The sequence below is a fragment of the Aspergillus thermomutatus genome, assembly GCF_002237265.1.
Source record: "Aspergillus thermomutatus strain HMR AF 39 chromosome Unknown NODE_158, whole genome shotgun sequence".
Taxonomy (NCBI): Eukaryota; Fungi; Ascomycota; class Eurotiomycetes; order Eurotiales; family Aspergillaceae; genus Aspergillus; species Aspergillus thermomutatus.
This window is the reverse complement of record NW_020798207.1, coordinates 1-69097: the sequence shown is the minus strand read 5'-3', so window position 1 is coordinate 69097 and position 69097 is coordinate 1. Positions and strand designations below refer to the sequence as shown.

General features: G+C 49.6%; 15 protein-coding genes across 15 annotated transcripts in view; 11 read left to right on the top strand and 4 right to left on the bottom strand.

Moving 5' to 3' along the window:
• The window catches only part of CDV56_106828 (putative metalloreductase transmembrane component), a gene marked incomplete at both ends in the record, with an annotated part of 2208 nt that extends 123 nt beyond the window's left edge, over positions 1–2085 (bottom strand). The window contains one exon of the mRNA XM_026760447.1: positions 1–2085. This exon is cut by the window's left edge and continues 123 nt beyond it. Coding sequence (XP_026612742.1) covers positions 1–2085 — 2085 coding nt within the window.
• Positions 2086–5775: 3690 nt separating this feature from the next.
• CDV56_106557 (3' exoribonuclease family protein) lies at positions 5776–7020 on the top strand (the record flags this gene model as incomplete). The annotated part of the gene is made up of 1 exon (XM_026760176.1): positions 5776–7020. The coding sequence occupies one exon, from the start codon at positions 5776–5778 to the stop codon at positions 7018–7020; it is 1245 nt and encodes a 414-aa protein (XP_026612741.1).
• Positions 7021–7247: 227 nt separating this feature from the next.
• Positions 7248–9128, bottom strand: CDV56_106413 (aspartic endopeptidase; the record flags this gene model as incomplete). The annotated part of the gene is made up of 1 exon (XM_026760032.1): positions 7248–9128. The coding sequence occupies one exon, from the start codon at positions 9126–9128 to the stop codon at positions 7248–7250; it is 1881 nt and encodes a 626-aa protein (XP_026612740.1).
• Positions 9129–9431: 303 nt separating this feature from the next.
• Positions 9432–10030, top strand: cyp1 (putative peptidyl prolyl cis-trans isomerase (CypC); the record flags this gene model as incomplete). The annotated part of the gene is made up of 3 exons (XM_026759982.1): positions 9432–9464; positions 9516–9557; positions 9620–10030. The coding sequence occupies 3 exons, from the start codon at positions 9432–9434 to the stop codon at positions 10028–10030; spliced, it is 486 nt and encodes a 161-aa protein (XP_026612739.1).
• A 1053-nt stretch (positions 10031–11083) lies between these two features.
• On the top strand, positions 11084–12989 carry CDV56_106172 (putative Rab geranylgeranyl transferase escort protein; the record flags this gene model as incomplete). The annotated part of the gene is made up of 4 exons (XM_026759791.1): positions 11084–11157; positions 11217–11335; positions 11403–12434; positions 12640–12989. 4 exons carry the CDS (start codon positions 11084–11086, stop codon positions 12987–12989), a joined length of 1575 nt encoding a protein of 524 aa, XP_026612738.1.
• A 5030-nt stretch (positions 12990–18019) lies between these two features.
• gfsA (glycosyltransferase family 31 protein) lies at positions 18020–19594 on the top strand (the record flags this gene model as incomplete). Its single annotated transcript, XM_026759336.1, has 1 exon — positions 18020–19594. The coding sequence occupies one exon, from the start codon at positions 18020–18022 to the stop codon at positions 19592–19594; it is 1575 nt and encodes a 524-aa protein (XP_026612737.1).
• Positions 19595–22027: 2433 nt separating this feature from the next.
• Positions 22028–22929, top strand: CDV56_105467 (MADS-box domain-containing protein; the record flags this gene model as incomplete). The annotated part of the gene is made up of 3 exons (XM_026759086.1): positions 22028–22273; positions 22458–22592; positions 22651–22929. The coding sequence occupies 3 exons, from the start codon at positions 22028–22030 to the stop codon at positions 22927–22929; spliced, it is 660 nt and encodes a 219-aa protein (XP_026612736.1).
• A 1301-nt stretch (positions 22930–24230) lies between these two features.
• On the bottom strand, positions 24231–26111 carry CDV56_105209 (DUF803 domain protein; the record flags this gene model as incomplete). The annotated part of the gene is made up of 5 exons (XM_026758828.1): positions 24231–24511; positions 24570–25650; positions 25708–25800; positions 25861–25998; positions 26070–26111. 5 exons carry the CDS (start codon positions 26109–26111, stop codon positions 24231–24233), a joined length of 1635 nt encoding a protein of 544 aa, XP_026612735.1.
• Positions 26112–26723: 612 nt separating this feature from the next.
• VMA4 (H(+)-transporting V1 sector ATPase subunit E) lies at positions 26724–27539 on the top strand (the record flags this gene model as incomplete). The annotated part of the gene is made up of 3 exons (XM_026758714.1): positions 26724–26756; positions 26816–27327; positions 27389–27539. The coding sequence occupies 3 exons, from the start codon at positions 26724–26726 to the stop codon at positions 27537–27539; spliced, it is 696 nt and encodes a 231-aa protein (XP_026612734.1).
• A 566-nt stretch (positions 27540–28105) lies between these two features.
• On the bottom strand, positions 28106–30513 carry CDV56_104861 (uncharacterized protein; the record flags this gene model as incomplete). The annotated part of the gene is made up of 7 exons (XM_026758480.1): positions 28106–28759; positions 28812–28965; positions 29015–29093; positions 29148–29277; positions 29340–29392; positions 29445–29546; positions 29604–30513. The coding sequence occupies 7 exons, from the start codon at positions 30511–30513 to the stop codon at positions 28106–28108; spliced, it is 2082 nt and encodes a 693-aa protein (XP_026612733.1).
• Positions 30514–34088: 3575 nt separating this feature from the next.
• On the top strand, positions 34089–38808 carry CDV56_104101 (uncharacterized protein; the record flags this gene model as incomplete). The annotated part of the gene is made up of 4 exons (XM_026757720.1): positions 34089–34550; positions 34630–37581; positions 37636–37865; positions 37917–38808. The coding sequence occupies 4 exons, from the start codon at positions 34089–34091 to the stop codon at positions 38806–38808; spliced, it is 4536 nt and encodes a 1511-aa protein (XP_026612732.1).
• An 11202-nt stretch (positions 38809–50010) lies between these two features.
• CDV56_102554 (uncharacterized protein) lies at positions 50011–52813 on the top strand (the record flags this gene model as incomplete). Its single annotated transcript, XM_026756173.1, has 2 exons — positions 50011–50814; positions 50885–52813. 2 exons carry the CDS (start codon positions 50011–50013, stop codon positions 52811–52813), a joined length of 2733 nt encoding a protein of 910 aa, XP_026612731.1.
• A 677-nt stretch (positions 52814–53490) lies between these two features.
• CDV56_101201 (uncharacterized protein) lies at positions 53491–62529 on the top strand (the record flags this gene model as incomplete). The annotated part of the gene is made up of 11 exons (XM_026754820.1): positions 53491–53508; positions 53580–54185; positions 54427–54706; positions 54786–54819; positions 54870–54999; positions 55052–55372; positions 55439–55516; positions 55570–56077; positions 56127–56179; positions 60504–60789; positions 60854–62529. The coding sequence occupies 11 exons, from the start codon at positions 53491–53493 to the stop codon at positions 62527–62529; spliced, it is 3990 nt and encodes a 1329-aa protein (XP_026612730.1).
• A 2783-nt stretch (positions 62530–65312) lies between these two features.
• Positions 65313–66221, top strand: CDV56_100621 (uncharacterized protein; the record flags this gene model as incomplete). The annotated part of the gene is made up of 1 exon (XM_026754240.1): positions 65313–66221. One exon carries the CDS (start codon positions 65313–65315, stop codon positions 66219–66221), a length of 909 nt encoding a protein of 302 aa, XP_026612729.1.
• A 1190-nt stretch (positions 66222–67411) lies between these two features.
• On the top strand, positions 67412–68237 carry CDV56_100289 (uncharacterized protein; the record flags this gene model as incomplete). Its single annotated transcript, XM_026753908.1, has 2 exons — positions 67412–67547; positions 67603–68237. Coding segments are annotated over 2 exons (771 nt in total), but the record flags the coding sequence as incomplete, so codon positions are not given.
• Positions 68238–69097: the final 860 nt, after the last annotated feature.

Sequence of the window (69097 nt, the reverse complement as noted above, 5' to 3'; positions counted from 1 at the left end):
AAAGACGCACGTACGGCGGCCAAATGTCTGCGAGTATTCCGTGAGTATGCGCGGGATATCTGGTCGGACATGGTCAATTCGCCAGCCATCCCTCCTTTGCAACGGAAGCGATGCAAATCGAGGCGTCGGTTTCTGCAGTATGGAGGGGGTGTTCGGAAATCCGAAGTCAAAGGGAACATTGGCAGGGCTGGTTTGCAAGCCGGGCAATGCCGTGCAATGCCGACTGCTGCTGACGGGAGAGGTGTAGATTCGGGGCAAGGAAGTGATGGCGTCTTCGTTTTCGCGACGCAGCTCTTTCTCGCGCTCGAGATCGCCGGCTGCTTCTTCGCGAATGTATGCCGAGTTTCGCTTGTCCAGGCCTGAAAGCATGTTGTATATCTTTTCCTGGACGATATCATGGCCAGGCTGCTGTCCGGAGTCGTCCTGCGTCGGTCCCGTCAAGAAGAAGTGGCAGTGTACCGTGTTGGGAGGCGCGTGTTCTCTGCAAATCCTCAATTCTTCTCGGAACCACTCGATGGCTTCTGGGCTTCTCAGAGCCCAGATTACACGAACCCTCTTCGTGACGGCTTTCCCGTCACGCATCTTCTTGATCAAATCCAACAGTTGGCTCGCAACCGCCGTGATACCACTTCCGCCAGCGAAGAAGATCACGTCGTCGAAGGCGGCCATCTCACGCCGCATCCCTCCGTAGGGACCTTCTAGGAACGCTGTCCACGTCTTGTACGGCCCATGTTCAAAGGCCTTCAAGAAAACTTTCCGTGTGAAGCCGCCAGAAGGACGGAAGACGAGGGCCAGGTCGCGATAGTTTTCCCCGTACTCTGACGGAAAATCATCACTACACAAGGACGCAATCGTGAAAGGATGTCGACCGAGAGGAGAAATGCCGGGCATGCGAAGATAAACGTATTGGCCTGGTTTCCATCGTATCCTGGTGGCAACGGTGACCTTGATGGCATTATGAGGGAGGATGGTCACTGCTGACTCTTCTCCTATCATGAAAGACATGCGAAAAGGGCTCGTCCAATTGAGATAGAAGAGTCGCACAGCATACGACATGACCCAGATGGAGATGGTGGCCCACAAATAGTTCCACGACGCCAAAAAGTTCTTACAGTGCCAGAAAAGCATGGCAACAAAGACGACCGAGACGGGCAGGTGGAGGAGCAAGAAGAGCTCGTACATCCAGCTTCGAAGCGCGGGAAGTGAATGGATACATAGGAATACCAGTGGCACCAGCGCAGCCAGACCTGTCCCGTAGACCCAAACGTGGCGCGGAAGGTATTGTTGGTACCATATGAGAGCCCCATCCTCCCAGATTGGCGTAACGAAGAATGGAATTGTGTGTACCAAGCTCAAGAACAGACACAGGTAGCCTGCCCAGCGATGAAGCACGTTAAGGCGTTCATGACCGAAACCAGTAAGCATGCTGATGAAATTGGCCCTGGTACTGAGCGCGACGATCCAGGGCACCATGGCTACGGCGATCATGCCGGCGCGAATGGCCAACGGTGGAGATCCAATGGCAATAGATGAGTAGTACAGCGGCTGCGGTACGAAAGAATATAGGGTAACGAAGACCAACGCTGCGAGCACGACAGCAGAAGCTCCTAGCGACGGGAAAACGATGCGCAGCTTCCCAATCCGCAGCACGGGGAGAGGCCGGTAGAATATCCATCGCAAGAAGGCAACTGTATTATTCAACGGGGCAATGGTTGAGATCGACGACTGCTGTTTCTTGACACCGGGTAGAGGGCCACGAGATGGAAAGAATTGTGTAGTGGAGCTGTCGGTGGCGGCACTTGGAAGCTCATACTCGTCCTGGGGAGAATTGCCCTCTGATGCGTCCGCCAGGTCTTCCTTGTACAATGCGATTCTCATTTTATCGCTCCAAACATGGTAGAACCGAATGATGGTTGCAAGAGCGAGCAGGACAACGGAGAAGTAGATCCAACCCAGGCCATATTTGCCCGATTGAGACCATGGGTCTCGTTGACGCTCTGCGACCTCAGCTGGGGTGGTAGAGGCTGTGGTAGGTATAATGATACGCTTCACCAGTGAAGCCACTATATCCCATTTTATCGGCATGGTGCGTTTCTTGTACGCAACGAATAACTTGGACCTGCCGAGAAGAGACGATCTGCTGTATGAATGACAGCCTCGCTAACCTAGATATCTTCCTTCCCTGGCACGTGGTGCTGTGACTCGATGAAAGGGGGGCATCGATGAGCAATTAGTGCATTCTGAATATCTTGATCGATGCGTGTAATTAGAAGATGACTACCAGTCAGGATCTGAAGTATAAATCGTACAGAGAGGAAAGAGGAAGATCTGCGACCAGCCCGGGAAATTGAAGGTGCAGATGTACATTGTATGAGAGAACTTTCACTTCAAGCGTGGGAAGAGGGGAAAGATGAGAGCTTACCGCTGCACAGATTATGGCCTTCTTGGCTCCATGTGTGATCCAACATACTTTCCAATGTTGGCGTGCATGATGTGATGAGAAAAGTTGCTTATCATTATGGTTAGTTTGGTATGTGATGAGGGGGAAACAAGCTCTTCTGTCAGAATCAGTTAGCGAGGAGAGACCATGGGAGTACTCTGAGTCGACAACATAACATACAGCCTAAGCTAAAGTGTGCATCTGCACAGCGGTCATCGCGTGGGGCAGAGAGTCCAGAACGTGTGCATTTTGATTGTCCTATCACATTTTGGAGAAAGTGTTGCAATACCACAGCCTTGATTTTCTTCCTCTGTTCTTCAAGCTAACCGGCAAAGAAACAACAAGTGAGATTGTCGGATTTAGCGCCAGCCATTGTGACTTTCCCCCAATCACACATCCAAAAGGCTAAGAAGACGGTGACGACGCCATCAAGGCCTGCATTAGCGGAGATTTATGCTGCATATGAATGATTCAGTCAACAAGCATAATCACTCATGAGTGGGCTAAATTCAATGTTGTCGGGCTTTGGTGATAGAGTGAGAATTGTGAGATGAGGCAGATAATGTTCCGAGGCATAGGTGCAGTGAGAGGAGACGAATATCGAATACTACTCTGTCCAGCAGTGATAACGAGAACCTTCGAAGCCTCAGTATTTTATTCTATATTTTCTGGTAAAGACAGTCAATCTCAAGATGGCCTGGCTGCCACCGAATCCCACAGTCCCAACACCAGTTCTGCCGACATAAGCAACCTGTCCACAGCGACAACCATTAGCCAACGTATGTACCACAAGGGGAAACGCCGGTGCTTACATCGCATGAATTTGCATCCCCCAGCTCGCTCTGTCGGCGCCTGGCAGTTCGGGCATGGTTTGGGAAGCTCATGGATCGTTCGACCGCTTGAAAGCTCCTCATTCGTCGAATCTAGCCGACCATGTGGCCTTCCAGAACTGTATCCGAGCCTGGCATCGCTCTCAGCTTCTCTTCGGGGTGTCCTTAGTCTGTTAAATCCTGGAAATAAACACCGAGCTTCTCTTCGGTCGTTTATCCGTATCTCCGACGTGTCGGGTCTCGGATTGACAAGCCGATCGTACTCCTCGCAGGTCAACCCTTCATGCCAAACTGTATCACGATGAATGAAGCAGGTTCGAGTGCCACAGGAACCGCAGACAACAATTGGATCCTCGAGTCCACCAGCATGTAGCTGTCCGTATCCGCAATCTGTCCTGACACATGGGACGAATTCAGCATCTTCTTCCAGGATTTGCCAAGTTCGCTTGGTATCATAGGCCTGGAAGGTTCGTCTGCTGGACCACCGTTGTACCTCCTCATCAGATAGCTGTTCAAGGCAGATTGGACATGACAGAAAAGTGGCGCCTGACGAGAGCTGTTTGTCTAGACTTCGACGAAGGCAGGTGAAGCAGATATGCATCCCGGGCAAGAATCCGTGATCGCAGCCAGCTGCAATGGGAGGCTGTGGGTAAAATCCATTTTCGAGGTCACCGAAGCAGACAACACATGTCAATAGTTGCTCATCTGAGGCATTTCTATCAAATCGAGGCTGCGGGCAAGGTGGTGGGCTGGGTGGTTCTTTGTGAAGCAGAGAAAGCACTGCGCCGGCTGTGGCCGCATCGCTCCAGCAGTTGATTTCATCATCAGCGTTCCATCTGATGGTGGATTGAAAAGAAGACGGGGTATCTCCACCATTGAGAAAAAGGCCGTCGTCCCTTCTTCTTTGCGCCAGAAAGTGATGTCGAGCATGGTCGTTCGGTGACAAGGGCGATATGACAGGCGAAACATCATTGCGGGTCAGATCGAAGGGGTTCTTCATGTATGTTGGCGAACAAGGGCTGACTAGGGCGTCTCTCGTACGCCGCTCCTCAGGCGAACCGCGAGAAGAATTTCCATACTTCGGACTTGCAGTAAAGCCGAGTTCATCTGGAGTTCGGTGCATTTCCCTGCTACACCACAATCTCATTATTGGTAGAACATACAGCAGTCATCCGTCATACTTTCTATACCCCGAAAGAGGTCCCATATGAATGTTAATAAGACTGGTTTAAAGCAGATCTTAAATGAAGGTCGATGAACTGTGCGCCCAACCCAGACCATGCGATGGGCCAAAAAATTGGCTCTTCCCGAAGAATACGAGACTGCGATACATCGTCAGGGCGCCACATGTACAAGATGTGCTCCTGATCTTGAAATTTGAACCAGTTCAACATCTGCATTTCGGGCGGGGAAGTAAAAATGGAAATCATGACCAGATCTTCGAGGGGTTTCGCCTAAGAAAAAAGGGTTGAACACGAGTCATATATCGATCAACACGAGAAGGTCGAAGAGCCATGAGCTCGCAACCTTAATAGTTGTTGATCCACTCAAATCAAACGACCCGAAAGCGTCGAAAAAAGGGCTTCTTCCGTGATGACCAGTGATTGCGCACTTCCCACGCTCATATCAATCATCTGCGTCGCTTCCTCTCTTCGACACCGAAAGCAGTAATAAGCTCAACCGACACACATAGAGATGTGCAGTTGGATACTCATGGTCTCCCAAGGTCAACCGCAAACTGCACTGGAGATCAATCTCAACCGAGTCGTTCGGGAACCAATGGGATCGACGGCTTCTCGTATTTATAATTAGAAGATAAAAGGACGATCTTTGACTTCAGACTCAGAGAGTGATGTTGGCTGAACCAATCTATCACAGTGCGCTAGAAAAGCGATATCGATTGCATCCTGAACTCTGGCCCCTTGAGCCAGTGTTCATTTGCATGGCTTCACGCGTTTAATTTCCCGTTTCATCCTTTCGGCCTTTGGCTTCGGATTTGACCTTGGCGTTTTGTCTGATGCAATTGCCAATTCAATGACATACACTGAGCAACCTCTAAATAACCATTATAATCCGCACCTCGTGCAAGCCAGATGTTGCAACAGAAGACTTGTCAGGGTGTTCGATCATTCGAATAATCTCGAAGGGTCATGAACTCCGGTTTCATTGTTGCTGATAACTCTTTAGACCCGAGCATCAGATGGATGAATAGAATAGATAGATTCGTATTCAAAGCACTGGAGTGTCAAACTTGTAGCATCTTAACGAGGTTGAAAGTATTTGTTGAACTCATTGCTCCTATAATCACCTGTCGTGGGCAACAGGCTCTCACCGCTTCCGCACCTGCAGCGGATTCTGCCGCATAAAAATAGGTAATTCAATGCTGCATTATTTTCTTCCCGCAGAACAAGCGACAAGTCAAAGAAGTCGACAGTCGGCTGCTCGTTGACTTACCTGCCAAATTCGGTTGTTATCCTTTACTAGACCTGAATCTCCCCAGTCCAGATGGCTCCCGCTGCAGCATCGACAGCTGCACCGTCAGCCCCGCCATCCCTCTCACTACCACCATCTCAATTCGCCCGGCTCCAACCCCACGCCTACCTCCTTGCCCATCTTTCACCTCCTCCATCAAGCAGTCAGCCTTCGATTCGAGCCAATGGCCGTTCTACCTCCCAGTTCCGCGTTACTTCGGCGAACACCGGCTCTTTGACGCATACGAACGGTAGTGCCGTGGTCAGAATTGGTGACACTGCAGCGGTCTGTGGGGTTCGCGCTGAGATTCTTCATACCGATGACATTGCCTCGTGGAGTGTCTCACGAGCATCGGTACCTACTTCTACGAACAAGCGGCGGAAATTAACCAATACCACTGAGAAGCCGACTGAGACAGCCAGCGATGACAACGATGACGAAGACGAAGACGACGAATCGCACATCCAAAACCTTAATTTGCTTGTGCCTAACCTTTCGCTCAGCACTGGCTGCGCACCTGGATTTATCCCGGGTGCTCCACCCTCGGCGCTGGCGCAGTCGCTCTCACATCAAATCCTAACACTCCTACACAGTACCCGCTTAGTCCGCGCAGAGGACCTGCGAATCTGGTATCAGTCGCCGAACTTGGGAGCAGAGGAATTGGAACGGCATAATGAGAGCGAGCAGATGGATGTGGATGCTCAAGATGGTGATGCGGGGGGTGTCAAGAGCAGAGAAATCAAAGCGTTCTGGGTGCTTTACATTGATGTGATGATCATCTCCCTAGCCGGCAATCCTTTTGATGCTGCCTGGGCCGCTGTATTGGCTGCACTTCGGGATACGAAATTGCCCAAGGCATGGTGGGACGTCGATAATGAGATGGTGGTGTGCTCGGAGGCGGTTTCTGAGGCGCACAAACTGTCTCTGCGAGGTATGCCTGTCGCCAGCTCGTTCTGTGTCTTCGAGGCAGATGCAGCTTCTGGATGGAGAAAAGTCGTTATTCCCGATGCTGAAGAAGAGAGGAAGATTGAAGAAAGTAACAGGAAAGGCATTCAGCGAAGGTGGATCCTCGCTGACCCCGATGGATATGAGGAGAGTTTGAGCCAGGAGAGGATTTGCATCGTGGTTGACAAAGAGAACGCGGGACAGGGGAAAACAGTGATTGTAAAAATGGAGAAGAACGGTGGATGGGCAGCGGACACTAGAGAGCTGAAGCAGCTGGTTGACATCTCCGCGCAACGATGGGATGATATGAAACGGATCCTTGATAGTTGCTGATTCGGGCGGGTTGACCTGAATATATCTTAACTTTAAGGGCGATGATGATACCATTTGAAATCTTTGAAGGACTTTTTGAAACAGATCATTCTACCTTACTTTCTACCTTCCCGTAGGATATGCATGCCGAGTTCGTCCGTCCCAACTCCACCTATCCCAACCGAATTGCAAAACGCAAATATCTCATGGAATCCGTTCGTAGCAATCAATCCCAAAAAAAAAAAAACCTAAGAGGCACTGACTTTGGCGACTCTAGGACTTCTTCGCTGTCTCTTTGCCGGTGGCTCATCATCGCGATTTGCTGCACTCGGGACGGACAAGCTCTCCTCGCTTGTGGGAGTCTCACCCCTGTTGGTTTGGGTTTTGTGTGATTCGGTCTTGCCCTTCCTGGGTAGCGAGATGGATATTGAAACTAAATCCAACTCCTTCCCCTCGTCTGCACCTTGCGATTTCTCATTTGGTCCTCTCTCCGCTTCCGCCGAGCTCTTGGTCTCCCCACTCTCCGACTTCTTCTCCTCTGTTTTTTCCGTGGCATTGTCAGGCGCTCCAGAGTATAATGCTTTGATATCGCCTGATAGGATTCGTAGAAAGAGACTCTTTGTGTTCTTAACTGGAGCTTCATCTTCCTTCTTTTTCTCCTTCTCATTTGTAGCCTCCTGTTCGCTTTCTTCGGCATCGGAGAATTCCCACATCTCGCGAAGTTCTCCTCTGAGGAGCGCAGTTCCCCACAGGAAAGAAAGCACTCCTGGAACTAAGTAAAGGAGAGCTGGTTGAGCATGGTTGGAGTATTGCATGGCCGCAAGGGTCGATATCATTCCGACAACGTATGCAATCAGGCTGGCCTTGAAATAAGGCTTGGGAAAGGACTTTGCGTCCCGATACGGGGGCTCTAGCTCATGTCCACGCGGTGCCACAGGCCAAGCCCAGAACCGTTCACCCCAGCCGCCAGTTGCAGACTGGTATTGGGGCTTGATGATCTCCGGCCCTTTGGGCTCGAGCCGCGCTTTTTCAATGCCCTTCTTCTTGTAGTAGAGAAACAGGTCAAATCGGAGCGCCAGTCCCACCATCATACCGGGAATGACAATGTCTCCCAGTCCCAGCATCGCCAAGGAAATGGCGTCCGGAGCTTCACCGGGAGCAGGTGGGCGGGGAAACAAGAGCTTAATTGGTACATCTAGCTTTGTAGCGACTGTCACCATCAACGGAGTGTAGAAAACAAAGTAGATATCATAGAAGAACAAAGAGCACAGAATAAGTGACCCAGTTTTGAATGTTGACGGCGACATGAACTGCAGCGCACCGTAACAGAAGCTGAACCCCAGAAAGTTCGTCAGCCACCATGGCTTCATCACAAATGCGAAGTACCCGACAGCAGACAGAGCCAGCAGCGCACTGATAACGTCCAGCAGGCCTACCAGACATTCGCCGTTGAAGAGGCCGCGCACGTGAGCCCGAAGCTTCACCCTCTGATACGCCACGTTGCGACACACCCAAAGACCCGCCACCAAGGCAGTAGGTAATGGAATCGAGCCGAAAATGCCTGGAAGGGGAGTATGGCGGAATTGTATCGACCCCTGGGTATCATCCTGCTGAGCGGCTATGAAAACTCGTTCTGACTGTTTCGCCTTCCAAGTCTTGCCAGCGTAGCGATATCGCCGCGGGAAAACAAAGGATCGCAAGACCAAAAGACTGTCTTTCAGGAATGCGACTGCAAAAAATAGGCCCATCTGAGAAAAGTAAAAGCTAAGAACCTTGTTCAATATGGCTGGGTCATCCAACCATTTGATGATCAAATACAGACCACCGAGAGTGAGACCGGCAGTCAAAGGGAACATCAGCGCATCAGTGGGCTCAAGGCCCTCCATCTTCTGTACGGTCCCCAGTCCTTCCTCGTCTTCTTCCTCATTGTCTGTTTCATTGTTATTCGTATCTTTCTTAAGAGGTTTGGCAGCGGATGAGGGTCTCGAAAGGGATGCATGAGCGCCAATGTAAATAGGAAAGAGAGCCGAAACGAGAAGATGTCCGTATGTCGGGAGGAAAGGTTTGATCTTCGTGTACTGATAGATGGCCTGCCCCAAGAGCTCCGCAAGTGGACTGACCTCATCCATGGCAACTGCGAGACTCAGGGTCACAGGTAGGAAAGTAGAGAAAGAGAAATAATCTTCAGCTTAAGTTGAGAATATTCATCTGGTTGCGCTGTGGTTGGAAATCAGTTCATAGCTGTAGGAGGCTGTGTTTATCAAAGAGTGACAAAAGTGTCGAAGCTCTGTGTTTCCCGATGATGATTGCCAAGACAAGCATCTCCATCCCCACCGCAGGATCAGTAGAAAGGTCACATACAACCTTCTGCTCTGTTGGAACCTCAATCTTGAAGATATTCGATTTCTTCCTTTGACCACTTTCAGGTAATAATGGCGACTGACGTGGTATTTGACACGAGTATGGTAGGACTACCCTGTGGCCACACAGCAATTGGCTCCTCTAACGTATTCTAGGGCTCGTTCACGGTAGAGCTTTACAACGAGCATGCGCCAAAGGTAAGCAAGGAACTTATCCTCCGACCTGGGCGCTCTTCACATGCTGATATATACATGACTAGACTTGCAGGAATTTCGCGACTCTTGCCCAACGAGGTTATTACAACAACGTAATTTTCCACCGCATTATCCCCAATTTCATGGTACAAACCGGAGATCCTACTGGTACCGGCAGAGGAGGCAGCTCAATCTACGGCGAGAAGTTTGAGGATGAAATCCATCCGGGTCTCAAGCACACAGGAGCTGGTGTCTTGAGCATGGCAAACAGTGGGCCCAACACCAACGGCAGCCAGTTCTTCATCACCCTTGCGCCTACACCGTGGTTAGATGGAAAGCACACAATTTTCGGTCGAGTAAAAAGCGGAATGCGAGTAATACAGCGAATGGGACTGGTCAAGACGAATACCGAGGATAGACCCGTCGATGAGGTCAAGATTATTCGCGCCAATGTCGTGGAAGAAGGCGAGGAGTGAGGTGAGCTGCAATGCGGTCTATCGCAGACGTATTTCAGGATTCGAGGCTATATGCACATGTCATCGCTATCTTCATCACACGCCTCTATCAGACGGAGCCTGGAGAAGGATACTCGAAGATAACAGCCTAAACCTCCAGTATGCGGGCTTGATGTACCGCTTGGCGTCGTGGTGACAAGAAACGCAGCAGTCGAAACGATGCGCCATGCCCGCTCAGGCAGGAGAATTTTGTACTGAAATTGCTACATGTATATGCCATCTGGCTACCTATTGGACAGCACAGAAATCTACAATATGACGATATGTATCACTACAAACGAACCGCTTCCATCAGATGTCTCCATCCGGAGCAGCAGATACAGAGTGATATAATCCGATCTACCACTCCCTGTAAGGACAAGACCAATGAAGGCTTGTCAGCATGAGACGAATCTGCTATGGTTGAGTGCAGAATGCCTGTGCAGAGCACCGGGGAGTGGTGTGGTAGAAGAAAAGAAGATTCTCTGCGTGCAATCTTTTAAAGGTGCTAAGGTAGCGAAGCTGTCTAACTTGATTTAGAATAGTCGGATCCTGACGTAGCTAGGCTCGGAGCTCAGAAGGCCAACGAAGTGAACGAACAAGATTTAGCAGATTATCTCGGATGAGAGAAATGACAGTACATAATGTTAGGCTGGAAAGGGATAGGTTCTATCAATGAGGAGGAAAGCAACCGAGCGGACATGAAGAATGAACATACGGGCAGAATGAGTCTTGAGTGTCTTTGAGTACGAAGAATATGGCCCGAGCTTCATCACGTGTCGCACTATCAGTGCGGGTCAGGACGGGAGTATTTCTGCGTGTCTCCTTCGCTTTCTATTTTTCTTGCTTAGAAGAACTTCCTTTCAAGGACGGATGAAAACTCCTACCGCATTCATGGGCAAGAGATTCCTGCTCGCGAGGAAGTGCTCCATTGCCTGCCACCCGACTTAAATGATAGTTGGGTTTGCTCATCGTACAGCATCACACTGAACCCTTTTTTCCAGCTCTGTACGCCTTGCAACTTCCATTCTCAGGATGGAGTCTTTGGCAGAAACGCCATGGGACGTAACAATCTCTGGTACAGGGCTGGCGCAGTCGCTTCTAGCATTGTGAGTCGGATAACGGCAACTGCTCCACTCGTTCTGTTGTTAACCTTATCATTCTGCAGGGCCCTCTCCCGGTCAGGCAAGAAGGTTCTTCACATTGACCGTAACCCGTATTATGGAGGCTCTGAGGCTGCATTCAGCCTTCAGGAAGCCGAGGACTGGGTTTCCCAAGTGAATCAAGGTAATTTGCGGCATTTCTGCCCTTGATATGTGCTACCTATTATTTGCTGACTGGTGTTATAAGCTAGAACCGAAGTCTTACCCCTTTGAAGACGCGTCCATCTTGAAGCCTCAGCAAACACGGGAGTGCAATGCTCAGCTAGCTTCGTCTCGAGCATATACACTTACGTTGTCACCACAACTGATTTATTGTCGATCTGCGTTGTTGCCCACGCTGGTGTCGTCGAAGGTCTACCGCCAGCTTGAATTTCAGGCCGTTGGAAGCTGGTGGATTTATAGACCTTCGAGCAACTTGACTTCTGAGAGTATTACGACTGTGAATGCATGCTCAGATTTGTATCGTGTGCCGAGTAGCCGCGAAGATGTTTTCGCCGACGATGTGATCAGCGTTAAATCGAAGCGAACACTGATGAGATTTCTCCGGCACATCGCCAAGCCTCAACAGGATGACGAAACCTCGTCGGAACAGGAGGATCTGACCGGCTCGTTCCCGGACTATCTCGCATCCAACTTTCAAGTCCCTGCCGAGCTTCACGATCCGCTTCTATCGCTTTCATTGGCCCAGAGTTCTCCCCACCAGACGTCAGCCGAATATGCGGTAACGCGCATCAAGAGGCACTTGACCTCTATCGGTGTCTTCGGTCCTGGATTTGGAAGCTTGGTCGCCAAATGGGGTGGAGGATCTGAGGTCTCTCAAGTAGGCTGCCGAGCTCTCGCAGTTGGGGGCGGGGTGTACGTCTTGGATTCTGGGATCGAGTCGGTCAGAAATGATCCCATTGAGCCTGACGATAGCGATGCCAGTCGTATAGAGGTTCAACTTGCCAATAATGAATCGATCAGAACTCGTTTTCTGGTTGGTTCGAACTGGGATCTTCCTGCAAATGTTTTGGACCCTCCTCGTTATGATAGGGTTTCCCGGTCAATCACGATTGTCTCTTCCTCTCTGGAAAATCTCTTTCCAGTTACTGCAGAAGGTGGCCCAATTCCTGTGTGTGCAGTTGTGGTTTTCCCAGGAACTCTTTTAGGTCAAAGAGAGGACTCGCCGCCAGTATATATTCTGGTTCACTCCAGCGAGACTGGCGAGTGTCCATCGGGACAAAGTAAGTTGCATTCCTCTTTCGTTCTTCTTACGCAACACTTCTCCTTGTATGCTCACATGATGACTTTCTTGAATACTTATCTACATTGCCTGTAATTGCATTGATGAGAACATAACCTCTGACAGCCTGAAAATGAGCATTTTGTCATTATGCTTTATATTCCACTCGTTGGCAATGACTGTGGCACGCCGCTGACGAATATCAGGTGTCTTGTACTCCAGTGTCTCCATATCTGGACCTCATGGCCAACCCCTTCTTGAAAGTGCTATACACAAACTCCTTCAATCCAGTGCAGATCCCGACGCAAAGACCTTGTGGTCCTTGCGTTTTACACAGTTGGGGCGCGCTAGCCAGGACGTTCGTGGTACCCATACAATCCAGAAAAGCTCGCTGTCGGCGAATATACTCTGCTTCCCGCCTCCTAGCCTTGATCTTGCCTTTGACGATGCGCTCATTGACACGGTGAAGGATGCGTGGAAGATGATCATGGGCGATCAAGCTTCAAATGACTTCATGAAATTTGAGGACCGGGAAGGTGCCTACGATGCTGATTGAGAAGCCTTACCTCAGATATTATGATAGAAATTTAGATTTAATTTTCTTGAGCATAAGAACAATCGTTGAATACACTTTACCCAAACTTTAATCGGCATCGCTTTTTGTGCCTTTGATTTGCATGAATTCCAGTCCACCGACGCCTCGTCTCCTGGGGGTTAAGGCCAGGAGAAGAGTCAACTGCCAGATGAAACGAACATTCCTCTTACTGACCCAAACGTTCTACCTTCCACAATCAGCAGACTGGGAACTCCTACTGCTATATATGGCAAGACTGAAGAACTGTGCTTCATCGGCCATGATCTGTACACCAGAAGACAGGGTCGTGATCTAAGGTTGAACATTGTCATTAGTTATCAAGATGTGCTGACCTATAAGTGCCTATACATGGCGGTGGCAGGGCTAACCATCTTGTTCTGTATCAGACAATCTGGCCAGGCTTCAGCTCCGCTCATCACGGCGCAGTGTTTGGGCCTGTGTCCTTCACCATCTTACTAAGTATCTCACCTTAGGGAGGAGGTCTCAAAAAGTAGTAATCTGTTATGGAGTTCCATCGGGTATTTTCTAAGTAGCTAATATTGTGGAAAGATTGAGATAGTTGCATTCCATACAATCAAAAGCAGGTGTTTGAAGGGTGAAGGGCACACAATAGGCTGCATTTGATTACATTCAACCTTCTTGAAGGTGGTAACTGCTGTCGATGGTGGCATATCTCGAGCGGTGCTACATTCTAAAATGAGAGGCAATTTCGTCAGATGCGCAGACTGTACATCTTAGGTGGCACATTGGAGGGAATGGAGATAGTCATTCGACTCATTCCTCTTGATGTACGCATGTAACCCGTGCATGTATAAAACTGAAGGGTTACGCCTATCTATATATGATTGATTTGAGATAGAGTGGACAAACTAATAATTTAGCAGAATTCTAGGTTAAGGTAAAAGGATACGGGCTCTAAGACTAACAGTTAGAGTCCTCAATGTGAGTTCTGAAGTTGCGCTGGCCTCGTCCTTTCTGGTGCTGACACAGTAGTCCATTGTGATGGGGATATATATACTCGTCTCTTGCCAATGAAGTGGCGCGACGGAACAAATGGCGGCCGACTACCTCTACGACAGCTTTAGATACAAGTGGTCAAAGTACTGTAGAATACAGGCAGAAATCAATGAGATCCAATCCCTCCATCATCTTCAAGTTAGTAGTTGCGAAACGATACTCATTGTTCGTCCCAATCTTTGGGCTCCTCCACTTCCGTGGTGGGCCGTGCCAAAGCCTATACTTCTGAAACTGCTGCGAAGATTAAGAGCCATGTTGTCGGTTAGCGTGTGGTATCTAGAGCACTAACGATGTGCGTACGGAATATATCCCCTGGCCTTACCAGCAAGCCCAAAAAAATTGATACAGAGATGGGTGTTGACATGCTACCGAGCAAAGTAGCAGATACAGATGGACAGTGGTTACTATGCCTTACGTACTCGCTGTGCAAGGTACAAGTACCTCCATAGTAGGCTGGTCGGTGGTTGATGGTTACCCAAAGTGATCAGACTTCAGACCCATGCTGCTTCTGATACTATGGCAGATGGACCCTGAGGCTTGAGCAAGATCGTGTACGAACCACGAACCAGGAATCCCGAGCCCTGAAGCGAGCAAGCAAGATTGGTCGCTGCGAACACCTTTAACCTGACCGGCTTCCTTGGCAAAAAGTCATCCAATGGAACTTGGCTTGGATCGGCACAGACCTCAAATCATGAATAGGGGTTTGAGGTAACGGCAGAAATTAGAGCGTTTCCGTGGATGAGGCAATGAAGATCAGGAGCATGCAAAATCTGCATGATTGGGATGTATCAGTAATCGGTAACTATCTAAGCAAGGACTCAGCATTGTGGAATAAATTGATCAAACAATCTTCCTCTGATGTAACTGGCATAATTTGGTAGTTTTGTGCAACAAGGTTGAAAATGTTTTTGTAGATTTCTTTTCATAGGACGCAAAAGGGGTGACAGCTTGCCAAGGCATACGTTCGAGCTTAAATAACCGGTCGTATCGATAAGTGATAACCATGTATTAGCGAGATGAGGACTGGAGATCATGCTGATCATCAGACAGCCTGTGCAGAATCTTCTTCGTATTATTATTGCTGACTCAATTCCGACAACGCGTATTCAAATCATGAAACGAGGGGAGATATCCACCAGGCGATCCATGGCAGATGATACTCGCATCTTGAGTCCATAAGCAGGCGTTGTCTTAGTCAAAATCCTTGTTGTTATCCTTCCGTGGATTCTGTTGCTGGAGTACATGTACCCCATATCCTGTACACGCGTCCCCAAGCTGTCAGCCGAGTGCGCATTGTTTGATGTATATTATTGGATTGCAACGAACACTCTCATGGGGTCAACCAGGCCGATCCCGATCCACACTGCCACAGATACCGCGACAAAGGATTCAAGTCAGCTCATAAAGATGTCCAGTCACAGGGCCCAGATTTGCCATTCCTCTTATGTTGCCACTTGCCACTGCGGACGAGCGCGTAACAAGATACTACTACTCAGTATTCACCTTCTGATGAGGACACTAGTAATAAGGTAGCGTTACTCCATACGATGTTACTGCTGAGGGTATTAATGTGCAGTTAACCAGGTCATAAGTACGGAGTACAAAGAAACATTTGCTATGGAGCATGGTCGGGATCCCAGTCCGGCGGCAAATTCTAAAGCAACATCATCAGTTGATGACGAGCCTGTATCCCTCGTAGATTGGTTCTCACTTTCCAGACAGATTGCAATGGTAGTTGATCTTGTTATGGGAGGAGAATGACATTCATCACATCTTTGTTATCAGTCTTTGGATCATTGACCATTACAGAGTGCCTAGGACTACTCTGTAGGGTGTGCCCATTCCTATCATTGTGCAACAGGGTCAGGCCTCAGGAGCATATTCCATAGATAGCTCCTGAGAGGAATAGGAGAAATAACGTGTGTCGGGTGGACGAGGACACGCGGCCCATGGGGCTACGGACCCAGCAGCCCTTCAAATGGCGGTCCCTGAGTGGCTGGAGACACGGGAATGGCGCAGATCGTTGAAGGGTCTTTCTGATTCACAGTTGATACACATTAATACAGGCAACAGACAGTCTCTTAGGTAGATTCGTAGTAGTAGTGTTTCATATGTATTGACAATGAACATGGTCTGTATCAGAAGTCAATCAGTAATGCAAATGCTGCAATGGGTCCTCAAAGTGGTTGCGATGCCATGGATGTCTCTTTCAAGGAATGGAGTAGAGAAAAGATAACAGTGGTTATGACATCAGATGAGGTTGAGACAAAAATGGCTGCAAACATCCACTGGAACATTCCACAAATTAGGTATCTCTGTATGGCATCAGACCATTCCGGCGGGTAGATCACAACAGCAAGGGACTATCAAAGTGGAAGATACTGTAGATACCAACAATGTCAACATCGGTGGTACTAGTAAGGTTGATAAGTCTATCGACTTCCTTCAAAAACATGGTATTGTTGGCACTGATCTGATCCTACTGAAGAGTACCTTGGATAGCGATTGTACTGAGTACTCTGATAGGTATCCCACATCCCGCGAGCATAGACAGTTGCATCGCTTGTCCTTCCTTCCACTTCTTTTCCTCATTGGGACAGTGGTCAACAAAAGCTGATTCTTCTCGGATAGTATTATTAGATGCTATCAGCAAGATCAAGAGCAAACCTGATCTTTCTTCCGCCATTTTGTGTCGCTTCCAGTAGAGCAACTCCCCGTAAAACATGCTCAAGAAGCCGGGATCGTACAAATCAACGGGCATCATGACAATATGTCAAAGAATCAGCGTCTGCTGACATCAAATCGCTGATTGCAAGGGTCTTGATGGCCGGAAGTGAAAAATACCAACCACCCACTTGGCGGAGTTGGGAAGATCCGTAGTATTCCAGAGGTAGTCCATACATCTGAGCGACATTCTTCTTTTTCTGTCCATGATCTGCGACCATAACTGACTTGCTAGTTGCTACTTGCTAGAGGCGGAAATGGAAAATAAAAAAGAAGTAGAAAGTGCGGGAGGCGTCAAATAAAGATTGTTTCCTGTCAATGAAAACCATGCCTTCGTAAGAGAATTCTTGGATATCTCTTCCTCGTCCGGCATCCAGATGGGATTCTGCATCTAACCTGCAACCTCTCAATTGGGCCAATTCCTGCTGGTGCTCACTGCCAGATCTCAGTACAAAATCTCCAAGCGATCACTACCTATCATCTCTGCCTCTTCCCCCCCGTTTGATCCACCCAGAAAAGTGCAAAATACGACGGTTGAGCTTAATTAGATTTAACAGATTTAATTTACCAAGTGGGAGCTTTGGCCCGACCGCAACCCGTGGTCCAGTATTTCGGCATTCCCACTTGGATCGGTTCCTGTGCCTCTCTCCTGTCTTCATCCTTCTCTCATACTTTTTTCCCTTTTCTCCCCTCTTCTTCCCCCTATTCTCTTCTTCTCTCATCCTCCTCCAGGCCTCGACAACAACCATATCCTCGACCTTCCATCCCATCCGCCTGGATTCTCTTTTCTAGCCCTGGACACAGAGTCCAGTTGTGCTGTTTCTTAGCCTCCTTGTTGGAACTCTTTTTCCTGTTTTCTTACGATCCTCTCGACCCCCCCCGTTCCTGCGGTATCCCAAACGAACAATTTCGCCGGATCGTTCTTCAATCCGCCTCTCGCTCTTTTTTTGTGACCGTGTCGCAGGCCTCGACGCTGCCAGACTCTCGTTGTCAGTCTCTGAGCATATCCAGGAAATTTCTCCTGATTTGCCAATTCCACTCATTTACCGAAGAACGCCCACTTCATCATCTCCAGCTTGTTCGGCTCCGGACAGCTGTGCGATACGCATCCGCTTTACGACTCTTCGTTTTCCGTTGATGTGCTCTTAATACGGATAGACGCACTCTTATAATATTTCAATTCGCTGTATCTGCAGTATCGCGATACTTTAATGTGGGAAAAGTCGCTTGACCACCATAACTCCACCAAGATGCCTATCTTCCGCCTCAAAACCGTTTTCCCTCTCATCGCGCTCTTCTCCATAATTGGGTTCTTTTGGGGTATGCAACGCTATGATCGTGCGGCTCTTCGGTTCAAGCACCCGGTCGACCGTGTAGCGCCGACGACTCAAACTCCTCAGATCCAGCTGCAACCATCGTCGCCTCAGTCTACGAAGACTTGCGAGACTGATCCTAATATCATGCCTCCCTTGCCATTCAGCGAATGGCTTCCTCGCAAGAATTATACTCGTGCCTACTTCCGTCCTCGCTTCGTGAGCCCCAGAGCAGAATTCAATTCTCTTGAAGACATCAATGTGCCTGTCCTTCAACCTATGACTGTTATGGAGCGTGGCATGGTTGTTTCGCCAGAGAACAAGGATCCTTCATTGCCATGCCCCCCGATCATCGATGTCGATGTGGCTGCGGACGATGCGGTTGATGAAACGGACAAGATCCTGTTCGGTCTGGCTACGACTGCTGACCGTCTGGATCGCCTTCTTCCTTCGCTCCTCTACTCTTATGGTAACACCAAGGCTGGTATCATCGTTCTGGTTCCAGAGTCGGACGACGATTTAGACAAGCAAATGACTTACTTCCGTAACCGTGGCTTGGACCTGACTTTGATCAAGTCTCCACTCGACTTCACCGCTCGTTATTTTGGCCTGGTCCAGGCTTTTGCGGAGCACATCCGAACCAAGCGCCCTCAAACCACGTGGGTCAGCTTTATCGATGATGACACCTTCTGGTTATCCCTTCCCACTGTCGCCGAGGAACTGAAGCTGTTCGATGCGAACAAAAAGCATTACATTGGTGCTTTGTCTGAAGCCAGCTGGCAAGTTGACACCTTCGGACACATTGCCTTCGGAGGTGCTGGTGTATTTGTCTCGAAACCGCTGCTCGATGTCCTCGAGCAATACTATGATGAGTGCCAGTCATGGGGCGAGCAGCCTGGTGATCAGAAGCTTGGCCAGTGCATTCAGAAATACGGCGAAGCTCCTCTTACTCTTTGGCCCTCGCTCTACCAGATGGACATGAAGGGTGAAGTTGACGGTGTTTACGAGTCTGGGCGGAAGATTGAGTCCCTGCACCACTGGAACAGTTGGTACACCAAGGACGTGGTGAAGATGACCACAGTGGCCGCCGCTGCAGGTCGTAAATCCGTCCTTCGTCGCTGGGTTTTCGATCAGGAGGAATATGTCAACAACTCTACTGGCAAGTCCGTCCGCACGTTCTGGGTCATGACCAACGGCTATTCTCTTGTCAAGTACACTTATGACGAAAACACCCCTGACGATGCGATCAACTTCGATCACACTGAGAAGACTTGGGAGGAAGACCCCCGTGGTTATGAGGGCCGCTTGGGCCCTCTCCGTCTTAAGGATCAAGCAGGTGTCACCAAGGATCGCTGGTTGTTGAAGGAAGCTTATGTCGTTGGTGACAACGTGCACCAATGGTATGTGCGTGAAGAAGACGAGGGCCATAGTGTCATTGAGATTGTCTGGCTTGGACCTAAGGGAGGCGGCGGTGCTGGTGTACATGATTACGCTGTGAGAAAACAACATTAAAACATCCAGACTGATCGAACGAACCTCACCACCGATACTGAGGCTGGTCCTTGGGCTTTGTGAAGATTTTCATTTCTATTCTTGCACATGACTATTTCCCACTTTGCCTTATTTCTTTCTTTCCTTTGCTTATATCACCCTCCTTTGGCGACCATGTTGGCAACGGGACGGAAAACTTACATATGATGGTGCCAGAATGGGTTCTTGCCCGAAAGCCGACTTTCCACGTCCTATTCTTGCATTGTTGATTTGTTCGGCGTTGTGTTATTGACGGGGTCAAGAATGGCGTAGTCGAAAGATCGGAATCAAGTGGCTTTTCACGAAAAGCATTTTTCGTTTGAGGTCCTTGACCAGTCCTGGCTTTTTCATCTGGCTGTGCTGGGGGACTTCCACCCTTGATCTGACATTTCACCCTGTTGAGTCTTTCTCCTACCCGCTCCTACGAGTGACTTTTTTTTTTTCTTTATATGTGTCTTGTAAAAATAGAATTTCAGGCTGAGCTGGTGTCACTGCTTCTGGAGATTAGCGTTGACCATTTGTCGTTATGCAAGAATATCATGACTCGAGTGTTAGATTAGATTTGGCTACTACCACTGCGTCTGTCCATAGGAACATGAATCTATCCTCATTGCATTACCTCTGTGTCTATGTATACTTGATGTGCGAAGTATAACCTACAGTCTGATCTTTTGGCCAAGGAAATTGTCAACAATCAAACTTGGAAAAAACTTTGGGAGTGATCATTGCTTCACCGAGCCCATCTCATAAAGGTGTTTTTGTCCCAATGCAAAGCCCTTATTATCACTGAACATGCTAAGGGTTGAACAAATACAACTCTACCGCTACCTACCATCCCTTTGATCCGACTCTCAACCATGACCAAGACGAGTGTAAATTGTCCATCTGAAACATAAGTTTGTCTCAATATTCCAAACGTTTGCCTCATACTTGATCCGGGGGTACTTACCTGTGCATGTGCAGTGATCTATCTGGCGCTAGCCAAGCAGCAAGCAACTGCTATCTGATACATCACTCAACTACCAAAGTATTCCGTAAGTATCAAGAGCCTAAAGCAGGACGCACGAGGAGTCAAGGAGTCGCCGCTGAGTTCCAACAGCGAATCCTCGTGGTATCTTAGAGCTTAATCGAAACTACCAGGTAGATACCTATTGCAGTAACTGTAATCAAGGTATTTATAGTGAACGATGCATATATGTATGACCAGCTTGATATGGAGTACACTATTGGATTTGGCGTAACGTGATCGCTATGGCTGGATGATTACATTGGACTATTGCTAATAGTGAGACTACCTTGCGAATTATGGTGCGTTGATCGTCGAATATTCTGGACTACTGAGGTTTTATCTTTGCAGAGAAGACAGCAAGCCATGAACAAGGTGTCCTGTTGGAGGCGATAGAGGGCGGATGGCGCTGGTAATTGGGGGCCAAAGTTCGGCTGACTCGAGGGATGGAATGCACCCGACTTGGTGGTGCTTCTAGCTCTGTGCTTATGGTCGTGACGATGAAAGACACTCTGGTCAGACACTTCTCCACTTGTTTCTAGGCACTTGTACTCCGTAGTAGCATCCACAATGAAGATTAAGATAATATAGCCGAGCGAAAGTAGCCAAGGAAATGGACATTTACTTACAGACTATCTGCAGAGTGGTCGAGTCTGCATTCTGCAGCGATAAGGCACTCTTACTCCGTGCCTAGTGACCTGGCTGTCGCACGAGGTAATATTACGGTACAGAGGGAAATGTGAGTTGGCCTCCAAATCGAACCTTCTAAGAGATCACCCAATTATCAGCACTGCCAAGTCCATATTTCTCCACCGCTAGGTCTGGACAAAGTATAATCGATTGCTAGGTTACCGGGTTTGTACCGAGTATTGTAAGCTTGAGGGTTCATATAAGAAATCCAAGCTGATCTTATAACGCATGAATGCTTCGCTTCCAGCCATCTATTCAGTGAATTAATTTTTATTTTTGAGATGGACAACTTGGAGTACAAGCTACATAAATGTATCATATATCCTCCAGCTGGAAGCTGTAATTGACTACTCAGTAGGTACCTTAGGCAGGCCTGGCCGCTGATACAACCGGCCGAGGTAAGGTAATAATACCATCGTAACGGTAGTGTATTCAGTCGCGGATACTGCCAGACCCACATGTGCACGTGACTGACCGCCTGCCTGTCCCAACCGGCACTTTGCCTTCTTCGACTCTCCTCCCGATTTTCTTTCCTTCTCGTCCTGAACCCAAACCCTGCGAAGCAAACGCGTTACTCGATTTGGTCATCCTTCCCCCCCTCAAAAGCATCATTCCTCTTTGGGCATTCGTGTTCACAACCCCCAGGGTTCTACCATTACTCGCTTCTCAACTCGATTAATCTTTTTCCGTACCCTTTTATCACCTACTTTTGATCCATCATGGCCGACATCACTGCCGTCGGTGAGGAGAACCCTTCTCCTACCCAGGACGACCTGCAGCAGGCCGCCGGCAATGGCGCCGCTGACACCCGCGGTCCCAAGCGCTCGAGAATGAGTGCAGAAGACGACGACGATGACGATGACAAGCCCGGTCGCGAGCGCAGAAAGATTGAGATCAAGTTCATTCAAGATAAGTCGCGTCGCCACATCACCTTCTCCAAGCGGAAGGCGGGTATCATGAAGAAGGTGCGTGCTTTCGCGTCTCCCTGCCCGCGGTTATCACTTATTTCTCGACCCTCTTGCATGTTCTATTTGCCCTTTTCTGTTTTAGCTTGTTTTGTTTCCCGTTTCGAGTCTCTTGTAAAAGACATATTTCGTGAAATCAGCGACATTGGACAGTTGCTGACGGTTCAATGCGATCGCAAAACAGGCGTACGAGCTCTCCGTCCTCACAGGTACTCAAGTATTGTTGCTCGTCGTGTCCGAAACCGGTCTCGTCTACACTTTCACTACTCCCAAGCTTCAACCACTGGTGACGAAGGCTGAGGGCAAGAATCTCATCCAGGTTAGTTGTCAGAGCACGTTCGGTCTTGGACCAGCACAGTTGACCAATTCCATTCCAGGCTTGCCTCAATGCTCCCGATCCCACCACCAACGAAAATGGCGTTGAAGCTCCGGAGGTGCCAGCAGAGACACCCGAGGATGTTAATCACAGCAACGTCAACCCTCAACAGTCGAATATTCCCCGTCCTGCGGGCATGCATCCAGGCTATATGACGAACGAACAGCAGCAGCAGATGGCCTATTATCAGGGCTTGCAGCAACAACAACAGGCTGGTGGGCAGTACCCCGGCATGCCTGTGGGCAATCGAATGCCCCCTCAGCACCAACCCACTGCGTAGATGGGGTTCTTGTTTGCATACCTAACGTGAGCTGAGAGCTGTTCGATGGTCCGTGTTTCGCCTTCATTGTCGACTGCAACATCTGTAACTCCGCTCTGCCCTGCCCTATTTGATACCCGTCGATTCTTGATGCCTCAAGAGTTGATTCTCCGAGATCGGTCTTTTGTGGTCTCGCCGTCACGGCGAGTAACAAAACCACTATATCGACATCCAACCTGAGAGAATTGGAAAAGAAAGAAAGGAAAAAAAAAAGTTATCCCACACTATAAAGGATACGAGTACACCGATCTCGCTCCAGAACAATTACTCCCTTTCCCAGTTCATCATCTCCTAATCATCTCCTAGACGACGGTGGAGGTGGCGGTGTTCCTGGTGCTTTTTCCCATTCTTTATCTTTGATTTTTTGTTGGCGAAGGGGACTCATTTATTCACTTTTTTCATCTGTTATAATCTGTCTGCTGTGCGTTGTTCAATTTTCTATTGTTTCATTTGATTTCCCCTCTGCGTCGTGCGCTATCCCTTCCCATCCTCGTCCCATGGTCGCTGGACTACTTACTCACTTTGGGTTTTGGTCAATTTGACCCAAAAGTAGGGCCATGCTGGAGAAAGGCGCGGAACTAACTTTATCTGACTGAGTAAATGATATGATATGGATGGATTGTTTTCATCGGGTAGGAAGTACGACATGTATGGTACGGAGAAAATAGGAGCTCAGCCTTTCTCTTTGTCTGTCTCTATGTTCCTTAATGTGCTCTAATTCTAAATCAATTACCCAGATCAAGTACAATCGCTACATTTCTTGTGGTATCAATGCATTAGGTGTGAACGGCTCTGCTTTGATCTCTAGCACCTGCCCTGTGAATGATAGTTTGCCATGGATCCTGTAGATCCTAACACAGCTGTCACTGTGGATACTATACCCACATGGATACAAGAAGCCAAGCTAAAAGAGTGACAGCTTTGTTACCAAGTAGCATTATCACATGATGCCATGCTTACGCATCCTAAATCAACTTGTATCTCCTCTGAATCAAGCTAAACAAGCAAGAGTAAAAGCACTATTGAATATATATTGGGGTATTGTACAAAAGGAAAACAGTCATGGTCAAGAAATCGCCAAAATGAGATTTAACGGTCGGACTCTCTAGGCAGCATACGAGCAATAGCAGCATAGGCTTTTCAGCCGTCATGGGAAGGGGAATGGGGAGAGTCAAGTAGAGGATCGTGTGATTCAGATCCAGTCTGCGGGCGGTGCCCTGTCCACCGCGAGAGATATCGTAGGCCGCTTCTCCAGGCTTGGGCTAGGGTGTTTCTCGAGCCTGCAAGGGGGCCACCGCTGGATGAAGTGGCCGAGAATTGGAGCGGTTCGCGACCGCTACTCGGTGAGACGTGGCGATCGGATCCTTCTCGTTCACATTCGTGCTCGCACTCACCCGATGTGCCGTAGCCGATGGAGCGAATTGAGTGGTTACCTGGGAAAGGGCCAAAGTAGGTGCGTCGTTTTTGGAGGGATCGTCGATTGTCGGGGCCCGGGACTGAAGTTCTTCGCTGGTGGTGTCCTTTGTAGACTGAGCCGGGCTTTCTACGGTTCGTCCAAGTGTGTTGACCGACTGCGCCGATTGTTGAGTGCCGAGGGCCACGGAGAACACTTCCTCTCAGGGTGCTGCTTCGAGGACGGGGTTGCCAGTGGGGACCTGTACCGGTGTATTCGTAGTCTGAGTCATCCAGCTCGGCCCAGATGGAGGCTGGGTCCATGTCCGCAGTGGGGGTTTGTTGAGGAATGGATGAAAACAAAGGTAGACTTGGCGTCCGGCGATGAGGGGACCCCTGCGGCGGGTGGGTTGTCTGCAAAAGCGGTTGCCGCTCTCCGATGTGCAATTCTTCGTCGTCTCCGCCAACTTCTCGAGGAGAACGCGGGTTTTCTTCAACAACAGCCATACCGGGACCCAATCCGGTTTGAGAAGGGCCAACGACGGTCACAGACGCATGGCTGTCGATAATCTCCAATCGCCACGAGAGACAGAGCACTCCACTTAGCAGAACGACCGTTCCGAGAGCAATCAGGCCAGCGTGGAAGCCTGCCAGCTGGGACAGTTGGCGAAAGTAGATCAACCCATCAAGGATAGCGATGATGTTGTAGATGCAGAATACAAAAGGATAAAGAATGCTCGTGCTGCACAGCTTCAAGCCACGGTGTAAGAAGTACAATTGCGTCAGTGCAAGGGAGATCATTGCGAGCAGAATCACCCATGACTGCCATCGATTGAACTGATTCACACGATCCACAATCGTTCGGACAAGAAGCTCGACAGCTGACTTCGCTAAAAGTAAGGAGTGAGCCGACAAAATGCCACTGATCAGACCATAGCATAGACCACGGATCAGCCTGACACGGCTTGGGGCCATTGGTATATGCGGAGTATAGGTATGTCGAATACTTGTATGCCTTGAGCGGTGCGGAGAGGTGAGGGACTTGAGCGATTTCGAGCCGAGCAGAATGACCAGCACAATGACGGCTGTCCCCACCATCCAAAGTACGAAATTGCGTCGCTGAAGAAGCTCCAGCAATTGATCCAGACTATGCGCCGGCTCCCCTATAGCACCAAATACAGCTATCAAAACTGCACCAATGCAGACCAGGATCGTGCCGATAAAGGAATACCTGGTGAACGCTTCGCCGAGGATTAAAGTGGCGAAGATGGTGTTGAAGACCAGCCCCGACTATCGCTGACTTAGCAAGTCTCTACCATCTGCTGCCGAAGAAAAGAGAGGACTAACCGCTTGAAGAGTTGAGAGCACTGGAAGCGGAAGCGTAGTGATTTGGATGGTACTTCCCACAATGTTCGAAACAACGAACATTAGCATTCCTAGCTAAAAGGGCATCAGATTTTTCGTCATTCATGTGTCCAGAGAAAAGTCTCATATGCGCACCTGCCATCTTCGACGCTTATATGGTGGTCTTCGTATGTCATAGGGATGTTTCTCGTCTTCGAGTATATGCGATTTGCGCTGTAGTGTCAACCCGATGGCTTGGAGACTGGTCGAAATCAAGCCGACTATTACTCCGACCTGCTCGCATCCTGGTGTCAGTAGAAGAGTCGACGGACATTGCGATGGGGAGTAGCTAGTTTGAAACATACCGCGACACTACCCTGGGGTGACAGATCACCAAGATTTCCCATTATCGGGTATCCTGATGCATTGGTCGCCAAGCGGGGGATGAAGGAGAGCGACAGGGCATGAGAGAAGAGGTTCCAGCAGTTATCCAAATACAGGCGCCATGATCGTTAAATAATATCCAATTCTGAGCGGACGCAGGAACTGAGACGAGTACTCCGTAGTGAAGATGAAGACCAAGCTTAAAGAATTATTGAACCAACACTGGGTTTGAGACGGATTTCTGACCTCATGCGGCGTGGGCGGGAAGACAAAGACAAGTGACCCGATCGATCAGTCGGCAGATCCGCTTCGTGCCAGTGCCACAACACCCTCTCCGTCCACCTGCCCTGCTGCAGTATCAATATCGCTTCACATCTCCCCTTCTCGACATATCACAACATTCCTGAAAGGTAAGCATGATCTCTCGTCCAGCATGATCTCTCGTCCAGCATGATCCCACTCTGTATGCAGCTTGTTCCTTGTGGGACCTTATCAACCAGCAATGCTGACCTTAGCTCCTTGGTCGCCCACCCAGCAAGCACTCCACATCGAAAGCTCAAATCCCCAGGATTGACATTCCAACGCTTCAACTTCCTTTGTTCTTAGCACCAGAACCTTGATACAAAGCTTTCAAAATGTCGCAAAGTCATGCTCTCTCCGATGATCAGGTATGCTGTGGCACCGACCATGGATGCAGGTTCACCGAGCTCATCCAGTCTACGAACAGGTTGCGGGCGAGCTCCGCAAGATGACGGCCTTCATCCGGCAGGAAGCGCTGGAGAAGGCCCGTGAAATTCAACTCAAGGCCGACGAAGAATTCGCAATCGAAAAGTCCAAGCTTGTCCGCCAGGAGACCGCCGCCATCGACTCGCTCTACGAGAAGAAGTTCAAGCAGGCTGCCATGTCCCAACAGATCACCCGCTCCACTCTCGCCAACCGTACCCGTCTCCGTGTCCTTTCCGCTCGCCAGGAGCTTCTCAACGACCTGTTCCAGCAAGCCCGCGACAAGATCTCTGACGTTGCGTCCAAGGATGCCAAGAAATACCAGAACGTGCTCAAGGGGCTGGTTCTCGAGGGCCTGTATGCTTTGAATGAGGATAAGGTATCCATTCGGGCGAGGAAGAAGGATTTCGATGCGGTCAAGAAGGCAATTGAGGAGGCGCAGAAGGAGTTCAAGGACAATGTTGGCAAGGAAACGACGGCGGAGTTGGACGAGGCCGATCCGTTGCCGGAAGGATCGTACGTTCTATCGCCTTCTCTCTTCTCTTGATCATCTATGATTCTAACATATCCTTTTTAGTGCTGGCGGTGTATTCGTTGTTGGTGGTCAGGGCAAGATTGAGATCAACAACACCTTCGAGGAGCGCCTGCGTTTGCTTGAGATTGACGCTCTGCCTGCCGTCAGAGAAACACTATTTGGAAAGAACGCAAACCGGAAGTTTTATGATTAGGAAGGTGGAGGTCTCTTGCTTACAAGTGCTGCACTGTTATCCTCTTATCTCACGCTGGTTTCTGTCCGTATAACCTATGGTCCATCCTCCATCTTTTCTTGAACTTTTGTTATTCGGAATCAGCGTAGCTTTGTACACAGTCTCTTTCTTCTATTTCCCTTATTTTGTCCCGGCAGGGATGAGCGATGATATATACTGCCTTTATACAATAGATACAAATGCGATGGCAAATCCGGGCTGCATAAACATCATCACGTCGTTATTCTAGGTTCTCGCGAGTCCTATTCTTCCCCAGAACTCGTTATGGAGACCGGGTGCAACTTGCATAGTAGGGCCACTCCGCTTTCCATCGGCCTTTATCCTGGAACTTGTCGGGCCCATATCAGCAGCTGGTTGCAACGGTCTGAAGTCCCATCGGCATGGTTTTGTGTGATCTCGAAAAGGACCTTCGAACCCGATATGGCTTGCAATGGAGGCTCATCATGAATGAGAACAGGAATGAGGGAGACTGTTGGTTGACTTGAGTCTGAATTGAGGTATTGGTCGTCTCGAGAAAGGTTGAAAGATCAAGCAGGATGTTCATGACTTCGAATAGGCATTTGGGTATCATTCTTGTCTTCCTCTCTCCTCGATTTTACATATTGCCGCATATCACCTTGGGTGCGTCCATCTTCAGCCCCGAAATCGCCAAACAGTGTTTTCTTCGGACGCGGTTTCGACCTCACAGAATAGACAATGCGGTAGTGCAAAGTTTCAAGGGCCTCCTTGGCTAAAGTTCGCTTGAGATGAGACGCGCCTGAGTCTTGAATCGACACGAAGATCTTCTTGACCCGATCAGCAAGCCTGTCAACCTCGGCATTAAACTCTTTTTCGGTCTCTTTCGTTGAAAATGCCAGTTCAGACCATCCAGAGTCAATGGTTATGTCGAGAAGTGCTGTCACTGCACTGAGTTCTCCATAATCATACTCAGGATTTCGTTTTCCTTTATGTAGGTTGATGTTAAATCGCCGATCCTTCAAAAGGTCGATAATCATCTTTAGATCTCTCATTACATCAGGGGCCTCGGCCAGTCGAGTTGGATCGCTCGTTAAGAAGGCCAGTGCCAGACGGCACCTCAGCGCTGCGATCCGACTCGAGGTAGGTAAAATATGTTTCAGGAGGCGACTCTGAAATACGGAGTCTTTGAAGGTGTTGTAGGCAGATGTGCAGACACGATGCAACTTGAAATCAGTCAGTGGGTGCTGTTACGGTGAAAAGCGCCATGAATCTCACCAGGCTATCAGCCGTGTCTTCGGGGACGCTCTCCATAACTGCCGTGATAGTCTTTTCTAAGTCTGAGCAAACGATAGCGTTGCTGGTAAGGGAAATGTCGAGCGCGAGACGGAAGAGAATATTCAATAGATGTTCCCTGGTGTCGTCGGCAAATCTATTGCAAGTGTAAGCGTGATGGTCGAAGCAAAGAAAAATCAACATACAGTTCTGCGGCACCGCGGAGTAATTCCAAAACAGACAGCAAGCACGCCTGGTGCTGAGGTGTTTCGCGCGAATGACTGTCTGCGAAAGCTGTTAGACTTTAAGCAATTGGGAGGCATTCGCCGAGAATCTCACTCTGAGCTGCTGGTTCTGGGATAGCCGGTTCAGAAATATCCAGCGCTTTGGAGCTGGCGCCCAGCCGCTGAAAGAGACTATTAATATCGCCCGGTCGAAGCAGGGATTTCATGCGTTCAGCGGTAGCATGCTAACAAGGTCATCGAGTAAGTCATACAGTAACGACGAGAATGAATCGATGACTCTACGAACCTTGAAAACCCTGCAATACGCATGCCTCAGGCTCTCCCGAGGCTCGCAAGGCACTTGAACATAGTGAGCAATACGGACGACTCCACGAGAGATAGAAATACTGACCCGAATGAAAGATCCAAGAAATCAGCTCATCGGGGAGGTATGCTCTGGATATAGCGAATTCAAGAGCGCCAGAGTGAAAGGCTCGCTCTCTAGATTCTGGTTCTATGCTCTAGTCAGGACCACTAGAAACTGAATCAGAACCCAGAATGAATTACAAACCTCGCAGTACCGCCAGATATGTCCCCGGAGCTATGGACTCTCGCGGGAATTGCAAGGCAGGCAGAGCTTTTGCTTCGTAGTCAAAGAATGACCAGAATTTCTCCATTTCAAGCGCCTCTGTCCTTCTGACGGCATCAAGTAGACGCTGTAATCCTAGCTCATCATCCTGATCACCAAGTGCTGATGTCAATATTCCTTCATTCAGCTGCCTACTAGGAGGAGTGTCTAGTTTTGAAGAACTCTCATTCTCGCGTACAGCTTTCAATCTTGCAATGGTTGCCTCGGTTTCGTTATCATCAACTGCTTGGGTCACAAGATCATCGAGTGAAAACTTGTATTGCGGGACTGAGACTTTCGAGGAGTCGGGATTCGAAGACCTCTTTGTATCTTTGAGCCTTCGCGAACGCAACGCCATCCCTGAGTCGCCGATATTGTTCGCAATTTCTGTCGTTTCGCTTGCGGCCGTTGGTTTGGGTTTCATGAACATCAATAGAGGATCTTCTAGTTGCTCAAAAGAAGCCACCGAGTCTGTATCCTCTCCATCGGAGCTAATGACAACTTCCTTCCCGTTCTTGACAATCCGCTGAGATGAATTGAAACTTAGCGCTGAAGATGGGTCGCCGACAATAGTCCCGTTACTACTTTGGAAACTCTGCTGAGGCGTCGGCTTTGGAGAGGTGTCCTGAACCGATGATAGTAACGACTCTTTCAACTGTGAGGCAGGTCCATCTGGGGTTTGTGGAGAGCCATCGTTTGCTAGGAACGACGATGAGGCCTCGGTGAGGGGTGAAGACTGTGGTGCCGCAGTAAGAGCTTCGCCTGGGTTGCTATCGGAGTGAATGTCTTGCTTTGTCAGCGCTGGCCGCTTGAAGAAATCTGTAATGCTGCGCGACTGGGACATGTCGGGCATTCTTCATTTACAGACTTCCCTAGATTGACATCATGTCGCGGCCTGCATGGGCAATTGAACATGTTCAGCTTATCTGCTCCGCATTGACGCCTGACACGTATTGAGCGCGCGCTGCCCTTCACGAAGTCACATGACGCTGAGTCATCATCGTGTTCCTTCGCAACATTTCATGCCAAATAAGGGAGTTTAGTTTATTGAGGACTCGTTGCTTCATATGAGGCTATTGAGAATGCTAATTTGAGACAGCTAGTGCGACGCATCCTGGTCCTAGATCGATCATGTGGCGCATGGCGTTGTAAGATGAGCCCTTATCAGACAGGAGTGGAACGTCTATGCGAGTGCCTGTGATACTAAAATGGGAAAGGCTGTGACTGTGTTCGCCTCTATGGATGACTCCCCAAGAATAGTTGTACAGAGTACATGATCAAGTTCAGTCTGTGTTACAGTGACTATTAAGGGTCTCCTCGCCCCGTTGCTCAGCCATGCCGCGTTTCTCAGTTGGTGGTGCACACTCGAATATCAACTTTAAGCCTTAACCAGTAAGCCGCGACAATGATCAAATTCTCACTGCATATATGTCATTATGAGAGCGTTGATGAAAGCTCGTCTCGCTGTGTCGTGCAGTCGGAGGGACCTCGCAGAAAAGCTTGATATTTCCATTTTTAGGTTCTGAAACTACCTAAGCACAGAGATTTGATGCGGAAGCATGAACGACCAGCTGGAACAGCCGCACAACACACTCCATCTACTCCGTATCGACTTCAGGTTCCCGGCATTCATCCTGCTGAATCACTTCTTATCGCCCAGCTCGCGCAGAAAATATTCAGAAGTCATCCTCTGTACATGAGTGAAGTTGGTGAACCTCTGAAAATGACAGTTTGACCTGAACAACATGTCCATGTCGATCGAAATAATAGCAACCCGAAGAAAGATACTTAAATAACACAAGGCTCCTGAAGCAAGCTCTCATCTATTATTCCTATGCAAACTGTAAAGAAAGGCAGAAGTACATCTACTTATTTCGTACGGAGCCCAAAGTACAGTACCTTCATGATTGAAAGGCTGATTACCTATTGAGCTCAGACGTTCTTCAATCCGGCACGATAGAAGGATAACCTAATTAGGAGTTTACGTACCACTGTCCAAGGGGCTATGGTGTCGATCTGACTTAGGCATGCACTTTATTCTCCACAGCACAAGGTTGATCTGACCGACGCCAATCCAACCATTGGGATCCACCGCTGATGCAGTGAGGAGGATGCCATAGCCCACCTTTGTATCTCAACTGTCAAGTATTTTTCTCCGTCACATGTCTATCGGCTCTCTCTATCGGTAGACCAAGGGGTAGTAATGGGAGATATGGAACGTACTATGAAATTGCAGAGCTAGTGAGGAATATATAATATGGCATCCAGGCGGACAAAAAACAGACCCAAAATTCGAAGTTGATAGACCGCGTCAATGCGGCATTAGTGAGATTAGTCATATGTCCTGCAAGGTAACTAGTCAAAAGTCAAACACTCGACACGATCATCACTTCAGAACTCTTCGAGAACAACATTTGATGATCGCCTGTGTACTTCCTCTGAAAAAGGAAAATGATAGGAAAATTGAGATGACAGTCACGACACGCGATAGGGAGCTACAACCAATCTGACCTAGCGACAGGACGACTATCCCTCCAGCAGCCAAGACTCTAAAAAGGAGAGGTATTTCGGAGTATGGAAGCGAAGCAACACACCCATGACCTTAAGGGGTATCCCTATTGTTCACGGATGGACCTAAACAGATAATCTACGATATTGATCAGAAGAGCTCTTTTTATGCATTATACATTATCGAGATAAATAGATAGATAAACTAGATTCTATCTACAAATTACTCCGTAGATACTCATGACTTGAGGTCTTGCAGTTATAGGGGCGTAAAAAATAAAAATACTCCCGTAACTCCGTCCTCCGCGATGGTGGACCGCATGTTCTAGGCATGTGCCATTTGTGCCGTCCCGACGGCTTTAGACTGTTTCAAACTCCATACTCCGAGAAGCCCCTCTGTAAGTGGCCCTTTGGATATTATTCATATTGGATGTAAGCGCCAATACTACTCCGTACTAGTAATATATCAATATTAATACGATAGAACAGCACAATATCAGTACTATTATGATGCTGTTGGATAGGTACCAAGCTACTGCATTCAAGATACTTGCCCTCAAGATCTCCTGGTCAAAGTGATCGAGATGCTCGAAACCACATTATCAACATGCCACAGTACATGCATACCGTGGCTTCAGACGACACTCTCGGCTGCCCTGCCGCGGACTGAAATCCTTAATTGAGGTGTAGGATACCTGCCTAGAGACCAGGGACCAGTTATGACTGCTAATTCATCTATGATGGATCTGCAATCTGTCCAGATTTAAGGACTTGCAACATCTTACTCTGTATCCGTACTTCGGATTAGATTCGGTGGCATCCAACGGTCAATGAGTTCCTACATGCGTTGTATCGAGTTAAGACTGATCCGTGATTATAAAGCACATTTAAACTATTCGCCATCCCGACAAGCCGAAATCCGTACCCAGTATCTACCTTCGCCGCCACCATTAGAAGAATTTTCGATGGGAACCAGATAAATGTCACTGCAGTCTGCGGCGAGGCTGGAAAGGCCTCGAGGTTATGCACCGATAGGCCCCGTACGTCAGTGCTGTAAATTACCATACGGTAATTGTGAAGGACCTCCTAGTAATGAAATCGCGTAGAAGCTACCTAACCTACCTATGCAGGAGAATTAAGGTACCCAAATATCCCCAAAGCTCATTGACAGGCATTGGAAACCTGCCTCCAGTAGTCAGTTCAAAATCTATGAAAAGTAACATCCTGAGTATTAATGACCGGAATTCTCTGCGTTATCTATCAATAAATGCAACCTGCATCTGGGTAACCAAGGTAGCCATATTGTATGCTGACGAAGCGACAGTTATGCCCAGCCTTGCGTTCCGCCTGGCGAACTATGGATGTGTCGACCAGTTATTCCGTATTCCGTAATACCAAACCTACACTTCCCCCGTCTCCCGGAGGAGGGATTGTCGGCGACCCAGAAACTGCTGTCTTCCATCTTACCAATTTGATTAATCTTTTCTTTTCTCTTCAAAAGGAACAGTTTCTTCGTCCGCGATTTTGTCGCCTCATACTGTCAATATATCTCACGTTGTTCCTCTCCTGAATGATGGACCATCGCTTCGCTTGATATCCACCTTCCTCGCCCCCTCCCGTCCTTTCTGCGTACTGCCGCATCATCCTTGTGTTTGGGGTCTCTTGATTCACCTCTGAACCTTCCGCCTCATCGTGACGTGCTTCAAAGATTCGTTAAGCACTACCTACGTACGCCGCAATTAGCACTATTGTTTGGTCCTGCTCCTCGTCCATCTCGGATTACAATTACCACGAAGGGTTTGTGGATTGGTTACACTTTCGAGGTCCGGCTCATTGGAGCGGATGCTCTCTTTCCGCTGTCCTAATACAACACGGTCACCCCGGTTTATGCCCTTACCGCAAGGGCTAGAAGCTGCGTAAATGGCGTCAGATTTCCTGAGTCCGGACTCCATTGACACCGGGAATGAGGTTCGCGAAGTTAGCAGCAATGTCTCGAAGCCGACGAAGCGCCAGAGATGGGCAACACAAAGAGCTGCCGGCGCCGGAGGTGTGCGGAAACGTGTTTCGATCATGGATCGCTTGCATAAGCGTTCTGAAGCGAAGAATGAGAAGCGACGCAGCAATCTACCTCCCACGGAGGGTTCGAATACTCGAAGCGACCAAAGTGACCAAGGTGGTCAAGGCGCCGGTAATCGAAGGGTCTACTTCAATATACCAATACCCGAATCCGAAAGAGATGAAGATGGTCAAATCAAAGCGTCGTATCCTAGAAACAAGATTCGAACTGCGAAATATACACCCTTGACTTTCGTTCCGAAAAATCTTTGGTTTCAATTTCACAACATAGCCAACATTTATTTCCTTTTCATCATTATCCTTGGTGTATGTTTTCCCCCCTCCTCCTTTGGGTCTTCGAAGCCAGCGCAGGTCGATTGCTCTTCAGGCTAACACAACCGTCTAGTTCTTTTCCATTTTCGGTGTAGATAACCCCGCGCTCAACACGGTTCCCTTGATTGTCATCGTCGTCGTGACAGCCATCAAAGACGCCATTGAAGATTGGCGGCGCACCATCCTAGACAATGAGTTGAACAATTCTCCCGTTTATCGCCTAGTCGAGTGGAGCAATGTGAACTCGACTGAGGACAAAATTTCTCTTTGGCGTCGATTCAAGAAAGCGTGTACCCGTGCCACTATCTACACATACCAATGGATCAGGCGTCTGGTGCAGAAAAACAAGAACGCGCCGCAACCATTTCAAGATGAACGGCGCGCCTCAGTTTTGACGACTGTGACCCCGCGAACGTCCGTGTATTCTCAACGAGGTGACCACGGTATGGAAGAAGACGCCGTTGAGATGACTCCTGTTCCATCACCCTCTCCCGAGGCGCGCCCAGATTGGCCACTACCTGCTAGTGATTCGGATCAGTTCCTTCATCCGGACAAGAGAAACCGAGACAGCGTACAGGCACCTGTATCACCTACGACACCGCCGCGAAAAGGTGGTAGTGTGGTAGATCCGTCGAAGCAGACACCCGGCAAGGCTAGATTCAAGCGCGATTATTGGAAAAATATTCAGGTTGGGGATTTTGTTCGACTGTACAACGGAGACCCTATTCCCGCCGATATTGTTGTTCTGTCGACTTCAGATCCCGATGGTGCTTGTTACGTGGAGACCAAAAATTTAGATGGCGAGACAAACCTCAAGGTCCGTCAAGCTTTGAATTGTGGTCGTCAGGTCAGGCATGCTAGGGATTGCGAAAAGGCCGAGTTTCTGATCGACAGTGAGGCTCCGCATCCCAACTTGTACGCCTATAATGGTGCAGTTCGCTGGGATCAGCGCGATCCCGACTATCCGGATGCCCCTCGAAGGGAGATGGTAGAGCCTATCACTATCAGCAATATGCTCCTGCGTGGGTGTTCTCTTCGCAACACTGAATGGGCGCTTGGTGTAGTCATTTTCACTGGTGACGAGACCAAGGTTATGCTCAATTCCGGTGTGACGCCGACAAAACGAGCCCAGCTTGCCAAGGCCCTCAACTGGAACGTCATCTACAATTTTATCATACTGTTTGCCATGTGTTTCATCTCCGCAGTTGTCAATGGTGTTGCATGGGGCTCTGGTCACAGATCTCTCAACTACTTCGATTTCGGCTCCTACGGAAGCACTCCGGCAGTCACTGGTATCATCACGTTCTGGGTGGCTTTGATCCTGTTCCAGAACTTGGTGCCCATCTCGCTCTACATCTCCCTCGAAATAGTCCGCACGGCTCAAGCTATTTTCATTCATAGCGACGTCTTCATGTATTACGAGAAACTGGGCATTTCCTGCGTGCCCAAATCATGGAATATCTCGGATGATGTTGGGCAGATCGAATACATCTTCTCTGACAAGACCGGCACTTTGACTCAGAACGTGATGGACTTCAAGAAGTGCACTATCAACGGAGTTTCGTATGGCGAGGCCTTCACAGAGGCCCAGATAGGTATGATCAGACGTGAAGGAGGAGATGCCGACACGGTGGCTGCGGAAGCACGACAAAAAATTGCCGCCGATACTACCAAGATGCTTGAAATGCTCCGCCGAATCCATGACAACCCATATCTGCGTGACGAAAATTTGACGTTCATCGCGCCAAATTACGTCGCGGACTTGGAAGGGCAATCTGGTGAAGCTCAAAAGCAAGCCACAGGACATTTCATGCTTGCTCTTGCTTTGTGCCATACAGTGATCACAGAGCACACGCCTGGTGATCCTCCGCAAATCGAGTTCAAAGCGCAGTCCCCGGATGAGGCCGCTTTGGTGAGCACTGCTCGTGATTGCGGCTTCACTCTCCTCGGAAGATCAGGTGACGACCTCATTTTGAATGTCATGGGCGAGGAACGAACATATACTGTACTCAATACACTCGAGTTCAACTCCACGAGGAAGCGAATGAGTGCAATCATCCGTATGCCGGATGGCACCATCCGTCTTTTCTGTAAGGGCGCGGACAGCATCATATACTCGCGCTTGGCTCGTGGTAAACAACAAGAGCTTCGCAAGAAGACAGCTGAACATCTAGAGGAATTTGCGCGTGAAGGGTTGCGAACCCTGTGCGTCGCAGAGCGAATCCTCAGTGAAGAGGAGTATCGGACATGGAGCAAAGAACACGACATTGCCGCAGCTGCACTCACAGATCGTGAAGAAAAACTGGAGCAAGTTTCAAGTGAGATTGAGCAGGAGCTCATGCTTATTGGTGGAACAGCCATCGAGGATAAGCTTCAGGATGGCGTTCCAGATACCATATCTTTGTTGGCCGATGCTGGTATCAAGCTGTGGGTTTTGACTGGTGATAAAGTCGAAACTGCCATCAATATTGGTTTCTCTTGTAACCTTCTGACCAACGACATGGAACTGATTGTCTTCAACATCCCCGAGGATCAACCGCAGCAAGCCTCTCAAGAGCTTGATGAGCAGTTGCGGAAATTCGGATTGACCGGTTCCGACGAGGAACTCATCGCTGCTCGACAGGATCACACGCCACCGCCTGCAACACACGCTGTAGTTATCGATGGCGATACACTCAAGCTCATGCTCTCTGATGAACTGAAGCAGAGATTCCTCCTGCTTTGCAAGCAGTGCAAGTCCGTGTTATGTTGTCGAGTCAGTCCTGCCCAGAAAGCGGCTGTTGTACGCTTAGTCAAGAATGGCCTGAACATCATGGCCCTCTCGATTGGAGATGGGGCCAATGATGTCGCCATGATTCAAGAAGCCGACGTCGGGGTTGGTATCATTGGTGAAGAAGGTAGACAGGCGGCCATGTCCTCGGACTATGCTATAGGCCAATTCAGGTTCCTCCAACGTCTGATCCTTGTCCATGGTCGGTGGTCCTACCGCCGCCTGGGCGAGACGATAGCAAACTTCTTTTACAAGGTAAGCAAGGTATCGATTGTCGCGAGCCACACATCATGCTGAACAATTACACAGAATATGGTCTGGACCATTGCTCTCTTCTGGTACTCGATTTATAATGATTTCGACGGCTCGTACCTCTTCGACTATACATATATCGTATTGGTGAACGTTGCTTTCACATCGTTGCCAGTCATTTTGATGGGAATTTTCGATCAGGATGTGGACGACAAGGTGTCGCTTGCCGTCCCTCAGCTGTATATGAGGGGCATCGAGCGAAAGGAATGGTCGCAGACCAAATTTTGGTATTTATCTGTCATTTTCCCGATGTTCCAGCTCGCACTGACATCACCCAGGCTGTATATGCTCGATGGATTTTACCAGTCGGTCATATGTTTCTATATGCCATACCTCCTTTTTAGTCCCGCGACTTTCGTTCATTCCGATGGGTTGAATATCAACGACAGAACGCGAATGGGTGTCCTTGTGGCTTCGTGTGCCGTCATTTCTAGCAACACCTACATCCTCCTGAATACTTACCGTTGGGACTGGCTGACGGTATTGATCAATGTCATCAGCTCTCTTTTAATTTTCTTCTGGACCGGGATCTACTCTTCGACGACCGCTTCGGCTCAATTCTACAAAGCTGCTCCAGAGGTTTATGGAGCCTTGACGTTCTGGGTTGTTCTCCTTATGACTGTTACAATATGCCTTCTTCCTCGATTTACCGTCAAAGCCGTGCAGAAGGTCTTCTTCCCTCGAGATGTGGACATCATTCGTGAACAGGTCACGCAAGGTAAATTCAAATATCTGGACCAATACGAGGCGTTCGTCCCCCCGAAAGCCGCCGCAACTTCTGGTGGCCTGAGCGATGGATCGGCCGCCTCCTCAGATTTGGGTAAACCAATCCAGTCCAGTATGAAGCAGGATCCCTTCTCAGACGATCAGCAGATCTACCCGCCGTCGGTCGCACCGACGATTCACACTCACAATCCGCGCAGCCAGAACGGTAGCAATGGGACGGATTACAGCTTTGACACTACTCAATATCCTCGCCCTCAGTCAGTGCACTCTGCCCAACGAACCCGTCATTCCTTTGATAGAGCCCGGCCGAGCTACGAGATAAATCCTGACTTCAATTCGGGCGCGATACTGAACCGGGTCGACTCTACGACGGGCATACCGGTGCCGCAGAGCCCCCATAGCCCGCTCAAAGGTCCTCATGACCCGCCATCATATCAGGTATAAACAGTCTCCTTCATCCTCGGCCCCTATATTGCTGCAATGTTACCACGACTTTCTGGTCGATTTTCGTCGATGCACCCGACCCTGCGTTGCATTTCATTCGATGTGATTCTTGCTTGTTTATAGCCTGCTGTTTATTCCCCGATAGAAGGCGTTCGGTTATACAGAATGGGCAGGTGGCTCGGCGCAAATTTTTTTCCCATTTATTCCCTCTTGATTTTTCCACTCTCGCTACCTTCACAAGGGTTTTGTTGCCTTTGATTTCTTTTATTCTTGCATTCCTCTGGCACTTCGCCAGGTCTCGTTGTATCCCTTCTTGTACAAAAGCATTTTCCTGGATGCAGAGCCCCAACAGCTGGTCTATCGAGTCTATATCTCTTATGTGTTGGTCTTCTTAATTCCACCATCATCTGAAGCCTTTTTCTTTGGTTTCTCTTCTCTTCTTTTCCCTTTTTTCCTCCACCTTCTTTCTACACCTTCAGCGTGATGAGAACAGGACGCGGAAATGAGGCATAAGTAGGGGTGCGTCATGCCTTTATGTATTTACCATATCATTCACATCATTCGAAATCATTGGAGCTCAATGAACTTTAGTACTAGCCCAACTGTTTCTGCTCGTACATGAAGCTTTTAATAAAATATAGTCCCAGATTGCCCAACACTTGTAGATTCAGATGTGTCTTAGAATCTTGTCCACCATACCTGTCACCGATTTAATCAGCTCGTACACAGTCCATTTTAAATGAAGGACTCGTGAAAAAGGGAAATGCTGCAGAGAAAGCGCGTCTCAGAGCGACCGTTCCACGCGTAAAGTGGCATACAGACTGTGCCCACCGCCTTCTGTGTTTTGCCAATCAGAGGAGACTCGGGCTCACTTTTTGTTGTAAAAGAGGTACTTGCCTTTTACCTTGCCTGAGGTTAGGCTGTGTTAGACTGTCTTTTGCACCTTTCAAACAACCTCATTTGGCTCTTTGTTTTGTTTGATTTGCGAGAAGGCGCAAGTGAATATCCTCGTTTGCAAGCTATTTGAGGAGTCGAAGGTTTCTGTCTCAGCGGTCTTTCACAATTTCCTAACTCTGCACTGATATTGGTGGATTCGAGCCCTGCCAAACTTCTCTTATCTCTTAAATGTGCTGTCGCCACGAGTAACTATGGTTTTGTAGGCAAGTGCAAAACACTCTCTGCACCGATAAATTTGCTTCAAAAAAAAGTCTCCCTGGCCATCGGAGTACGAGAACCAAAAATCCCGGTCTTTGATGAAGTAATGCGCGGACGCCCCTCATCTGCACCAGCGGACTTGAGTAGTCGAGCTTGAGACCATGGAGTTCATGGATATTGTCGGGTGAGTAGTGACAAACTGTTCCGAACTGAAGAAAATACTCCTGGTCTTCGTCTGGTGGGTTGATGGCAAATACTGAATGATCTTGTACTTGCAGGGAGCTGCGAGCCCTTCCCGACAATGTCCATATTTTGTGCCCTCGACAACACGATGACGACCATGGACGATACGATGACCCGAACGAGGTAGATGATACGGGGAAAAGCACAGCGGAGCTGGTGGCCGAGGCGAACAGTCGGCGAGAGAAATTTCTTTCCTGCATGCGCATATTGGCATATAACCAGGAGGGCGTTGAGGAGCTGCAGACTTGGATCTGGCGCAAATTGGACGATGCGCTCGAAAAATGCGACCTTTGCATCAAACAGTACTACACGGGCAAGATTTGGCTGATGGAGCAGCTCAAGGAGAATTACGATGATGAGGATATCGAGAAATTCGCGCGCATGCTCGACGACTGGGACGTCAAGAGGATTACGAAGAATTTGGCGGTCGCGACAGCGAAGCTGAAAGAAGTTCCGCCTCAAGAGATTGGGCTTCATGTGTTGGATCGAGCTTCGCTCTTGTCAATCTTTGAGAGTCTGAGTTGCGAGGCCATGCTTCGCAATGAGGCCCTTCTGCAGGAACACTTCGACGAGCCATTCCGGCTCATCCAAACAAAACGCAGCCTCAAAGTCTCGGATTATGTCCCTGCTGTCACTCGATTCTTATTTGACCCCAACCAGAGCCGAAGTTACTGGGCTATTCACTCTTGGATGCGCTACTCGCGGCCCCCAACCGCAATTGAGTTCGACTGGGCGATCAAAGAGGGGCTTCTTGACATGTTGAAGACAGCCTCTCAGCAACCGCCTCAGATAGCTGTTATCCAGCGACTTTGGCGTGGTATGCAACTTGTAGTGAAGAGATTGGATAAGGACCAGATCACGCATCATCTACGGGCGCTTGAAATAGACCCGTGCCGTCTTTCTGTGGAACACCTTGGGATACAATCTCCAGGCCTGCGTTTCCTTCTCAACACGATCCAGATCTTCCTCGAGAAATCCCCCGGAGATTTTTGGGATGCAATGCAAACGATCTCCCCTCAAGCTATCATCGAGCTTGTTTTCTATAACCCTCAGCTGGAGGCGTTTTTAATGCAAATCAGCGAGGGGGAGCCTTATGAGAAGTCTGCTTTGAAGGATATGCTCTCATGGGTTGATCCTTTTATGTCGTCCTTGAAGGGCGCGCATCAACCTTCAGCCTGCAGATCTCTCGTCTACCAGCTTCTTGATCGACTCCAGAATCCGCGCTTCCCGGATGTGGCTCGGTATCATTGTTTCTATGTCGGACTGACAAGTTTACTTCAAACTCTTCGCAGCTTCACCGACAATGAATCTTCACGAGGCTCGGTGGCGCGTATTGTATTGTCTGAAACCATGGGAGTCGTGAGCGCGAGTATCGATACAATTTTGAAGCCTCCCAAGTTCGCAGTGGAGCAAAGACGCCAGGAGGAGATATCCTCTTTATGCATGGACGTCATCCGTAATACATTGGCCCTTGAGTGCCAATCCTTGAAGAGTGATTACGAAGTCATTCTACGGCAGAATTCCCTTCAACATGGCGTAAGCACCTACTCGGCTCCTATCTGGGAAGCTGTTGTCAGGAACCTTCACGAGGATAATCTTGCGCTTTCGACCTCAGCACTACTTGGTATACTGCCACTGGTTGGATTGGAAACATTTCCAACCAAAGGCGAGTCAAGCCCGGAGAAGACACATTTCAACCTGATCTACGGCCATCTCACCCGTCTCTCCTGCCAAATCATCGAGCGCCTTGCCGATTTCAAACCTGAGCATCTCAATGAATTGTTCAAGAGCCAAGATACCAGTAGTGCATTGATCTCCGCTCTGTTCGCAGCGGATCTTGACACCTATCAAGCTGCCGTCGATCTCATCAAGAACATGAGCGGTCAGTCAGCTAGAAGGGACGCGATCTCTCATCTTCTACAGTCCTTTTTCACAACAACGATGTACGGACTTAGCTGGTCTTTCCGACGGATCTCAAACATGAAGACGTTTGCTTCTGCGCCGAGAATGTTACACACTGGAACGGATATCGTTGATATCCTCTGTGACAGTCAAACAGGAATACTCAGAACTCGTAAGCTCGCTGATCGGAGGGAGATCCTTTCCCTCCAGAAGCTTTGGGAGTATCTCTGGCAAGCGTTGACCACCATTTTCGACGAAACTGAATCTTGGCACCTCAGGGGTAACGACAAAGCTGTAATGCTGGAATTCTGCAGGGACACTATTCAATTTGCAGACCTGCTTTTCGACCAATACGGTGTTTTCTTGAGCGCTGTTGTCGATGCAGATCCCAGTCAGGAGGCCTCTGCTCGAGAGAATTTTCTGAAGTCCCCAACCACGACCATGAGTGCGATGGTCAAATGGCTCCGCCTGAAAGATGAATATCTGGCAACCACGCTGGTAGGACTTGTAGCAAAGCTTCTTCGCCGCTTAGGGGAGCTTAGCGTGACAACTGTTAAAGATGATGCTCTAAGTTTCATTGAAGGTGTTGCGGTCAAGTCCACCGTCAAAACTATCCTGACATTGCGAGAGAAGGCAGAGCTTGTTCGAGCTCTGGAGGCATACTACAAGAAACCTGTTGTGACGGCGTCCACCGCTAGTCTCAAGAAACAGAGTATGATCACCGTGTTTGCCAAACCAGCTGAGGTCTCCGCTACACCTAGTCCGGCCAAAACAACCAGCGAAGATGAGTTCGATGAAGACAATGTACCAGACGATGTTCTGATGCAGCTGTCGCGGTCTGTCGAGCTGAACAAAGAGAGGCTTGCAGCTGAAGCTAAGAGAAGAGCGGACAAGGCGGCTAAGGCCCTCCCTGCAATTCCCAAACCCACCGCTGCACCCTTGAAACCCAACGTGACTGTTCAGTCCTTCCGTGAAAAACGCGAGAAGGAGAAGGAAGCCAAGAGAAAGCGTGATCTTGCTGAGCTTGCACGTTTGAAGAAGAATCACCCTGCTCGGGGCGTTGCGGAACAGACTGCTGAACAAGGATCCGGGTTGAGTGGTATTGGAGTCAAAGGCAAAGTTCATGCTACCGAGGAGAGTATGATGGTCTCTTCTGGCTCAGAGTCCGAGTCGGAAAGCGAAGACGAACTCGATAAGGAGCTCTTTGGGCCGAAGGCAAGATCTAAGCCCGACGCAATTAAAGCTTATGAAGAGAGTAAAAAACTGTCGCTCAAGCAACAGGGCCCTGTTAAGAAGATTAAGCAGGTGCGCTCTGCGAAAGATATGCGGGCACGGCTCGCGCCAGATCTATCTTCTTTGCATCGTATAATCCTCGCTTGGGACTTTTTTGCGAATGGTGATCTTCCACCAAATTCTGGTCGTACTGACTACAGCTTGGTATCCAACACCTTCAGAGATCCAATCGAGTACCAGAAAACGTTCGAGCCTCTTCTGATCCTGGAAGCTTGGCAAGGGTTCAACTCCTCGAAAGAGGAAGGAACATTTAGATCATTCGAAATCAAGGTTGCCACTCGACTTTCCGTGGACTCATTTGTCGAAGTCAGCACGGTTCTACCATCCCTTGAGGTCAAAGACCTCGGTCTCGGCGAAGCCGATATCGTCCTTCTTTCTAAGTCGAGCAGACCGACAACCGATTCTTCTGCGCCTCACTGCTTTGCAAGGGTTGCCGGCATCAACAAGAAGAGGGGCACAGTAGAAATTTCGTATCGGGTGAATCCCGGGAGCTCCTTCATCAATTCACTCGGACCTGGAGTCACAATCTGGGGTGCGAAGATAACCTCATTGACCCCTCTTGAACGAGAGTATGGTGCTCTCATGGCCTTACAATATTATGACTTGTGTGAGGAAGTCATCAAGGCCAAACCATCGCCGATTCTCAACTACTCCGATGCTAGCCTGAAACCGATTGCGGACAACTACAATGTCAATCCAGCACAGGCGAAGGCAATCAAATCTGCTCTCGACAACGATGCCTTTACCCTAATCCAAGGCCCCCCCGGTTCCGGAAAGACGAAGACGATAGTCGCCCTTGTGGGCGCACTTCTCAGCAATGTTCTAGGTAACCAGGGTGTAGCAATTTCACGGCCTATGGGAATGGCAAATTCGAGGCCCCCTGTAAGAACCACAACATCGAAAAAGTTACTCGTCTGTGCTCCGAGTAACGCTGCTGTCGATGAGTTGGTGATGCGATTCAAGGAGGGCGTCAAAACTATCCAGGGGCGTCACGAAAAATTGTCCGTCATTCGTTTGGGCAGAAGTGATGCTATCAACACTAACGTTCTGGACGTGACGTTGGATGAGCTCGTCAATGCTCGATTGAGCCAAAATCCACGTAAGGACTCGGGCGAAAGGGACTTGCAGAAGATTTATATGGAGCACAAAGCTGCGGACACCGCGTTTAAGGAGACCCGCGCCAAGCTCGATCAATGCAGAGCTCAGGGCTTGCCTGTGCCAGAAGAATTGGAACGAGAGTTTGATCTGCTGAAGAAGAAGAAGACGCAGCTTAGCCAAGAGATCGATACTGCGAGAGACAGGAATCACTCGGCAGCACGCGATGCTGATTTGAATAGGCGACGCATTCAACAGGAAATCATTGAAGGCGCCCATGTCATCTGCGCCACTCTCAGCGGTAGCGGCCACGAGATGTTCCAGAACTTGAGTATTGAATTCGAAACCGTTGTTATTGATGAAGCCGCTCAGTCGATCGAACTCAGTGCTCTTATTCCCCTCAAGTACGGGTGCTCCAAATGTATTCTCGTTGGAGACCCAAAGCAACTGCCGCCCACTGTTTTATCGAAAGTTGCTTCGAAGTTCCAATACGAGCAGAGTTTGTTCGTCAGAATGCAGGCCAACCACCCAAGGGATGTACATCTGCTCGATACTCAATACCGTATGCATCCAGAAATCAGTGCTTACCCCAGTGCTGCGTTCTATGACGGGAAGCTAAAGGACGGGCCGGACATGGCCCAACTTCGTGCTCGTCCATGGCATCAGAGCGAGCTTCTCAGCCCATATCGTTTCTTCGATGTGCAGGGTCTCCATCAAAATACAACGAAGGGTCACTCTCTGATCAACTTGGCGGAGTTGCGGGTGGCTATGCAACTTTACGAACGACTGATCACAGATTTCCGTGATTATGACTTCACCGGGAAGATAGGTATCATTACTCCGTACAAGGGTCAGTTGAGGGAGTTGAAGACACAATTTGCGGCAAGGTACGGAAATGCTATTTTCAACATGGTCGACTTCAATACAACGGATGCTTTTCAAGGTCGGGAGAGTGAAGTTATCATCTTCTCCTGTGTCAGAGCATCCAACAAAGGAATTGGTTTCTTGGCAGACATTCGTCGTATGAACGTCGGTCTGACACGTGCCAAATCATCCCTGTGGGTTCTTGGTAATTCGCAGTCTTTGGTGCAAGGCGAATTCTGGAATGGGTTGATCAAGGATTCGCGTCGAAGAAATGTCTATACCGACGGTGACATTCTGGACATTCTTCAACGGCCACAATTTACGGGCTACAGGAACATCGATATGATGGACGCCGAGTCTCCAAATCCTGCAGTCCCACTCAAGGCTGCTGGAGCCGAAACTGTTTCGAGGCCGTCCTCAGCTTCCCTTGAGCGGCCAACTCCAGAGTCCTCCATGTCTGCATCGGTCTCCAGGAGGGGCACTCCCACTGAACCCCCGCCTGACCGGCCGTCAGGCGGTCCCAACGGTTTGGATGATACCCGAACATGCGGTTACTGTGGCAGCTTTGCTCATATGACGCACAATTGTGACAACATCGATGCAAAGGAGGCGTCGCGTGGCACATGCTACAGATGTGGGGGCTCAGGACATACACGCATGGTTTGTACGGCAGAACGCTGTCTGCAATGTGGCGAGTTCGGACATGCTGCACATGACTGTCGATCTGCGAGGGAATTGCCAAAGAAAGAGAAAAGTCGCATTGCACGAGAGGAGTATCATCTTGCTCAGATGAGAAAACAAAGGAACGAGCGTCAGCGGCAGAAACAGCTTGGAGGACATGATCCCAAAGTACCGGTTATACAGGTCTCTTCCAATCCGCTGGGCGAGAATAAGAAGCCCGAGCAAAGTAAGCCCGACCAGAGCAACGCACCTGGCAAGCGCAAGCGTACGGACTCAGGGTCGCCCGATACTTCTAAGGTTTCTAAACCTCGGACATCGGACCCAGTTCCCATCAATGCGCCCAAAGGCCCGCGACGCAAGATCGATGCTAATGTGCCTTCAAACGCTGGTGTAAGTTCGGATCAGTATAATTTGAACAACCTATTGAGACCGCAACTAAGACATATAGCAGGGCTTGGTCAAACCGTCACGGGACGGGCCAGCGTTCGCTCCTCTGGGCAATAACAAGTCCTCGAACGGTCCATCATCGGGTCCAGGGTCAGCAAATGTATGTAACACCTGCAGGGCCATTCACATGATGGGATGAAGGACTAACCGGTATCTACAGCCCCCTCCTCGACCTCCCCAAAGACCAGGCTATGGAGTCAGACCACCACCTCCGATGCGCAAAAAGAAAGAAGTCGATCCATTCATTAGACCAAAGAGAAGGTAGCAGGCGCATCGTCTGCTGCATAAACCTCCCTACACACTACGCATTGAAGACATTCGTATTCGCATTCGATTCACAAGATTAGCATTCCTGAAGATTTATTGGACAGACATGCTTCCTTTCTTGACACCTGCTGTATGATACGTGGGATTTTCACCTTGCATGCATCCGAGCGGCTGCGCATTATGGGCATCTCTTTTTCTTTTGCATGATCATTTCAATTTCGTCCTTCAAGGTGCCTATTCACTTTTGAAACTTACATACGTTGTGGCCATACGGCGGCGATTTACGACTCGTGATTGCCTCGATTCGAGACTTTTCGATTTTTGTGATGGTGCTGGGACGCATTGAAACGGAGCATTGTTGGCATTTATCCTTTTCTCATTCTCTTCTTTGCTTCTTCTGGACTGCATGTCCACTAACAGGGACAAAGCTTGAAATATCTTCACGTTGTCTATATACCCGTGGATATAGGCGGTAGGATGGAACTTTGATGACTTGACGATGGCTATCGTTGTCCATGATGATTCATATATTGTAGCCTTCTGTACTCGATGTCGTGAAGATCTTAATGATCGGGAATTACAATGACATACATTGCAGTTATCAACATGCATGATGTGCCCTGTTACTTTACTTGAGCCTTAAGCAGTTGGGTTAGAAATAGTGATTGACTTGGTTCATACATGAGAGTAATGCGCAATGTAATGCGTAGTCTACTGTGTACATGAGCTAGGTTGTATGTATGTAGGTACGCAGGATAATTGAGAATATGGCTAAGGAAGGGAAGTGATCACGATGCAGTCAATGAGTTCATTCAAATCTATTTGCTTTCGTATCTACAGGATGCTCATGAATCGATGAATAGAGTTGCTTGAATCGGAGATTTCTTAAGACTTGTAGTTGAGGTTATGTAGCGATGGAGAAGACGGTGGGTTCTGGCTGGCTCATCTCGCAATTCCCGAACAGGTATATAGTGTTACCTATTGACTTACAGTGTCTTTGATCTGCAAGGGGCAGAATAGTAACCTTGTTAGTAGGTAATTGCTTTTCTTCAGTCGATGATGAACAGATGCAAGAGTCGATGGATTGTCGCAATATTGTGGACGGAGGATGACAGGACCCAAATTTGATTTTTTGCTTACCTTTTCCCGCGTTCATCTATCCAGGATAAATTGAGCCTCGAGCTGATATTTCGGACAATCGGACGAGAGCCCTGGCGTCTCATATTTGAGGATGTTTTCTTTCTGGTTGAGTTTTGCGGCTTGATAGTGTTGGTAACACAGTATTCATAGTATGTGTCTGTCTTTATCCTGGGGGCGATCATAAGGAAGATATTATGGTGATCAGCTGTGTATATTCTTTATTTCATTATCTGCCAAGTCAATATTCTTCAAACTTTCATTAAAGTGTGTGGATTTTGGCCAAAAGATCACACAAAATTCCCTGTGGACAAGTTGTGATCAGTCACTTCCCGCAGACTCCACCAACGCCTCCATGTCAACTTCTCTTTATCTTTTTGCCGCTCAACCCATCAGACTACTATCTAGTCTAGACTCTAGAGTACCTATCGCAACTATGATCCAGCTGTCATCTCAATCGCTGGTTGACTTTACTGGGTCTTCACTGGTTTGATCATCATTTTGGGACTCGTACGCTGTGATCTGCTGCAAGTCCTCTACATCGCCCCTTCACCGCGAATACGATCCATAGGGATGATACGTCACATTCCGACGTCATGGAACGATAGACCTGCATTTGTAGGGATACTGGGATAGATGATCCATCCCTCTTGTCACCCCTCCAAGAACCAGAAGACTCTGAATGGCAGTTATCTCTTGCGATGAATACTCCCACTCCCCTTGCATGTAACGGCTCCTAGAGGGATTCGACCGCTTCCCTCTCTCATTGCTTTTTTCTCCCCACCAAAAGGAGGCCGCTTAGACTGCAAATGAAAGGCAGATGGACATGAAAAAGGGGAAGATACTGGTTTGCTGATTTGCTAATGTGCTTGTGTCCCTTAGAGTGCAGAGACTAGCCGAAGTCCTTTTTCTTTGTCCTTGCGCGGCTGCTGATTAGCCACAGCCAACTATCCAGTGATCACTATGCCTGAATCATTATTGCCAGACAAGAAAGAAAATAGCTCGATCGGACGCGAGAAGATCCACATCTGTCATTCTCTTTGGACGAGGAAAATCTGCGAACTGCAACTATCATGACAGGGCCGTCGCTCCCGAAGCAAATAGTCTGGCCAAAGAAAAGAGAACGTCTCAATTCCCGACGACGAGCTGTCATTGGGGCGCCAACTCAAGCCCGAATTCAATTCAACTGCTCATTGTCCAGGACCCAGCACGGATGGGATCGCTCGCAAGGGAAGATCCCCTGTCAGTGCTTCTTCCTCCTTTGCGTTCTCTTTCCCTTTCTTGCTTGATTGCTTCCCAGCCTTTCTCGGTGCCCTTTCCCATTCAGTCCATCACTGCATGATGGGGCTCCGCTAGCAGACTATGTACGTAGCTATCCTTGCTAGTTGCTGCCGCCATTTTCAAGGTCTTACCCCTCTCTTGGGTCCGAACATCCTGGCTTGTTGCCATTATGGGTTACTTAGAATCAACTCTATCTCTCGAGCTATCAAGAACGAGCCATTGGGCAATGAACCGGTCCTGCATGCCGTCGGTCCGTCACACCTTGGGAAGGATTCCCCGGCGAGGTAAGGGTATGACAGCTCGAATCTCAACAGGAACTCTTAAACGCGAGATATCCTCTCGCAAATGTCCCTCTCCCTTGGATCAATTTTGCTTTTGTCCATTAATCTCGTACCGGCTACTTTGCTACAGACAATATGGCACTGAATCTTTTGCATGTACATACGTCATCCTGTTAATGCTCCCTGCCCAAATCAGACTCAAGTGCGGCTTGCATCTTTGCTTTCATGACTTCATCGGCTACTCAAATACACCAAGCAAGCATTGAAATTTGTGAGAAGAAAAATTGCGAAAGCGTCTAGGGCTAGAGCTTTAGCCTCAACACCGCTTGGACTGAATATATCCCTTGTACGACGAGTTCGCGAATCTTTTCACCGCTATTCATGTTGACCACTTTTTGCTTACCCCTGCCGATTTTAAACCCAACTGGACCATTGAGATCCGGCAAGCTTCCCTATGCATCAGGGGACCGAATCGCATGACGGCACAGTCGCGCCTAGTCCAGTCGTCCCAACTTGTCGGCCCAGCTCGTCCTTATCAAAGAACAGATCCCACAACATGTCCAGTCTTCCATCCAAAACACAATACTTGACTGCTGCTGAAGACGATCGACCGCGACAAGGTCCAGAAGCTCAGATGACGAACGAGGATATCACTGAGCTTGATCGCTTCCTTCAGTCACACGGGACAACTCCCGCTTCGCAACTTACGGGAGCGCGCGAACTACTAAAGGCCGGCCAGCGGCGTCTCCGGCAACTGGCACAGCTCCAATGGAAACCAACGGACCCCAAGATCAAAGCCGAAGAGGCGTCCCGTCATCTTCTCACCCTCCAGCAAGAGGGGTTTCTCAGTCTGCCAGCTCCAGCTGCCAAGAAATCTGGCCCCAAGAAAAGCCTTGACTCGACGATGCCGGGCTCGAGATCCGCGTCAAACTTTAGCTTCCGATCCACCTCTCAGCGAGACGTCGAAAAAATTGGTCAGCCATGGCTTGAAAATCCACTCGAAGTGTCGGATACACAACAGCTCAGAGGCCCCGAGCCGTCGCCATTAGATCTCGGCAATCTAACGTCCCTGGTTGAGGCGGCAGTGTCTTTCCCACTTCACTTTGATGACCCTCACCCACCGCCATACCAGCCGCCGGCCAACACGACCAGCGACGGGCAGATTGATGGTCAGGATTCTCGTCATGTCCACGGTGCAGCTTGCCAGCTTGAGCCCAAGGAGCAGCGAATGGAAGATCAAGATGGTCCATCCCTAGCAATCACTGAACAGGTTCTCACGAATGACAAAGGTCATATCCCTCCCATCCTAATTCCGGGAAATGGTGGAGCGTGTGATGACCCCAAAAATGGCAAAACTCAGGTAAGTGCATTGAGTGGACCTATATGCATATAGAAGCTTTCATGGCAGATGCTAACAGATGCATTGGCAGGCACTGGATTCTGCTGAGAATCAGAACAACTCTGCACAATTACCGGAACTCTCGACGTCAAAAGCAAAAGCTGTTCCTCGAGATCCGCCCATTCCGGTCACTCAGTCTTTGAAGCTCTTCCCTGACACGATGCCCCCGCGTGTTTCAAGCAAGGGAGCTTGGCGCATCCCGAACAATCGAATAGCAGGCAAAGATGCGCCAGTTTCTGCCAATACCTCCAGCAAGCAGCTGATTCATGCGCCTGCCGCCTTGAAAACAAAGACAGACAACCTCAAAAATTTAGCCAAAGTTCCATCGGAATTTCAGGGCGAGTCTGAAAGATCGTACCACTCAGGCAAGTTATCAACAACGCGGCCCAGAAAACCCAGTAGCGAGCCAGCCAGGAGTCCAATACATCCAGAATTTCCACAGTCGAACAATATACATCGTCCTGCCTCGTTACCGATGGGCACCATAGACTCATTTCCTCTGCCAGCGCCCATGAGACCTCTGCCCTCACTACCCGAATCGACCCCGGCTCTCAACACTGCCCGTCACCACAGCACCCCGATCAGCAAAGCAGCAACTCGGATCAATAGCAACCACTCGGACGCTTTTCCAACCACTACTTCTAAGAACCCCTCAGACGCCGAAGATGGTCGGTCGAATACACAATCTGCACTCCCTCGGTCGAGGTTGGTTGGGAAGAGCACACCCGCTGGCGAGCAGCGCAACTCTGTCAAGGAGACGGCGTCCAATCAGCCAGAGTCCGTTGTGAAAGTGGAACGAAATCGGGCGGAGAGTGTGCGTGCACTCAAGTTGAGAGACGTGATGGCAAGTCGTATCTACCTCGAAGGGCCAGAAACTCCTCGTGGGACGAGAAAGGGCAATGAAATCAATTCACCAGTATCTCCAAAGAGCTCTGGGCCCGGTCATGAAATGAGAAATCGCAACGAGAACAGGCCTCGAAAAAATGCATCAATCCGAAAGGAAGCAACTTCATCTGCTCCTTTGTCGCCTCCTCTTTCCCCACTTCCCCCTCCACCGTTCAGCAGGCGGTATGGCAGCTCGCCCACAGATATCATGAGAGCATCGACGGAGAGGAGAGAGCCATCGTCTCTCCCCGCCTCCAACCGAAGCTCCACGTTGTACCGAAGTAACAGCACGCGGAGCACCGGTGTCCTTCACGAATTGGCTTCTAGTGAACAGAACATTTCAGACCGGGCCGGGTCTCCTCTCCCTTCATCGGATGATGAGTGCATGGATAGAGGTGCATTCAAGTATGAGCTACGCCAAGGAACCAGCAGACGTCGACGAACGAAGGTAGTCACAAGAAACTCGAGCGACCTGTGTCTGAACAGACAACGTAACCCGAAGAAGTCTGGAATCCCGGATTATGTCGGACCCTTGACGCCGCGAAGGCAAAAAAGCCGGGTTCTGGAGGAAACGTCCCCACCGACGCTGGACTCATCGAATTCGTACCATTCTCGCGACCCTCGCGATAGGCGTGACAAATCTGCACACGCTCTCAATTCTCTTGAAGGGCGCATTGAACAGCTCGAGCGCCAGAACCGGATCCTTCAGGCAGCCCTTTTTGCGGCTTTGGACGTGGGTGTCAAACACAATATGGAAGCCCTGCTTGGGGGGTCAACGACATCGCTGTCCGCCTCTGCAAGTTCTTCAGGTGCGGAAAAGTCTTCTTCGTCCTCGACTGATCGATCTTCCAGGCTGTCTGGTCGCGCAGTAGTAAATGGAAGACACTCGGGCATGAAGAAACCCCTTCGCCGCCCGGAAAGCTGGATTGACAGTCCCGGCTCCAGTCTGCGAAGCGATTATCAGACAGATGACAGTGGCAGTGTCAGAGAGCTTGAGGACATGATCGAAGACCTTGAATTCACTTGGTCATCGGACAAGCCAGGTTCCAATAGGGTGGCGAATTGTCGCATTTAAGCATTTGATATAGTTTCTGTTTCTCGTCTGCCTAGGGAGGTTTCCTTTTAGTTTGCACAGTCTCTTGCATGGCTTCCTTTTGTTACGTGGTGGTTCAACCTTGGTTGCGTTTCCTCAACTGACATGATATGCTCAGTTGCACGGTCCAATCCGAAAATTGCGTTCTTTCCAGCCTCCCCTAGGCTGCCTTCTGAATTTTCACTTGCCTTGGCGCTTTATTTCTCCTTGCTTGTTGTTATTTGACACCGCAGTGATACCATTTTGTTTTGTCTTGAGACGTCAATAAGTCACTGTGCTTTCAATGCCCATTAGGCCGTTCTCAAACTGAACATGGCTTGAATATTTTCGTAAGCAGTTCGCAAGCATGATATTAATTAAGTATCGTAACCATAATCGAGCACTAGCCACCTTGAGGCAAGAGAATGAAGATTGTCTCTGCCCACCAATCCTGCTTAGTCATCCGAGTCCTTTTTGATGTTGATGTTGTTGGCAGTCGAGCAGCTTCAAGTCTCAACAACAAACACAAATTGGCAGTTCTCAAGCAGTTGACGACCTCTGGACCGGCAGATTGTCATCGAGATCAGGTGCAAGGAAGAAACCGCACGGATCCATCGCAATCACAATCACTCTTCTTTTTCCCCCTCATCCCAAACAAGCCCAATTACAATTGTTCGAAAATGGCATACGCAACAGCAGTAGGATACTCTCCCTGTCCCTGATCGAAGCCACACAGTAAACGTTCCAAGACTGACTTACAAACATCTAGAACACACAAATCCCACAACATGTTACGGCTCTACTTTCACATCTTACATCACGCCCTGGCGTACAATCCACCTTCATCCTTTCCCGCAAAGACGGATCCATAATCCAAAGCACCGGGCTCTTCGCCTCAGCACCGACGAGAAATAGCACGACAAGCGCGACACAGACCCCGCCCGCAACGGACGGCGCAAACAGCACTTCTACCCCTCCTGCAGAATCATTGGATCCTTCTTCACCCCCCGGCACAAACACAGTACCAGCCCCTACCGCCCAGAAACCATACCAGCCGTCTCAGGCGGAATCTCTAGCGGCGCGGATCTTTGCTTTCGTGTCGAGTGCGTCTGAACTGGGGATGTCGATGTCGCGTCCGCCCGCGGAGAATAGGGATAGCTATCAGACTGGGTTGAATGGGTCGTCTGAGCTAGGAGATGGTGCGGCGAGAGACGATGCGAGGACGGAGGGTGTGGACAGGGAGGAGGACGATGAGGTTAAGCTGCTCCGGTTGAGGACTAAGAAGCATGAGATCGTGGTCGTGCCGGATAGGAAGTATCTCCTATGTGTGGTGCATGATGCTGCGCATGCGCCGGGGGGTTCGGGGGCTGCGGGGGTGCGCTCTAGGTGATGTTTTGCTAGCTGGGGATTTGGCGTTGATGGCTTTGCTCTTTTGCCTTTTCTTGCAGGGTCTATTATAATTTCATTGCCGGTGTTTCTTTCTGTCTGTTGGTTCGCTGCGAGTGGTTCCTGGGCTCTTGTGTTGTTGCATAACTATACCCCCGTTGGAAGCAATGCATTTTACTTGCATATTTGGATCTTTTTTGGAGGTCAGGCTTTGCGACTGAGTGAACTAGGTGCTACAGAGTATCGCGCTATGCAATGATTGTGCCCTTGGTGATTTGGTGCCATCGGTTACCGATGGTGCAGCGGGGTGTTACCCCTCTCGCAGACAAGCTATCTTGATGGGGTTTCATCAGCTTATCAATGGTCACTGCGTCGTGATTCTGTCTGTATCCAGTTTCATCTATCCATCGCCATTTCGATCGGCAGAGATGGCTGCCGAATTTGACATTGCACAGGCTAGGACTCGTTTTCCCGCTTTGAAGCTAAAGCGGGTGTTCCTGGATAATGCAGGTTTGTTTTGATCCGGTCCTTGTCTTGTGAGCATTGCATTGCATCGCGAGCGAGTAGCTGACCTAAATCCCGTTGACAGGAGGCAGTCAGGTTTTGGACACTGTGATCGAATCGTGAGTCATCTGGGTAATTCGCTTGAATCCAGGTCTGATGCCCATGGCAGGATTACATCTTACCTCTCTACCACCAATGTTCAATTGGGAGCGACCTATGGCATATCTCGGGCAGCCACCGCTGCATTTGCTAAGGGCTACGAGGCGGCGGCAGAGTTTATCAATGCGAGTCCTGATGAGGTGTGTTCTTTGACCCTGGTAGCACCGGTATGCTCTGACCCCTTTACCTCAGATCTGCCTGGGTATATCAACAACTCAGCTATTGCACAACCTTTCGACCGCGCTGAGGTTCCAACCCGGTGATGAGTTGGTTCTCTCGAAGCTGAACCACGAAGCCAATTCAGCCCCCTGGGTTCGGGTCGCCGAACGGCTGGGTTTGCAGGTGAAGTGGTGGTCTGCATCGGATTCTAGAAACCCTGTTTGTGATTTGGATGAGCTGGGTCAATTGCTCTCGGAGAAGACGAGGCTCGTTGCATGCCCACATGCTTCGAACATCACGGGAACAATCACGAACGTCAGAGAGATTGCGAAGCTCGTTCATCAGTATCCACGGGTGAGTTTTGAAGGTGTTTTTTTTTTTTTTTTCCCTTGCTATGTGCTGATATGCTCCTTTCGTTAGGCTCTTCTCTGCGTGGATGGGGTTGCGCTTGCGCCGCATCGGCAGGTAGATGTGAAGGATCTGGATGTCGATATCTATGTAAGTTGGTGAAGATGGCTTCAGCGGGAGAGGTGCTCAGATCTTTCCACCAGGCGTTCTCATGGTACAAAGTCTACGGGCCGCACATTGCTCAATTATACGCCTCATCTCGAGTTCATGATCAGATCGACACCCTTGGCCATTTCTTCAAAGGCACAGACACGCTGGACCTGAAGCTGAATCTAGCATCCGCCAGCTACGAAGCGACACAGTGTATTCCTGCGGTTCTTGAATATCTTGGACCCAATCCCACAGCTACATGGGACAAGATCGCCTCCTATGAAGAGAAACTGCAGGCGATACTGCTGGACTATCTCAGGAGCGAGGATCAGATTACAATCTGTGGTGAGCCGTCAGCAAGCAAGGAGCTTCGCGTCCCCGTAGTCAGTTTCACAGTGCAAGGCATCAAGAGCCGAAAGGTTATCGAAGAAGTCGAGCGGCGGACGTGGTTTTGTTTTCGCCATGGCCATATGTACAGTCACCGGCTGTTGAACGATATCGTGGGTTTGGAGGATGTCGAAGATGGTGTAGTACGGATCAGCATGCTGCATTACAATACTGGTGAGTTTGCACTTGGAAATCTGTGGGAGCTTGCTGACCAGAATATAAGAGGAAGAAATCACCCTCCTGGTTGAGAGCTTGAAAGAAGTGATTAGCTCTCTGGTAAGCTCTAGAGCATGATAGGATAATAATTTTTCATGCAGCTTGTGAATGTTTATGATTAGCTCGCATGCTGGCATAGGATGAACATCGCTTTCTGCATATAGTAGATGCTATAGAAATGTGGCTCCTGTGTGTCCTCTATCTACGCGTAGGTGGACGACCATCAATCTCGATAGATCTCGACTCCTTTGCTTCAACTGGTTACAACAAAGCTATATTTTGTGGCCTGTAGCCTTTTGGGTCCAAATAGAGGTGTCAAGCTGCGTGTTGGTCCAATGAACTTTGTTGTCCAAAGTACCGACCTTTTCATTCTAGGTTCTCATCCGGAGTAGCAATCAACAAGTACATCCACATGCATGCATCTCTATGCATGAGTCCTGATCAGTCCTGTACTTCCTGCACCTCCTTCCACTGAACCAAATCTAGACCACCTGATAGTGCGAAATTGAGTTGAGGTTTTCTGGCAGCTACTCGGTAGATACATGCTGTTGATGTTCTCGCTTCTGGACTTTGTTATTGTTATGATACAGAGATAGCTGGCCTTTTGGACTTGTTGCGAGGATATATTTTACTCATACCAAGGACTCTAGAATGGAGACTTTGTGAATGCTGAGGGGTTTATTAAGCTTCCTCCCTTCTGAAGTTTACCTAGCTGTTCATGATATATCTACGTAGTAACTGGTATAGTAGTCTGCACTTGATTACCCCCATACCCCAGAGTCATACAGTCATACTCATTGTTCACGTCCAGCCAGTGACGTGAATCTCCCGATCCCTCACCATCTACAGACCAACTCGGAAACCCAGTCTAACCGCTCATGGCAGGTATGACCGTTTCCATCGACCAATCGAGGCAAAGCGAATTCGACGGCGGAAAATACTCAGTGGGGGATTGGATGCTGCCTCAGGCTTCCAGCCCCCTCTCCGATGGTTCTTTTTTCGGAGTGGCGCTAGGCCATACTGGGAATGGGGTGTGGGAGATGGTGGCGATGACGGTATGAGTCATGACGCGGAGGACTGAGGCACAGCGTTCGACCTCTATTTTGGAATTTGCTGGGCTGAGGAATTCAGAAGATGATGCTATTATTGAATCTATTATGGGGTAGTGGTCTGTCATTATTATGTTCGGCCTTGCGAACAGCATGACATATCTGATAACTATTGATCTGGATCGGACGGAGGAATGGCTACAGACTAGCTACTCCGTACAGTATGTACTCTGTTCTGGATCTGCATGATCGGGTGGTGACAGCGTTAGTCAGATTTTTGTCATGGATGTTATGTGTCGCGTCAGTTGCTGTGGTACAACAGCCTCTTACACTACTCATGTACCCCCGTGACTTATCCATCCTTTGTTGCTCACTTTGCAATCTAGTCGAGTAATCGAGGATAGAATGAACAGTAGGCAGAGATGAGCTGCCTAGTTTTGAAACAGACAATATTGTGGTTCTCATCTCAGGTGATCCTTAAGCCCACAAAGTGATAATTTCTGTTACTCATGGTTGAGGTGGAGAGGAGGGTCTTGTGGAGGGCTCTTGTGCTGGTGGTTTTCTGCTGCCTAGAGTATCTATCCATGATGGTTCCACAAGTACAGTTGTCATGTTATCTCCATTCTCCATACTAATATGTTGTCTATCAAATGCAACAAGCAGTGCAATACTTCATTTGTACGAGTAGGGGGCGTAGTGGTGCTCATGATCATCATGGTTCAAGACGAGGCAAACGTGCCTTTGCCTCGTCATCTTCTCGAGAGAGATAGTCCATACTCCATAAAGACAAAGCACACCAGCTCACAAACTATGGACCTATGCAGTATGTGTCACTCTGCCTCTGGGAGCTGCACCAGATCCTGACCGAAGGGTGGCGTGGGCTGGGAGCAAATACAGCCCGGGTGGTTGGTTGGCTGACCACCAACAACTTTTGGACCCGTTCGTTGTCAAGGAGCGGCAGAGTCAAACCGGAGAGGAAATCTTATTGCTCTCCCTCTCAGTACTCGTCAGCCGTCGAGGGAGCCAGTCATGCAGTTTGTGGCACAACTGGGTTGAGTTAGCAGCGAGGTTTATTCTATGGTGGCCTATAGTAATGATTCATTTCACCTTCATGTTGCATGGTTGGCAGACGTCTTAGAAACGTGGAGGAACTTACTCGAATCCTGTCATTTACCTAGCCGATATCGCGAACTCGCCATCTACTGACGACACACTTGCTAGCAACGTACTCCATAGACTACTGCTAGTTGCAATCATAAGTTTATAATGCTCATTATAATGATCATAAGGATGACATTATAGTTCCATGGTACAGAGTAGACATACTCGTACCGAGTGCTAGGTCAAGGTATCACTGCTAAGTCTTTGATAGATTGTGATAATATGATTCTAAGCAATCGAGGCTGTTGAGAATGAACAAGAACTATGGATTTATATGGTTCTACACAAGCTGAATGCTATCTTATAGAAAGCGCCGAGTGAACATGATGGTGTTGCGTGGTAGCTAGTAATATCTTAGGTAGAATCCTAGTATTCACCTATTGAAGAGTATAGACATCAAATTATCAACCTTATCAAGATACATCAAAAGATACAAGAGAACAATAGTAGAATATTTGACAGTAGAGTCGTCGAGTATCTCCTCCTCTTCTCCGTAGTGGACCAAATTCCACAGAGCATCCCCTATCTCGGAAGGAGTCATACATACATCCGCATCCGTCCAGCCCAGTCCCGATCGCGCCCTGATTACCTTAACTACTGACTACCTACTCTCTCGGAAGACAGAGTGTGAAGACGTCCCCTTTTGGTGTCATCGTCATTTCCTCCCTTCTGTTATTGTTCTGTTTCTTTTGATATATTCTTCTGTTACTCATCTCTTTATTATTGCCTGTATCAATACTACTCTCCGCTCATTCCTTTTTTCGCCTTCGTTGGCAAAAAAAAGCGTGGTCCCTGCATCCGCTCTTTGACTCCCTCCACCCCCCGAATTTCCGCCACTTGAGTGTCTTGCCACAGGTACAGACGGAGGTGAGTAACCAAAATCTTCTGATTCCTTTTTGCCATTCAACATTTTCCATCTTCCTCCAATATTTCCTTTCCTTGTTCCACGGGCTCTTCCAAAACGTGCACTTGGAAGTCACCGTATTTCCCTCTCTTCACCTGATCCTTCTTTTCCCTTGGACTGGACCGCCCCCCAGGTTAGTTAGCCACTGCTCTGCCTACCTTAGTATTTGCTCCGCCCTCCACAAGAATAGGTAGTCATCAGGCAGCGTTTCCTCGGTTCCCGCCTGCTGGGGTTTTCACTTCTTGGAAGGGAGGAGTCATACTTCGGATAGCACCGTTCTAAATTCAAAAATAAAGGGTCTCTCTCCTGACTTAGCATCCGTTGCTGACTGTTCTCTTGTCGCCTCAGCCTAGTCGAGCCTCACGACTCATCCCGCCGAACCCTCCGTCCTTTTTAGCCACCCGATAAACAGCTGACTGCCTGGACAAGCATCAGTCCTCCACTGGAACTGCCTGCTTGTTGGTCAGTCCGCCGTTCTATCGGCACCTTTATATAACTTCATTCATATCCTTTTGATGATCAAGATGTACCCTGTTTACTCGATCTCTTCCGCTCCGATCGCCAGCTTTGCAGAATCCTCAGCCCCAGATCTTCAAGCCTCCGACAAGACTGTCATGGTTGTTTAAACAACAGACCTATACAGTATCTATCACTCTTGAAATAAGCTTATGTCGGTATACCGCGACCTACGCATACTTCTCAAACGTGATCTCGGCTTTTGATCTACTACGGACTCTACGAACGGTGATCGGACTCGTGGACGTTGAACACCCTCCATTCATCCTACCATAGTTACACCTTGACCTCTTCCGACTCCTAATATCTTCGACGTCCATACCTACTTTGACCCCCTAAGCTCCTCTCCCCTCGCCGCCACTTTTTTGACAAGCTGGCGATCTCTCATAACTAAGGCACGCCGTCGCCTGTGAACAAAAAGACGGTATCTGTCTTCCTGGTACCTCGTTAACGGTTATTTGCGCAACGGTTTTTTGACAATATCACGGTTCAAAATCGCCCATCACCTATCTTTAATATTCGGTTCCGAGGATTGTATAACCAACCGAACTACTTCTGATATCGGAAAGTGGTGGTAGGTTGTACGGTTTTGACTACCCCGAATATGACAGGGATGGACGTCTTGGGTTTGAGGGACTCAAACCCGAGCATTCAATACAAAGCGCCCTATGCTCATCCTTATGCTTCGTCGATCTCCTCCTCGGCGTCTTCCTCCTCCTCTTCCGTCTTTTCCCTGGATTGTGTATCCAGCCAGAGCTCCATCTCGTCAACTTCTACGAACCCGGTTGATGTGATCTGGGAAAATGAAGGCGAATACCAGGTGGCTGGAAGAACCTTGACTTCTGCGACTAGCTCGCGTGGCGGTGTGAGGGTTGTTTTGCCCAAAGCTACCGATGCGGCGGTCGCGCCTGAGTTGCGGAGACACCCTCGGCGCACCAACAGCTGCATGGCTCAGTCCAGTGGCGTCAGTTGTGCCCGTCCTCCGCCGTGCCTCCTGCGACAGTCTGATCGGAAGGTCAACTTTGTTGACAATCTTGTCGGTGAGTGAATGTTTCCTTTACTTGATTTCCATCTTTCTAAAGCTAAATGCTCTTGCCCACGAAGACACCGCATCGCAGATCGTGGAGATAATCTGGCCCTTGTCAGCAGTGGCATCTCGCAGCGACTCTGCCACAGGTTGCAAAGGTGTTTTGCCCCTTCGTACTTTCATTCAGGAAACTCTCCGTCGGTCGCGCACCAGCTACAGCACTCTGCAGGTTGCCCTGTATTATCTGATCAAGATCAAGGAGCACGTGCCTCGCTGTGATTCGGAACAGGAACAACAACCGCGGAACAAGCCGGTCTGCCGTGCCATGCAATGTGGCCGTCGCATGTTCCTTGCAGCTTTGATCCTTGCATCAAAGTACCTTCAGGACCGCAACTACTCCGCCCGTGCTTGGAGCAAGATCTCCGGTTTGAATACAGCGGAAATCAACCAGAATGAGTTGATGTTTCTTGAAGCGGTTGGTTGGAGACTTCACGTTCCTGAAGCCACCTTCCAGCGTTGGACGGACATTGTCCTGAAGTTTACCCCTGGAGCTGGTGGGCCTTTTGCCGGGGAAGGGCAGTGCTGGCGAACGGTCATCCCCAAGCTCACCCCTGAATTGGACACAGTGGATGTTGAGCCTTCCACTTCCTCTAGCATGGGAGGATTCGAATCGGGCCTCGTGTCTGACTCACCTTCTCCTCGTTCTCCACCGACGGGTGAGCATCCCAGCCCGCCATCCGTTTACAGTCAGGGGCTGGCGTATCAGCGGTACTCGCCACTGTCTACTGGAGCTTCGTCTCTTCCCTCCATGCCACGACCACCTATGCTGCCAACGCCTCAGTTGACGCCTCAGACGACCATTGCTACCACTCCTGCTGCGAGTGCTAGCGCCTTCTGCGCCCGCCGGGCTTCCATCTGCGCTGCTATGTCTCAAGTGCAAAACATGTGCATGGCGCGGTCGACTCTCGACCAGCGCCCGTCGCTGGCGTTTTGCCCAAAGGCTAACACGTTTGATGGATACCCGACCGTGGTTCGCAGGTCGTCTCTGGCCCGCTCGACTTCTTCGGCGTCATCTCCTGATTCGATGATTTCCGATGTGTCGACGCTGTCATCGTCGAGTCTGTCATCTTGCTCTTCCGGGTCTGCTCCTGTCTCCTCCATCCTGGGCACTTGCGCCTCTGCCAAGCCTCGCTTGGCTGTCAAGGCCACGCTTCGATGCACCAGCAACTCACTCAAGGAATGTCGGAAGGCTTTGGCCATCGCGTCTCCTATCGATGAGGGCTCGCTTGGTGACGTCTACAGCTCCCCTGAGACCTACTTGGGCGCAGTTGGCCAGGTCCCGGATCTGTCCAATTTCTCTCTGGGCACTCCCGTTGACCATGAGGCAGCTCAAAGCCTTTGTGAATTGTCGGGGGCTATTTCCCGCCCTGCCCAGACGTTCGAGCAAGGAACAACGGCTCAGCGACAATGCCGGAAACGTGGCCGCACAGGCTCCGAGGATCTTCTGTGGCAGAACCATGTCCGCCACCTGATGAACCTCAATGCGCGGAACGAGGGCAAGGCTTCGGATGGTTCCATGGGCGATATGCTTTCTGATTCGAAACATCCTCAGTCTCTCTCCGCTGCTCAACTCAGTCTCCTGACTGTTAGCGCTCCTTTGTCTGGACCAGCTGGCATGAAGCGTGCTTGCTGTGGCAGCGAAGCGAGGAAGATTGCGCTCAACCCGAGCGTGCGATCGGAGTACATGGGCTAGCTTTGTTGATGATCCATCAGCTGCCAGGCTCTTTCCTCTCTTGTCCTTTTTTCTTTCTTTTCTGTGTAGAAAGGAAAAGTGGCTTTTTAGCTTATTGCTTAGTCCATCATATCTCTCTTTTCTTTCATTTATGATCTCGTCGATCGAGTGACGTTCTTTCCAGGCTTTCCCGACGGCGCAGAGGTGAACAACGCAGGCAACTGGTGGGAAAAGTTCTTTCATGCGGCGAACTTTATCTCGAGTTTTTCTTTCTGCATTTGGAGAAAATGATCTCTTGGTTGTCATGTGTATATACCCTGCTGTTGTTGGGAGTTTCAGACGGCTGTCTGCGTTGAACTCTGCGTCTTCGGCCTGTTCGCTACGGTGGTTCTGTTACCAACAGATTTACTGATGTACGATGTATGCCAGGGTGGGCTCTTGTCCCTGTGAGCTACCGCTTAGTCCATCTTTTTATCATCTATCTCTACATTTCTCTGCATCTATTGTCGGTCTTATTATGCGAATGGAGTGTGGCGGGAAAGGAAGGCATTTTCATGGTTTATCTATATCTTTTGTCCTCGTTTTCTCTATTTTGTTGGATGGAGCAGCGGTTGGGAACGGTCCATCTTCCTAGCAGGGCAAGGAGTGCATATCTATCTATTCTAGGTGACAACTTCGTCCTACTGGCTAACCCAGAGTTCTTACAAGTTACCTATGTCTGCTAGCCCGTGGTGACGGTTAGGATCAGCAGCATCCAGTGATACACTGGACGCACCTAGGATAGCCAATCACAATGTAATCACCTACATACTCTCATGATTTCTGTCTGACTTGTCGTAGCATGATCTGATCCCTTCGGTGAGAGATGGCTGCCTGATCTCGGAAGATCCAAGGATCAGCAGTTCCTGTGCCACTCAGTGACTCACCGCATCTTGTAGCTAGCTGAAAGGTTGAGCTGTGGATTTGAGGTTTGACCGGTGAGTCAATGTAGGGTTGCAGCCTGAGGCAGCAATGATTAAACGGGTGAAACCGGAAGACCAGGAAAAATACTTGGGCACCTCGACAACTGGCCACCTAGCTAGGGGGTCGATCCTCTTGAAGAGCACAGAAAGGGCATAATGCGTAAATGAAAAAAGAGGCATAAAAGATTGAAACATACAATAGCTGCGATCCACTGGTGTTCACCCATCCAAAACCAGGCGGACAAACTGAGAAATTCTTCCCAGGAGCCACTGCTCTGCGCTCGAGATCCTCCCCCGAGTGAACCTGAGGCACCGGGGCCGCCGAACTCAATCTGCTTTGACATTGCTTGGTCCCCATCAGCTTTGCGATAGAGGACCATGAATTCCGGGGCCTTCCCCTCTGTAATTGATTCGAATGAGGCGCCGTGGGATATCATCCTTAGAGTATCCTGGCTTCGTATCATTCACGACTTCAAGGGCGAAATCCGGTGGACTGGCCACACTTGGAAACATGGAGGAATCAAGGTACGGTAAGGATCAATTGTTCACCTTCCTAAGCTTACCATTCCTATTCAGGATCTTTCTGTGATTCCTAGTGGACAATAACTCCCAACGATCTGATATTCGGAACCAACTCGAGTCCCTAGCAGTTCTCAAACTTTGGTATGCACCTTCCATACCTTCGTGGCAATCTGCTCCAAGTCCGCGGTACTAAATTCGACCTCCCCTTCGTTCGGGCCCGCGGGTCGAAGGAAAAACCCGTCGACTGGCAGTACCAGAGGGGTCCCAGAGATGCGAATCGGGTGCTGGGCTGTGGCCTGTCTCATGATCGCCTTGACTTAAGAGCGTTCGCCGATGACGCGGTCTGCTAGCGAGGAGCGCTCGGGAGTTGCAATAATAGGATATGGAAGAGGGTTCCTTATCGTGGTCGATCGAAAGGGATCTGACCGATGGAGATAGAGCTCAATCGAAAGTTTTTTCGCGTATCATCTGATTCTCGGAGAGTCTGGCGGCGATGGAAGGTTTTCACCTGCATTGAACCCATTGAATGCCATTGCTCCGTGCTCTTCCACAGGACTAGCTCGGGGTTATTGGACGGGATGGGTATAGGGAAATCATAGAGGGATTGATCTTACCCGCCTCGTTTCTGGACCTGGAGCATAAGGGTCCGTTCGTTAACGCCTCAAGGGAGCTTGAACGTGATGCTAGCAGACTTGCCAGCCAAGGTGCGCTCTCGACCGGGAAAGTGATGTGAAAGAGAATGATGAGCTACTTCAGAGGAAGAGAACAAAAAGAGAGTAGGAATTACTGTGAATGATGACCTTCACTACTTCACCAGACTAGCAGATCAGTGAATCTGAAGAGTCATACTCCAGTGATGGTAAATATAGTGATCACCCTGATGTAGCTTTGCTTACCAAACTATACTGTAACACAGTCTGAACTAGGAGGCCATGACATCCTTAAGCCCATCTATGTATAAGTGGCTATGCAGCTTCTCCAACAAAGCAGAAATTTGATGCCAAACTGAAGACAAAAGGTAGATACGAAGGTGACTGCTAATAGTCACGTGCCAGCAGCCGAGGTTGACATAGTGTGGCCTAGCTGCCTGAGGACTAGCAGCATCAGATAAGATTAGATGGCTGCTGTTGTTTCCCTCTTCCCCTCACCTGCGTCTGATCATCTGCTCAAAGCCTTCTGTGTTAGTTGACAGCCAACGGGGCCATTAAAGAGCTGACCTTTTCTCTATACGGAGTACTTTCGTCCATATTTCCACAGACTTACTACCATTCAAAGCATCTCGCCAACCAGCCCGTCTTTCCGGTCGTTTCTCTCGCAAAGATGGGTCGTGCCGCCCTTTTCTCCGCACTTGCTCTTCTTGTCGGCCATGTTCTTCAAGCGACCGCTATCCCACCGGCCCTTCCGCAAGATGATACTCTCAACCAGATGCTTCTCAGCGACCGTTATCTAGACCAATCTGTTTCGTCCAAACCGACGGAAGATGATGTCCAACACAGCGATGTCATCCACGTCGGCAACGACACCCCAGAAAACAGCCCCGAGACAATGCGAGCACCATCCTGGTTCACCTCAACACTCATGGCCCGTCGCCTCCTAGCCCTCTCAACAACCGGCACCGTCTCAACCATCTTCCCCGACCCGCTCCCCGCCAACGCCCGCGCGCCCGCCTCCGTAGCCGGCCTCTCCATCAGCCTCCCGGAGTACATCGCCGACTGCGACGAATACCTGCCCGCAGACGTCAGCAACGGCGGCGACGGCAACCCGACCCTCCTCGCCCTCCGCGTCTCAACAACCTTCCGCAACACCGCCGCCGGCTCAAACATCAGCCTCGCAATCGACTGGTGGGACCACCTGAACCAGACCCAGCCCGTCGCGCCCGGGTTCCCCCCTAGCGAAGCGGGCCTCCCGCGCGTCACGCTGATCGGGTACGTGGAGCCGTTTGATACACCTGTGCACGGGGATACGGAGGCAGCGCTGGAGGAGTGCTATCTGCGCGCGCATCCGGATGCGAGTGCCTGGTTGCCGGGGAAGCCTGGGGCGCCGCATTCGAGCTACTGGGCGAAGATGGTTGTAGAGCAGGTGTATTGGATCGGCGGGTTTGGGGGCTTTCAGCAGATTGGGTGGATGAATGTCACTGAGTGGAAGGGGATCCGGCGTGTAGGGAGTCTGCCTGGTGTTGGGGATGGGAGGGGTTGGGAGGACGTGAGACTTCCCGGGGAGAAGGAGTAATTCTTTTATCTCTAGGTGTCCGAGGGGTGATGAGATGCTTGCTACTGTCTTAGGTGAGCGATCAAGGTATGCCTTTGGGGAAGAGGGTTTAGTAATGTGGCGACGGCTCTCGTCCTGTTCATCTCAGACAATAATGCCAGTCTCGAGGCGGCTAAGAATCGGTGTATGCAGAATGGCAAATTTCTAGAACAAGACGAAGAAGTTTGCACCGTCAACGCACAATACCAGTGTTACGTCAATGGTTGGGCATTGTACTCGAGCGTTCATCGTAATGACCAGATCACTGAATCCGCGTATATATCCTTCGCGTATACGCTGGGAGCATTGGACAATCTGACACTCTGAATACTCAGCTAATGATGAGCTACCGTGTTTTTCGTGGATTAGTCTGGCATGGAGTACGTGATTTAAATAATGGCCTGGTTTCTTTCCCAAAAGTTATTTTCGAAGGACTTGTCTCTTCTTTGGAGAGAGGCAACTAAGTGAAAGTATGCATCATCATTCATCCGTACTTCTAGACGGCCACTTAACCTCCAAATGAACGATAAGACTACAATCATCGGAATCTACCCCAATACAAAGACAGCGCAAAATGAAGGAATCACGGAAAGTTACCATCGCGTCGATCGACCCCAATTTTCTTGCCATAAATACTGCCAGAAGGACCTTGCTCTAGCTACTTATCAACCACGAGGGACGCGGAGTCCTCCGCACGAATCGCCACACTTGGTTCTCTTTTAAGGATCAGACAGGATTCTTATCAGACTTTTAATGGCGTTACAGTCGAGGAGGATTCGCCAATGAGACGATGAACCGATAAGTCGACGGTGCGATCGGCCTGCAGGGATTCAGCTGGCTTATCAGCATGGCGAGCTGGCTTATCTTGAGGTCCTGCGACTTTTGGGGTAAGTCATGGTGTTGATGCTTGGGATGTAATAAAGAGGTAGATTCCTCTGTTCAAAAGCCTGGATTGGCCTTGTTTACTTGATAGACAGTCGACAGAACATACTGAGGGTGTGTCCCTGAAGAGTGACGCGGATTGCTTTCGACGCTGCATGCCCCCTCCCTTGATAAGCCGTCTGCATGCAAACATAATTGCTTTTTCTCTTGTCGAGTTCTTCATTATTGACCTGTGCTCCGCATGATCTCTTGTTGGACGTTCTCTAGTCTTAATACTCCATCGTCCCATAATGAAATTCAGACGACCCCGTCTCCGTGTCGCCCAGCCCAGGTCGGCTTTCGCAGAGGGAAATGCCCGCTGGACCAACCTCGATCTCGACCCCGTTCCCCTTCATCGTCGACAATGGGGCCCATTGAGTTTTGTCGGTGAGATCCAACCGGTTCACTTTGGGTCTTGGATCATTGACTCTGACATTGGCAGCGTACTGGATCTCCGACGCTTTCAACGCCGCAACATGGCAGTTTGCCAGCAGCATCATCGCTGTCGGGCTGAGCTGGCGCGAGTCCCTTGCCATCGTGGCCATCTCCTTCTTCATCATCTCCTTCGTCATCGCCGCCAATGGTGCCGTCGGCGCCATCTACCACATCCCGTTTCCCGTCATCGCCCGCGCGAGCTGGGGCTTCTGGGGCTCCTATGTCGCCATCATCTCCCGCGTGATCCTGGCTATCTTCTGGTTTGCGATACAGAATGTCAATGGGGGAAATGCCGTGAGATGCATGATCGGCGCCATCTGGCCGAGTTTCTTGACGTTGAAGAATGACATCCCCGAGGACCAGGGCATCACGACCGCCGGGATGGTGGGATACCTGATCTTCTTTATTGTGCAATTTCCGTTCCTGTGCATTCACCCGAATAAAGTCCGGTGGCTGTTTGTCGCCAAATCCGTCCTCGTGCCCATTGCGTGGCTGGCGATTCTCATCTGGGCGTTCGTGGCCGAGGGCGGCGGAGCGATGTTTGACCAGAAGCCCACCGTTTCCGGGTCCAAGTATAGCTGGCTGTTCCTGGCGAATATGACTTCTGTACTGGGGAACTATGCCACGCTCAGTGTGAATCAGGTATGTGATGCATCCCAGAGGTAACAACAAGATGCTGATCACCGACAAAGTCCGACTTCTCTCGGTACTCCCGCGTCAGCCCCAAGTGGCAGCTCCTCTACATCCCCATGCTCCCCGTCGTCTTCACCTTCATCTCGTTCATCGGCATCGCCGCCTCCTCCGCCGGCCAGTCGCGCTACGGCGGCGATATCCCCTGGGACCCGATCGTGCTGATCAGCCACTGGTCCAGCCGCGCCTGCCGCTTCTTCGCCGCCTTCTCCTTCGCCCTCGCCTCCCTGGGCGTCAACATCTCCGCCAACTCCATCTCCGCCGCCAACGACCTGACCGCGCTCGCACCGGAGTACATCAACCTGCGCCGCGGGCAGATCATCTGCGCGCTCCTGTCGTGGTGTCTCGTCCCCTGGAAGATCCTCGCGTCCGCGGGGAACTTCCTGAACTTCATGTCCGCGTACGCCATCTTCCTCGGCCCCATCGGCGCAATCATGCTCTGGGACTTTTGGCTCGTCAAGCGGGGGAAGTACGATACGCTGGCGCTGTATCAGCCCTCGAACCCGACGTACCGGTATTCCGCGTGGGGTACGAACTGGCGCGCCATCGTCGCCTTCCTGGTTGGCGTGGCGCCGAATCTACCGGGTTTGATCGCGTCTGTGAACAGTAGCATTGATGTCGGGGTCGGGATCCATCCGTACCAGTTTGGGTGGCTGTTAGGGTTTGTGGGGACGAGTATCGTCTATGTGGGTCTGTCGCTTTGGTTCCCGGCGCGGGAGAGCTTGATTGAGCGGGCTGTGCTGGCGGATGAGATCTATGATACGAGGGGGACGGTTGAGGGGGTTGATGCGGGTTCGGAGGAGGTTTTGGGC